This window comes from Patiria miniata, unplaced genomic scaffold (assembly GCF_015706575.1).
Source record: "Patiria miniata isolate m_02_andy unplaced genomic scaffold, ASM1570657v1 HiC_scaffold_5, whole genome shotgun sequence".
Taxonomy (NCBI): Eukaryota; Metazoa; Echinodermata; class Asteroidea; order Valvatida; family Asterinidae; genus Patiria; species Patiria miniata.
In genome coordinates this window covers 3,440,252-3,512,340 of record NW_024037072.1, presented here as the reverse complement: position 1 = coordinate 3,512,340, position 72,089 = coordinate 3,440,252, and the positions used below count along the sequence as shown (strand labels likewise).

Sequence of the window (72,089 nt, the reverse complement as noted above, 5' to 3'; positions counted from 1 at the left end):
ATGGTGATGGTGTTGATTATAGCAGCGTCACCGCTAATTATGGCAGCAGGGGTGATCATGGGGGTGGTGGTGATTATAGCAGCGTCACCGGTAATTATGGCAGCGTTGGTGATTATGGCGGTGGTGGTGATTATGGCAGCGGTGGTGATTACGCTGGTGGTGGTGGTGATTATAGCAGCGGTGGTGATTATGGTGATGGTGGTGATTATCGCAGCGTCACCAGAAGTTACGACAGCGTTGATGATTATGGTGGTCATTACGGCGGAGGTGGTGACTATGGCAGTATCAGTGACTGTGATACTGATACAACTATTGGAACCGGAGGTAACGATGGAAGAACCAACAGAGGGGGCATCAAAAGGCTTTTTTCAAAAGCCTGTTGTTTGCTTTAAAGGCAATGGACACCATTTTGCAAACATTCAAAATGAAAGTGTCAAAATATCATGAAATATACTCGACTATGAAATCATTGCACCTGGTATATATGTATTTTCAAGAGAAGAGGAATTACCATCATTTCTTAGCGATGAATGTTACATACTGTAACGGACAGTCTATGCACACTTCTGTTGTCATTGCTTTCTAGCACTAGTGCTCCGACGGAGTGGCTCCGGCGGCGTGCATCTGACCTGGTTTTGGGTCTGGCTAGCGCGCGCTATACGCCCAATGATAGGCCCCCAAAAAGTCTCCGGTTTCTGGTATGCGCGCGCGTTGCCGTAGCCATGCGCGTCGGCAAAATGAAAAAGGTTTTTTTTTCAATAAGTGATGTCTCATACCGCCAAAGTGGCCAAACTCACTGGTTTGATTGGAATCCTGCTGCTGCAAAATTTTAACGTGTTTTTAGATGGGGTTATGATCGAGAATAAGCTTTATGTGGCCTCTGTGGACTCCCATATATTTGCACTAAGTTTAGTCTGGCACCATTTGCAATCATCAGCCGACATTAGAAGCAAAAAAAAAAAAAAAACCAGGTAACAAAAAAAGCCGCGTCGCCGCACCACTTTTTGAGCAAGCTGCATACCAGAAACTGGAGACTTTTTGGGGGCCATAGGCTCTATTAAAAGGTGGTTAAGTGGGTGACATAATAATGATATCTATCAAATAATTGAAAACAAACATCAAACCTCTCCATTTATTTCATTCACACTTGCGAAGCTGCATTCTTAAATTATATTTAAAAAAGGAATGGGATTGGCATAATATATACTTTGTTGATTTATATTTTTCTTTTGGTAATATGGTAAAGAGATACCCACTGATAGGAAATTGTCATTTGTTATGATTGTTCTTTATCAAAATTAACTAGAATCTTGTAAAGTAACCTGGATATATGAAATTGAAATAATCATAATTATACATCTTGTAAAAAAAACAGTACCGATATATTTGATAACAAATTGAAAAACCTGCCAAATACTGAAATACCACAAACAAATTATGTATTCATAAATAATCAATAACAATAAATACGAACATGTGTCAAACAACAACAACAAATTGAGGTACTACATAAATAGTTCTTTTTTTTATTTGTATTTTAATAATTTGATTTGTTGTATCACTTATGAGTACTCTCTCACGGCTGTTCCTGTGGCAGGTTACGCCTCCTCGATTAGCCAGAACTTGTGTATAGTCCTTTTCCATTAAAAACAATTAGGCAGAGAAACAAAGGTCCATTTGGTCATTCGTCTGACGTCTTTTCTGATGTAACTTGCGCTTTAATGAACAAAAGGTACAGATGTCACGGATACTGGATCAATAAATGCTGGAATCGGATATTATGCTCTGACGTATCAAATAATGTCTGTCTAATATTGATATCATTAAATTAAATTGCATTACGGTCGAATATTAAATCTTTACGATTTGTACTCACTTCGTGTTCAAATCAATGTCCCACAATCTCAAGTTCAATCAAACCACTAACTCATCCGACTATGAGCTCCGTGCGCTACCAAAAGAGGGCGCCCTTTTTCCTAGCAACGACTATGCGTATTAACGTAGATTCTTCAACAGACTGCAGGGGCAAAATTGTTGCCCGTGAATTCTGTACAATTGCTCTCCCAGTGCCACTCTTCCAGTGCCACTGCTTAAAATAAAAGATCAGGGATAATTGCTTAATGAAAAAAAGTTTGTGGAAGACAAATCCTTCCAGAAAGCAAAGTGCACTGTTTAATTTCAAAAATACGTTCTTCCATTATTCGTAAGCAGGGTTAGAGATATCCACACAATTGAAGTTTCTGCGCAGGACAGAAACTGGCATTAAAAGTCACATAATATCAAAGTCCAATGTTAATTCAGGTCAATTGATAATGATAGGCAATTGCACATGATAACAATCCTCGTTCGCATTTCCTGTCCAATTTATGTTCATAGGTAGGACTTCGACCTGAAATGGTATCACTGTGTAAAAAATGGTATTCGAGTCTGCATTACTCATCGCGTTACTCATGACTTTTGCTTAAAAAACAGGAATGAACGCAATACAAATTGGAACGTTTTGCAACTTTTTATTTGACTAAAACATCTGATGAGGAAAGAGCACCAAGAACCTGGGATTTATCCAGCTGTATTCACATCTGGAAAACAATCGTCTGTAATATCCAGCACAGGTTTACTAACTGTGCCGTCAATCCGTTACGGTAAGATGTTAAAAGTTATGTATAAAGAGAAATGTATAAGGTCCAGTCATTCCCTAACCAATAGCTCATGAGGCGGGCGTTAATCTTCGGTTCCCATGGAATGAAATGTATTTCCTTCCCAGGCACAGAATGCCAGTCGATCACAGGTTAATTCCTGCCTATTAAACTATATATACCGGTGTGCATTTACTCGTTTATATCCCTCCGCAGATATACGTTTGGGGTAAAGGTTATTTCCCAAGGACACACAATTTGTTCACAAAATCTGTTCACAAGTCACAAACCGTTATCATTTTATTGGTCACTCAGGCTCCACAAATCGTATCTCAATACTGGTATGATGGACATTGTGTTAAAGTGAGCACAGTGCATTGGAGCCGTGACACCTTTCGAAAATTTATATTATTTCTTGATATATTTCGTATAGACATTACCTAAAACACATTTCTGTTCTGTCACCCAATTAATAATAATTCTCTCTATGTCGCATAGATCAGGCGAGATTTGATTCAGTCATCCCCAAACATGGCAGAGGGAGGGATGTGCAGCTCTGAACTACAGAAGTTCGGCGACGATCATCTTCTGTGTTCAATTTGTTACGAAATGTATACAAAGCCTAAGACTTTATCCTGCCTGCACAGCTTCTGTGAAAAATGTCTTCTCACCTACGCAAAATCAGCTAAGAAAAACGTCAGGTGTCCCCTGTGCAACCACTTGACTCTGATTCCAGCGGGTGGCGTTAATAACCTGCCGACGGATTTCAGGCTGGGAAGCATGACAGAAACGGTGTTGCAAAGCCAGAAGCAGGCAGTGCCGACATGTACCACTCACGCTGGAAAAAGATGCGAAGTCTACTGCGCAACCTGCTCCGAGATCATATGCGTGACGTGTCTTACGGAATCCCACAATCGCCACGATCTGAAGGAAATAGCTGTCACGGTGGCTGCTGCAAAGCGAGAGTTTATCAGAGATTTCTTACCGATGTACGAAACATCGCTTCCAAAAGTCGCAGAGAGTTTAGAAACAGTCTCGGAGATGAAAGTGGATTTGCTGAAAGCAGTTGAGAAAATCAGACAAGAGATTGCGGTCACAACTAAGCGTGAAATAGGTAGAGTGGTCGCAGCAAACCGTCGCATTAAGGACGAACTAGATCATATCCAGACGATGAAAGAAAATGACTACGCCGAGCTCACAAAAAACTTACTCGCCGTGAAGAAAGACCTGGAGGATGCGATCGGATACTCCACGGGCGAAATGCAAAAGAGCGATTACGATTTCTTCAGAAGATTTCCAGAAATGAGCCGCGGTTTCCGATTGCTTGCAGATCGTCGTCACTTGCCCCGTTTCGTGCGTGACTCGTCGCCGGTCATATTCCTGCCAGACGAAGACGCCAGTCTCGGGTTTTTGTTGACGAGGGTTGAAAGTGTGAAATATGTCTCGATTATCGATTGTTATAATGAAGGTGCTGGCGATGGCGATGATGAAGGTGATGATGAAAATGATAGTGGTGGGGACGAAGGTGGTGATTATGGCGGCGGTGATTATGGCGGTTGTGGTGATGATTATGAAACTGACCACAATGATGGTTGTGAAAGCAACACTAGAGGGCGCCAAAAGACATTTATCGGACGTCTTAGCGAGTATCTATCTACCGCACTATACCTATCTGTCGACTTGTTGCCATCCGATCCCGTGAAGAGATCTGAGTCAGATTTGGATTGAAAAAGCCATAAAATATATTATTCAAGCGATTGATGGTGCTATAACGTCGTGAAGGCAAATTAATTTACACAAGTACACAACACAATGTTTAATGTTTCGATTGCCGTCAATTTGCTTGAATACAATTGTTTCTTCTGTTTGTGCCCAGAAAATGGCTCGGTAAGCGACCTCATATTCGGTCAAAATATGGCCTTTGTCTCGAAGGAGAAATAATTCTTTACTTCGCGCAACGTATTTAATTTATTTTGGCCTGCGTCAAACGTCGTGCTTCTGCCGTGTCGAACTCACTTAACTTTACTTCTTCTTTTCTTTTTCGGCACGGCGATGGTACGGCGTAGAACCATTTGGCCACGTCACTGTTCTAAACGCCGTGCCATTGCCGTGCCGAATTCAATCAAATTCGAACTTTGGGCAAACACCACGAAGCGAGCTTCCGGGCCCCTCACGCTGCCCTCCTATGGGCATTCACACTGGGCTGCCCTTTTTCTTCACATACTTGTGACAGAATAATGTCCAACTAACTATAAGCGCCACAAGTAACATTCATGTGGGAATTTTGATGAGATATCACTCGAAGATGGGTACAGACGAATTTTACTGACCACCTTTCTCATCCGGCATTTTCGTTCCCAGGTCTCCTTGTTCGTTCACGCTTGTTTTCAAATCGGGTACATACGTAACAACGAAAATGATAACGACGCGAAGACCTATACCCACAGCCGATGGGTTCTAGACTTAGTCGGGCTGGCTTCAATGCAGTCCTTATCAGCGGTCATCTTAGATTTTTTTTTTATAATTGCTAATGATTCCTTCAAGTTTATTCCAAAAAAATTGTACAGAATGTATATCCTAAAATAATAGTCTCTTAATTAAGTTTCATTTTTACCCAGTATCTGCAGCAACATTATTTCATGACTTTAGATTTTTGGAAGTGAGACATCAATGTTTGGCACGATATTTCTTTTTCACGTCATGCAATTTTTCAGTTTCTATAAATTGAGATGTTAGCAACAATTTTACAAAAGCCTTTTTCTAGGGCGATTTTTTTTTAGAAATCAATGTACCAAAAATAATTGTAAATTTTAAAATGTTTGCAAGTTAATTGTCGTAGGCTATTCCAGGTTGCAGACCAGTAAATAAACCGTCATCGACCCCAATGATAAATGCCCCCACTTCAGAAACTCTCCAAAGGTGTTCGAGACACACATCAAATTAAAGCTAATTTCATCATCTTTCATTTTCTTTTCGATTTTGGGGGGTAAACTGTGAGTTTTAGGAGAAATTTTCATCCGAAGATGATCACCCCCTTAAAAAAGTTCATTTTGAAAAACGATGCCTACACTTCATTGCAAAATTGCACAGAACCGCAAGCTCAGAGTCCTGTGCACGGCTTCCACCCATATTTTTTACAAACCCTTAAGTTCATGGCCCACAATATGCTCAAATATGTGAGGGCATGCAAATCGTGATTTGGCCAATTTTGGACCAATTTACTGGTCTGCAACCTCAAGGGTGCCGGAAGTGCGCCACCATGTGTTGACTTGATGTGTTATACCAATTACCACTACTCCCTCGCTTCCAGCCGCAAGTTGTCGATAACAATCACGCCTCCGCGATTCTGCTGTAGTCATTTTCCCGTGAAACAAAATAAACAAGTAGAAAAACAAATGTCAATTTGGTCATTTATCTGACGTTTGTTTTGATGTAGTTTGCGCTTTCGTTCAAGAACAGGTAGAAATGTGATGGATCATGGATAACGGATGGAACAAGTGGAATTATAAAGATTAAAAGGTATCTTATCAGTGTTTAAGAGAGTTGGCATTTCTATGCTTTGTTGGAGTTTTATATGTTTAGGCCGATATAGATGTACAAATGAGAAATGAAGCAAGAATTCCTATCAGGGGTCTATCAGGGGCCGAGAATTCCTATCAACCGGCCGAGGGAGCTGATACCCCATGAAATGTCGCGGTTTTGCCCCCATCCTCCCGCTTTTTGTCAAGCGGTAGTGAAATTAAATAAGGGTTCATTATCAACTTATATATACATTTGCAGAATATGTATGTCGAGCACGTTTTGTTAGCCCCTAACGAAACATTCAAACACAGTCAATTTAGATCGCTGAAATAACAATCGCTGTTCGTAACATTCACTTTCATAATTATTGAAGCCAGTGACAATATCCCCATTTCCAAAAATGAGGGAATATACTCATAACGCAGAGTAGAAGATATTTGAGACACACATCAAATCAAAGCTTATTTCATCATCTTTCATTTTCTGTTCAAATTTGTTGGGTTTATTTATTGAACTCTGGGGAAATTGTCCACCCAAAGACAATCAGCCCTTATATATTAAGTTAGTTCTGAAGCCCATCGCCATCATTTTGAAAGATGCTTATACGTTCAATTGCTTCCCAATTGTGTACAAGCATTACATTCACTGTGTGGACTTCCGAACAAAAGATGTCCACATAAACCAGGTTGCAGCTACGTTGTGTGGACTTGCCCACGTCCACACAGTGTTTCCCCCTCTCTGGTAAACAGGTTTAGAGGCATTTTGGGGTTAGGTTTATCCGTTGCAAAATGAAGAGAAACACTGGAGGGAATCGTAGAAAAACATGGGTTGAAAGAGTTTCACAGTGTGAGTAAAATTAGGGTTTTTTCACAGGTTTTTCTGAACTACACGAAAATAAAAGAACTAGGTATATAACGTGCACAAGAATGTGCGTGCCCGTGTACGTATGACCATGGAGCTACCTCCATGGTACGACGAAGTCATAAACGAACCATATGGTAAGTGACCTATACCGTGATTTGGCGCTTTCTTCAAAAGATTTTGTGAAACTGATTAGCCAATTCACCCCCCCCCCCCCCACCCCGGCACCCTGACCTTGGAATATGTCGGTGGGAATGAGCAAAACCACGAACGGGAACAATTTTCCAAAGCATGAGTCGTGATTCACAATGTGCTCGATGCGGATTTTTGACTTAATGCTTGTCAGAAGTCGTGAATGTGTAAACAATAATGGTGTAGGTCTCTCTGTATTAAACAGTCTTCTGCTGACATGGCAGTTTTTGTCATTTTGATTTATTGATTTACCAATCACCCATCTCAGAAAAATGATTTTGCCGGAGGTTCTCTCAAAACGTAGTGCAAGAGGCATGAGTGGGAAGCATTCTACCAACAAAGATTCTGTCAGGACGAGATCAACGAGAAATAAAATAAGGAAGAAATTAACGTACATTTATATTTCCCTTTAAAAAGCATGTTCAACTAAAAACTCGTTTGCTCTCCATAGACTATTGGTTGCTTTTTTTTTCTTTGTTTCTAAATCAGCGTCAGCTTCAATGACCATCGACGTTTATGGCTTCGTGATTGCTTTTAGGTTGAAGAGGTTTATCACTAAATCAATACCCTCAAATCGGGCACCCTATGCGGCAACAGTTTCCATGGTTTCTCATCAACTGCTCGTGACTGGTATTGTTTTATTACATCATTATATTCATAAAAGCGACTGTATCATATCGCTATGCCAACTTCACTTCGGTACAGCCCACGCATAGCGCATGGACAATATCCACACGGTCCAGCGTAACTGATGTAGAAGCTATAGTAACGATGAAAGTCACGTTTTAATCAAAAACGGAGAATCATATTTTGACAGAAGTGCTTGTGATGCGTATACGTGATCACTCGGAAAGAGAAATGTTTTCCTCTCTTGTGCAACCTTGACAGATGGAACTATAGTGTGGTTTCACACTCGCAGTGCATGCACGGGTGGAATTATAAATTCAACGATATGAGTGAACCTGGAATTTGAGCTGTGGAGTTAAGTAGATCGATAAGTCAAACACTGGAGTGAATGTGGATTAAAACAAATATAGGTCGACGCGAATTTGCGTTAACGTGACCTCGTAGTACTGTCTACACTCGACCGTCGAAGATTTCACATGGCAGTTGGACATCGACAAGTGAAATTTCAGCCAAATTGAAACATAAACATTCATTCTTTATTTCTCGCAAGAAAGGACACGAGTAAGAATCGATAGGCTGTTTAACAGCGATACACTTGATGGAAGAGAGATGGAACGCATTGAATTCGCAGAGTTTGAAGATGCGTTGCTGCAACGGCAGGATGCAATTCGAATAGGAAGATCGTAAAGAACATATTTGGACTAAATGCTGTGTTGGTCTTTTATACCAAATATTCCTGACTCAATCTACGATCTGCTTACGATCCTATAAGACGGACCGTGTTATTTTCAGGACGAGAAGATAAATCCACCGGGCAAGTAATAATGTCTTCAAATGATACGTCAGTTGGAACGATGGAGAATTTCTTAGATGAGTACCCGGGACTCTTCTACATGGATGTCGTGTGGATCGGTTTGGTGTCTGTAGCCGGTGTCATTGGTAACTTGCTGTCACTAAGTGCCGTGGCCACAACTGCGTCCCTTCGCACATCAACCCAGCTTCACATCACCATCTTGGCGGGGGTAGATCTCTTCATCACGGGGGTGCTTGCTCCCTGCCGCATCGCTACGGAGTACTACTCCGGCCGGTGGCCCCGTACACAGCCCTGGTGTCACTTCCTTGCTTACGCCATACCCATCTCCGTGGTTTTCTCGTTGCAGCAACTGGTTCTGATTGCACAAAACCGGTTCTTGCGAGTGACGAAATCTGATTCAGTTTACAGAAAATTTACCAGCAAACAAGTCGTCATTGGGCAGCGCGTTATAGCCACGTCTGTTGCCTGCCTGCTAATTCTACTGCCCCTCTACACTGATTTCGGATCCGTGGGTTACAACCTGAAAGTCCACTTCTGCTTCTTCACTGGACACAACCAACAGGTTTTTACCGGGTTTTCGATGTTCTTGGCCTTGGTTGTAATACCGTTTTTCTACGGCGTGACCTTTCACCACGTTCGTGTCCATCAGAGAAGGGTAGCTGTCTGGTCCGGGATGAATAAGGAATTAAGAAGCAGGCAAGTGGATACCGACTGCGGAAGGCCTGATGGTTCCGTTACAGAACTACCCAGCCAAACTTGCCTTCCGCCGACACCGGGCGAGCAAAGTACTGGCACGGAAAAGGCAAACACAAATAACAAGTCTATCAACCACTCCCCACAAGACGACAACAAATTAAACTGCAAAAGACAGACTGTGAGTGTGATATCAGGCCAAACCATCGGATGCAGTGCCGTCAACATGTCGTTACCGACCGCCGGTACATCCGAAGCACAGGGGAACCGGCCGGCGTCGGTTCCTTCGAACGCAAGGCGCAGGCGTACCACCAAGAGCGGACCGACGAAACACGGTGTGAAAATCACCAGGAACCTTTTCCTGATATTCTTTGCTTATATTTGCTGCTGGATGCCATGGTGGATCCTGAGCCTAACAGAACTCTATTCGATGGACATACCAATCCCACTGTATCATGTGATTAATAACATGTTGTGGACCAACAGCTGTATCAACCCTTACTTGTACGCCTCCATGAGCCGGAATTACAGGAACGCCATCAAGAGATGTTTGAAGTTCAAATGTCTGTTCAGACGATGAACAGATTCATGGATATTGCTGTAACCAAAATTATATAACCTTGGAGCAGTGCATGTAAATGTTGTGTATTTTGGTTTCATGAAATACAAACGAAGACATTGACTTGAGAGATTAAGATGACAAGTCGGAATTTCAACTGTGGAACTTTGCAGTAAAGGTCCGTGGTAAGATGGTTCTTTGATATAGGATGGTTCCGAGAAGAACCTCTCCTGAAGACGGTCAGAGCATACTGACCGGAACGTCGAGTTTATACCTCTGGTTCTTTTCAGAGCCATTCTCTTATAGTTGAGAAATTATTCGCACATGGTGTGTCCGCAAACCTTTCTTTATTTAGTATCTCCACCATGCAAAGCCTCAAATCTTACTTAAGAACCAGTTTATCACATCACACACGATACTCGTTTCATACCTGCATCGGACACCAGTGGTTTTCCTGGGCTGTTCCTTAATCATGATTGCGTTGAATGGATGGATTGTGCTATTGTGTGCAGGATAACTTTGCATTCTTGGTATTGTGCTTTTGAAACTTGAAAGGAATTTCAAGGGAAAACTTTGACCGAAAAAAGAAGCAAGTTTAGAATGCCGATTTTTACCTGCTATAAGGAAAGAGATTATCAAAATCTATCAAAACTGAAAATAAATGTAGAAAATCGTCCTTGTCTTATGCATAACGCATCATGCACAGTGCAATTAAATTAGACGTATTTCGTTGTTTTTAGGCTTATAATCGCAAGATATATAAAATGCTGGGCTGCTGATATGTATTGGGAAGCAGCAATCGCCGGAAAGAGAAAAGATTTCAGATTTTGTTTTTACTGGGGGGTCGGGGTAGCGGAAGTGAGTCGATTTAACATCAGTCAAGCCTTGAAAAGTCAAGATCAAAGATTAAATCCGTAGTCTGTGAATGCTTCAGATGAGTGTTTGCACGTGTACGCGTGCATGATAACAGTACAAATATTATAGTGACATAAAAGAGAAACATGCGGGCTGAAGTACAACACCGTCTTACTAAACACGACGCAAGATAATTGAATCCAACACAACTCTCCACAGATACGGCTGTCTGCTATGATAGTTTACTAAACATTTACATAGTACGGATCCAGGAATTTTTGCGGGGGGGGGGGTCATGCCCGTCAGATTTTGTTATGTCCCATTGTTGCGGACATACAGGGTGAGTTGAAAAAAACAAACGAAACCCAAATGTTGGGACCATTGTTTAAGTGAAGCTCTGCATGTAGCACTTTCAAAATCTAGGATATGAAAGCCCAATTCATAAGTTTAGTACAAGAATCATTCAAATCACTTATATACTTTTTAGGTTACAGAATTTTAAACGCACCCACCGTTTTAAGGTTCTGTTCACGGATCACACAAAAAGTTCAGTGTTCTTTCAGCAAAACGAAAACAAATCACATGGGAATCACACTTTTTTGTGATCCGTATAGACAGAACTTTAAAACGGTGGTTGTGTTTAGAATTCCGTAACTTGAAAAGTACATGAGTGATTTGAATGATTCTTGTACTAAAGAAAAGCTTATGAATTAGGCTTTTATGTCCTAAATTTTGAAAGTGCTGCATGCAGAACTTCAATATAACAATAGTCCCGACATTTGGGGTTCGGTGTTTTTTTTACTCACCCTGTATAGGTAATGCAGCACATTGTATTTTTTTGGGGGGGGGGGTGTCAGAGCAGGGGGGGGGGGTTCCAACCCCCCCCCCCCCCCCCGATACGCGCCTGCCAACAAATAAAAAAAAAAATCACAAAGTACCAAGGTAACAGGGACAGGAATAGAGCCACACGTTGGACCCTCAATTTATGTCACGACCCTACCCATATTGGAGAAGACGACGTTTCGGCGACTGAGTGGAAGGTGCTTATTTGAAAAGTCAAACGACAGATGGCCTATAAGTATGGCGCTCTTCATTTTGAAAAGTGACGGTCGGAGAGGTTTTGAACTGAACAATTATTAGCTCCGTTTCGCCTATTGATAAGATCCACAATATATTATGTTGGTTTGGGGCTAAACATTATTCCGTTTTTTTTTATGATCCGAAACAATTTGTTTAAAATTATTTTTAAAATCAATAGATTGCAGGGTTTTGTTTTCAAGACGATTAGTCATAAATTATTACTTCAAACTTATAATTACGTTGAATGTGAACCTCGCCGAGATCTTCCCAGAGAGTTTTAGATTACCAACATCCCTTCGATGTTTGCTCATGTAACTCTGAGTGAAAGCATCGAGGACAAGAGAAAAGGGTGGAAATAGGACCGTCGAAAGAACAAACATTGGATCCGTGTGTCTGACCCAAAATTTATTTTTTTCCCCAAATTTTTTTAGTCAAATATTAAATGTACCCGTGTGCTTTCTAAATACAACTAGCGCAAAAACTATAGTAAGCAGTTTCTTTAATCATCCTTGCTTGGAAATCAATTTTTCTAGGTAAACAAAAATTTGAAATATACGTTTTGTCAGGGAAACTTTCCGGTTCAATTTGATACCTCACTTGTTGGGAACACTATGTAAGGAATAAGCGATGAAGCCGCCGGCGTAACTTTTATTCCCAGGACGGTTGGGGCCACTGAGTCATGAATAATTCAATAGTTTCGCTCTGGCCAGTATGTTTATTCATGAGAACAGAACAATGATATCAAGAGCATTGTTGTTATTTTAGTCAACCAGTTACATTTAAAGCATTTTAAAGTGCGGACGTCGTCGAGCTACCACCAGTAGCCTATAGTGGATGAGCTATGGATACAAAGATCCCTGGTTGGAATCCACGTCGTCGCTGCTCATTTTCATCGACTATTTTTTCTTAGAGTTTATAATTGAGATAATTTAATTTATGGGACGAGAACCTAAGTGTCTTGCAATTGATTCAAAGGAAAAACTGAATTATGCAAAATTTGATCCCAACCCTCCTCGGAAAAGAAAATACGCCCGCCGCCCGTCGCACCCTTGGTGACGCCCGCTTCGCGGGCGATCATCCGTGAACGATTAACTCGTGAACAACTCGTGAACACACACACACAGACCTTTTGCACTTCATAATATAGCGGTAATTAATTTTTTTCTGTAGGCCTATATATCATAAGCTGCCATTCATAATTCAATTAATTGCGTATTGTCATGCGGTATACAGCTATCGAGCTCTCGCTTGATTCATTGCCAAATGTTAACTGATTTGTCCAATGATTTGCTTCATCGGGAACGACCGAGTAAAGTACGAGTGCAAATTATTTATTTCATATTGGAATTAAATTATTCATTTCAATTTCATCTAAACAATTGATTTAAAATGCAATTAAGGCCGATGAACTGGCACCATATTAGTGATTGCAAACCGGTGTGAACTGTACCTATGTTGAACGTGTCGAATATGAAGCCAATATGCTTACTGTGTTAACATATATCGATAGAATATTATAGAACAAGAGTCACTAAATTCCTTCCACCGCCAGCCCCTTCCAGGTTTGAATATTTACTCACAAAATTTCAAGATTGGTTTTCACTTTTTACCGATCACAAACTAGAATACACCGTAGGGCTGAGTTTTAACTTTTTTAAAATTCGTTTATCTTGTTATCCATTCCCGCCACCTGAGGTCAAACATGCTACATAGCACGCGATCACATCTCATGGAAAGCATATAAGACAAACCCAATGAGCGGAGATTTCTCGTCAATATTAGGGGGTGGGGGGGGGGGGGGTGGGGCGAATTTTCCCCCAAACAACATCCCCATTACATGGTTGTTGAGCGCCGTCTACGATACTTTTATGATACGTACTCAGGTATATACTACCATGAATGTCCAGGATTTGTCGAGCAGAGTAGCTCAGTTTGTATAGGATTGTGATTTTGTCCCGCGAGGGACTCATTTCGTGAAAAACAGTTTAAAAAAAAAAACGACACACATTGCGCCAACGGCAGTGAAAAACGTTCTTCATTTCCCCCACTTTTGTGGGTATTTTCCCCAATAAAAATGCATAGTGTGAATCTTGGATACCTTGGCAACTCAAAAGTACAAGACAATCAATATCAATTTTAATTTTTTTTCTGATATATCCGACTTCAGGCGTCGATTAGGCAAAACAAGGTTTTGGGGGACATTATGGAGGACCAAAAGTGGACAACCCGTTTTCTCAAAAATCTGCTAGAACAGAAACAGAATTATGGTTGAAATGAAGTCCTCTTTCTGAATTTCCATTTTTCTATTATCAAAAATTTTGATTTTTGATTTTCTTGTACACAGGCGGTCCAAAAGTGGACAAACCAAATTTCCGAATTTCAACGCGCAGAAAATCGGAAAGAGCGTTTACGACCAATCTAAATTTCTGAATTTCTACTAGCAGAAAATCGGAAATTGCGTTTACGACCAAATCAAATTTCCAAATTTCTACTATAGCAGAAAATCGGAAATTGCGTTTACGCCTCCTAGGTCCGACGCCTACGGCGCTCCATGAGTGCCATCCACTTCTTTATTTACTCAGATAATTTATCACGTCATGTTGACATATCGCCGAGAGTAAGGCGACTTAATCACATAATTGTATCGCTAAGTCGACTTACCGAAGTCGACTTGGTGACTTGTCCAGATGCATTATCTCTCCAAGTCGACTTCCAGAAGTCGACATGACGACTTGTCCAGAGGCATTATCTCTCCAAGTCGTCTTCCGTAAGTCGACATGACGACTTGTCCACATGTATTATCTCGCCAAGTTGACTTCTCGAAGTCGAGATGACGACTTGTCCAGATGAAATATCTCGCTAAGTCGACTTCCTGAAGTCGAGATGACAACTTGTCCAGATAAATTATCTTGCCAAGTCGACTTACGATGTGGAGATGATGACATGCAAAAATCTCGTTCTGCATGGATATCCCGTTGTTGAAGCACTGTCATGGAATCTTTCTTGTTCGTCGGTGCATTTGAGGTTTTCCCCACCCGTTCTTATATATGAACAATAAACTGGCAGAGGAACAAGAGATAAACTGTAGGGTATTGATTTGATCTGGGTCGAAGATAATTTGTGTTTTTTTATTTTCATCTTGTTTTAAATTACTCCCCCAAGCTTCGTAGGAAATCACGCCTCTGCCTTGTTTTCCCCTATTTATCCCGTTGAAAAGTAATTCACTTCACGTTAAACATTAACAATCATAAATTCACATAAATGTCTTTATTGACAGGTTGCATAAAACTTGTTGCTTTCTTAAATGACACTAACAAATTCAAGATTTGCTTTTAATCATATTGAGATCATATTTAAGATAAAACGACTCTCATGGCTTAAATTGGAATATCTGAAAATTAGCAAAACTCTTGTCTGATATATTACGAGAAATGATTTTATAAAGATATCACTATAAAAACTCTTATTGTCAACACTAAATCAATGTTTTATAAAGGACATTAGCTTATGATTAGCCTGAGCACACTAAAATCACACTGTGATCATCACATTATGATAAAGTTCTGTTCCTAGCAATATAGAAGTTGTTCACTTTTGAATGAGACATCGGCCTCAATATTACTGTGACGTTATTCTGATGTCATGAAGTATGAAATTACAAGCGATTTTAGATCACAAATCGACCTAAATCGTTAAGGCTGAGGAAATCCCTCGGGAAGAATGAAATTTTGTCAAACATGTAATTCAAATTCCCAAGAACCTAAACAATTTCCCTATTAATAAGTTAATGATAATTTCCTCCTTGACGAAAGACACCAGGTGGAAAACGTTAAAAGAGAGTACTTTTTTGTTCATAGGTATTAACAGTCAGTGGCGTGAGGTTTAATTCCGGTGGGTGGGTGGAGGGGGGGGGGGCACATGGGTGCACACAATTTTTAATGGGGCACTGAAGGCAAATGACACATTTTTGTTCATTTCAAGATTTTAAACGGGGAGCGCCGGGCGGGGAGGGGGGGGGGGGGGTATGGCACGGACATTCGTTGTGGGGGGGGGGCACAACCCAGTTACGCCACTGATAGTACCGGTATGTTTTTTAACCTTTTTTTTCAAGAAATGAAAAAGAATTATAACTGTAAATATATGTCAGCATGTTTTTTTTAATATCCTTCCTTTATCACCATGCAAACGCCGGTCATATTTTACAGCATAACCGGCTAATTCGACAATTTGATACTTTTATCACATCTGCCTGTGAGTTGCGCAAAAGGAACGTTTTCCCTTTGGAATGTTGTTGTCAGTCTCTCTTTTTGGTAAAGCCGAATATATTGGCTAATAGGACATGATGCAAACCGCCATGCGAGTGGTCGGTTTCAGAGTACAGGTTACTGATGAGGCTACCCTGTATACAACCATGTATGCGGTGCTCAGCCGATACCGATTCGCAAGGTTTTCTACCGGCTTCTCCTTGCAGGGGAGTCAAAAAAGAAAATGACTGAATTTGAAAATATTTAAAAATATTCGGCTTGCTCAATTTCATTATGAAAAAAATGATAAAGTACATCTTATTGACTTTTAACTGTGAAAATTTCACGTCATTTGCATACTTTATTCCCGCGTTATGTCTAAAACAAGATAAGTTTGCGGTAGCACCATGTGAATAAATCTCTTTTGTGAGTATGTGTGGTTCTGAAAAGAACCGAGGGACTCAACGTTTCGAACAGTATGCTCTGCCCGTCGTCAGGAGAATGTTATTCACATGGTGCTACCGCAAACTTTTCTTGTCTTAGTATCTTTCCACCATGCAAACCTTCAAATCTCACGTTATGTCTATTTGAATAAAAAGATCACTAAAGCTCGGCTGACCACCTCTGATAATTCTACGAACTGGCTAATACACATTGAGTATTATGAAACATGGACGTTTTCCCACCTCGATGAATGAACGAGAACTTGCAAATGATTTTTATATCGCTAACAACATTTCAGAAGAAAAAAGAGTTGACTTGTTCCTCATATGCAAACCATTACAACTGACAGTAAAAACAATGGTCTTGATTTAAATTATTATAAGATGGAATTTTGCGTCGGGGTGATATAAATCCAATTAGGTTTTGCCCTTCACCGACGTTTTTTTTTTTTAAACACTGTATACTCAGTGTGTTACCTCCCAAGTGAAAGTTGGAAAAAATCACTCGGGTGGGACTCGAACCCACGACCTCCCGCCCTCTAGTGCAGATGTCTCACCACTCGACCACCGAGCCAACGCTGAGTTTATGCGGTACCCGCTGCTATGTTCATCAGATTCGAACCGGCCAGCCGATCCCGTTGGCTCGGTGGTCGAGTGGTGAGACATCTGCACTAGAGGGCGGGAGGTCGTGGGTTCGAGTCCCACCCGAGTGATTTTTTCCAACTTTCACTTGGGAGGTAACACACTGAGTATACAGTGTTTAAAAAAAAAAAAAAAAAAAAAAAAAAAAAAACGTCGGTGAAGGGCAAAACCTAATTGGATTTATATCACCCCGACGCAAAATTCCATCTTATAATAGTTTATGCGGTACCCGCTGCTATGTTCATCAGATTCGAACCGGCCAGCCGATCCCGTTGGCTCGGTGGTCGAGTGGTAAGACATCTGCACTAGAGGGCGGGAGGTCGTGGGTTCGAGTCCCACCCGAGTGATTTTTTCCAACTTTCACTTGGGAGGTAACACACTGAGTATACAGTGTTTAAAAAAAAAAAAAAAAAAAAAAAAAAACGTCGGTGAAGGGCAAAACCTAATTGGATTGATTTAAATTATTAATATCTCATTTTAATGAATGCTTGTGTGTATTATCACTACGCTCAATGGCACTCCAAGGACAGCTATAAAGATGGTTTCTTTAGGTAAAACATGCATAACTTCTGTTGGCATAGATCAATATCAGTAACTGCTTTTTTCAGATGAGTGAAAGAACATGCTCTTATTAGACATACTTCATTGTATCAAATGTGTGTATCAAATTTGATTGCATTTTGAATCAACTTGTAGACGATAATAATTGCCGTATATGCAGAACAACAATCGGGGGCGGAACCAGGATTTTTTTGTGGAGGGGGGGGGGGGTTCATCAGCAAGTCAATGCTGAAATGTAGACAGGTGTTTTTTTTGTCCAGACACTTGGCTCCTTAAAATCAATAGGGGGGGGGGGGGTGGCTCGTACCATACTTTCAAAGCGGTCGCTGTTCAAATCCGACGATTATTAACAATATGTTACGGGATGTACAAATACCCCCAAACCCAGCAGGTTCTGTCCGTATTTTGGGGAAAGGCGTATAATACCAGTATAATTTCTCGGGGTGTTGGAGTAGGGGCGCTGGGCAGTACTATTGTACAGGATTACCCCGTAACGTCACACGAATGGGCTATTGTGTACACTGATGTATGCAAAGGCCTCAATTGAATAACCATTCGGCACCAGTTGAATATAATTTTTTTATGATTTGGGAAAAGCTTGGCTAGGCTTGACTTGTCTTTTTTATTGCCACAAGAAAATTTAATTTTACCTCAAAATAAGTCATCAACTATTATTTACATCATTATGATGTTATCAAAATATAAAACAACAAACCAAAAAATTCGACGAAATTTATTTCTTTGTAGATTGTGTTTATCCAGCTTACAAACTCATGGGGCATCTGTGGTTTAGTCGAGTAAACACACACAAAGACATGTAAAATTAGAACTAAAGGAAAGTTGAGTATCAATACGTTTGTGGTACATTCTGAAACGTGTAAATTATTTTCGCAAACGGACTTGATATTTATTAACTATTAAATAGCCTTCCTAGAAACTAATACCCGACGACAAGGAGACTGAAAATTTGATCAAAATGCGGCGTGCAGAGGCAACTAATGGTTGTGTCTCTTTTGTTGATGTTCATAAAAAATGCAAAACGTCTGCTCGTCTATTTCCTTTCCACACATGAAGCGGCACAAAGACGGATGATTAATGATGTCATTAGAGATGTTTTCATTGTAAAGGTATTGTTGCTTTGATGCAAAGCGTTTGGGTATTATCATCTATGGAGAAGCTGTTAAGTTTGACGAACATGCAACGCATATGATTGTATAGTTTTGGGAATTTGAAAGGTTATTGTTAGTATAATTAAATTATATACGTGCTTTTTCAAAATTTCGATTTTTCTTTTCCGAACGAAATGTAAAAGAATATAATATCCTGCAACAAATGCCCCCCCCCCCCCCCCCCGGCGCTCCCCATTTTAACACAAATTTGTCTGTGTCTTCAGTGCCCCAGATTTAATGTTGGCAATAAGAGCTTTTATCAAATCATTTCTCGTAATATATCAGACAAGAGTTTTGCTAATTTTCCGATATTCCAATTTAAGCCGTGAGAGTCGTTTTATCTTAAAGGGAATATACATCATTTGCTTTTGCTGTAATTTTCAGAAATGGATGGAATTGGGGGGTTGGAAATGTATAGCAAATATAGTTACACTGACTTTTTTGAGGTTTTGGGTTCGAAAATGCTATAAAAACCAAGAAAAACAATCTTTTCCTGTAGTCTGGTTCCCTGACTCCTTTTAAGAAGAAACAGAGCAGTTTACATATATTGGGGAATTGTAAGGTCAGGGAACCAGTCTAGCTGGCTTGTACCCGTTCATAGGTGTGTAATCGATTGCAAACAAGTGCGATGGTCAACTGGGGCCAGTATTTGAAAAAAAGCCAGTTTTTTCCAACGCTGATCGGCCGATCAGCGTTGGAAATTGATACAAAAATACCACTTTTCTTGAAAATGACAGTATACCAGGTGCCATGATTTTACAGGATGCTTTACACTGTCATTTACTAACAGTCCAGCAAGGTATTTCAAAATTATTTGGTAGTTTTATTTTTTGATGTTTGCAAATGTTGTATAGTAGTAAGGGAGGCGGGGGTGCTGGACTTTGTCATAGGTCTGTGGGTAGTACAGGGCCATTAATGAGAAGTCTGGGTACCAGACTTTGTCATAGGTCTGTGGGTAGTACAGGGCCAATGGGAAATCCCCGATCTCAAGAAAAAAAAAAAATAAAAAAAATAAATCTAACGGAGAGAGAGTGAGAGAGAAAAATCTGTCGTCGCTAAAATGAGGGGAGTCTAATTATTTATAAATCTAAAAGTCTAACCTCAAAAAAAAATGAAGAAAAAAATATTATATTTTCTATAATAAATGGAGAGTAATATGTTTAGACCGACCGTCAAAGGATATTCTAAATGGAACAAAGCCACACTGCGTGATTACGTGCAGCGGTATAGTATACCACACAATGAAAATGTTTCTCTTACTCGTAAAGTTTACATCGAGGGGATAAAACATTATGAAAGTAAATTTAAAAACTTGAGGAAAAAGACACTACATGAGCTCAAACAGATTGTAGACGAACACAATCTAGAATACGTACCGACGGGTTATAAAGGACGAGTTTTGAAAAAAGATTTAATCTCAGCGATTAAAACATACAGACAACCCGAATACTTTACAGAGTCAGCTTTTAGAGAAACGAGAAGGTTTAGAAATTACTACAGAAACTGGGAATTAAACCCCAGACTTTATAACCACGATTTGATCAAGTTTTTTGATTCGCACAAGGAACAAATAGTCAATAAAATCAAGTCTGAATTGAGAGAGCTGAGAGGTTTAAAAATGGAGCTCACAATCAAAATAAAATACGAAAAAACCAAACCGGATGGTACGATCGAAACGATCGAAGCTATTCATTATAGCAAGCAAAAAGCCGTTTTAAATCAAAGTCAAATAAAACAGGCTTTAAAAGAAGAGATCGAAGAGCTATTCAAAAAGGATGAAAGGTATACGAATCAAGGATCGGGTTGGGTTTTAAAAAAGATAATGGCGTTATACATCAACATCAACAGATATAATCCAGCGAGAGGTAGTTCCTACATAGACCTACCCGAATATCTTAAAATTAAGAAGGCGATGATCAACATCAAAAACAAAGACGACGAGTGTTTGAGATGGTGTTTGAGAGCTGCTCTTGAGTTGTATACGGATAAAGTAAAAAATCAAATAAGAAATAATCCTAATTATAAAATTCATAAAGAAGAACCTGTTGTATACACCAAAGACGACGGACTCAGTTTTAAAGGCGTTGACTTTCCGACACCGGTCGATCAGATACCCAAGATAGAAAGACAAAATAATTTATCGATAAACGTATACGGTTATGAGGGTGAGATATATCCATTATACGTGTCTAAAAACTACGGGGCAAAAGAGATCGATCTGCTTTTGATTTCTAAAGGTGACAAGCATCACTATTGTTGGATAAAAGATTTTACGAGGTTGATATACGACGTTACGAAACATAAATGTAAGAAATATTTTTGTCGAAGATGTCTTTGTCATTTTACCAATCAAAACAAATTAGACAAACATATCACCGATTGTAAGGGTATAGATACACATCCATCAAAGATTGTATTTCCTCTGGGTAAACCAAAATACATAGACGGGCAACCAAGTGAAGAGAGAGACGTACCGATATTAGAATTTAAAAACTATAGGCACAAACAAAAAGCACCATTTGTCATTTATGCCGACTTTGAATCCATATTACAAACAACAACATCCACAGATAAAGAGACAAACACAAAAAAGATTAACGTTCACAAAGCTAGCGGTTATTCGCTAGTTGTCGTCCGATGCGACGGTAAAAATGTATATCAAGAGACTTATAGAGGCAAAGACGCTTCAACTAGATTTATAACGACGTTGTTACAATTACAAAGCGATATTAATTGTCTATTTGAAAAACCCCAACCCATGAAATTTAACGAGCGAGCTAAAGACCATCACGATAAAACAAACACGTGTTGGATTTGCGAAAAACCAATTTATACCAATTATTCGAGCAACTGTCAGTGCCAGAACCCCAGAGAACCCAAAACGATAAAACAAAAGAAAGAATATCAGTACAAAAATAGTAAGGGATTTACCGAGTCTAAATGTCTCGACTGTAACAAGAACATTAATAAATTTAGAAAGGTGAGAGATCACTGTCACGTCACTGGTAAATATAGGGGTGCCTCACACGCTTATTGTAACCTCAAACTACAAATTAAACCCGGTTGTACACCGATACCGGTCTTTTTTCACAATTTACAAAATTACGACGCGCATTTAATCATGCAGGGAATGACAGAATATGATAGTCAAACAGAAATACAAGTGATCGCTAAAAATTCAGAAAAGTATATTTCGTTCTCGATAGGAAATCTACGATTTTTAGACTCGTTTAGTTTTATGGCATCGTCGTTGGATAAATTAGTGAAAGCTTGCCCAAAAGAGTCGTTTCAGCTACTCAAAAAGCATTTTAAACATCCTGACTTGCTATTACATAAAGGAATTTATCCCTACGAATATATGAACTCGTTTGATAAGTTTCAAGAGACCAGTCTACCACCCATCGGCAAGTTTTACAGCAGACTAAAAGACGAACATATATCGCAACAAGACTACGACAGAGCTCAACGCGTGTGGAAGGAGTTTAATATACAAAATCTAGGAGAATATCACGACTTGTACGTGACGACCGATACGTTATTACTGGCAGGTGTATTTGAAAACTTCAGAAGAACGTGCATTACAAACTACGGGCTAGATCCAGCCAATTATTACACCGCACCCGGATTGTCCTGGGATGCTCTATTAAAACACTCGGAAGTTAAACTCGAACTGTTGCAAGACGTAGACAAACATTTATTTTTTGAAAAAGCAAAACGAGGAGGCATATCGAGCGTGGGTGGAATGAGATACCACAAAGCCAATAATCAATATCTCGATGACTACGATTCAAACAAACCCTCGAGTTATATCGCTTATCTGGATGCCAACAATCTGTACGGTTGGGCTATGAGTCAATATCTACCGTACAGCGATTTTAAATGGACACCCTCGAAACCGTTTACCGAAGAAAGAATATTAACGCTGAAGAAAACGTCAAACACCGGTTATTGCTTTGAAGTAGACCTCGATTACCCGAACGATCTACACACCAAGCATAACGATTTTCCCCTAGCACCAGAAAACATCATCATACCCCAAGAGTGGATGTCTGATTATCAAAACGAATTATTATATACCGAACCTAGTAGCGACGTACAAAAATTAACGTGTACCCTCAATCCAAAACAAAAATACGTGTTGCACTACGTCACATTACAATTGTATCTCAAACTTGGTTTGAAACTAAAAAAGGTACATCGCGTGTTAAAATTTAAACAAGCGCCTTGGATGAAATCTTACATCGACAAAAACACACAACTCCGAACCAAAGCGACCTCTGATTTTGAGAAAGACTTTTTTAAACTGATGAATAACAGCGTGTTTGGTAAGACGATGGAAAACGTTAGAAATCGAATAGACGGTTACCTACTGAGAGACAATAACGAGAGCGATCAAGAAAAATACAAAAAAATAATTCAAAAACCGAGCTATAAAACAACAACGCCGTTTCCAGAATGTGACCTGTCGTTTGTCGAAACGTACAAGACTAAAACCTTGTTAAACAAACCAATCTACTGCGGAGTGAGTATCTTAGATCTCTCAAAGACGCTGATGTACGATTTTTATTACAACCGATTGAAAGACAAGTACGGAGATCAAATCAGGTTGATGTATACGGATACGGACAGTCTGTTGATTGTCGTTTACACGGATGACATATACGAAGACATACAATCTCACGGGCAACACTACGACTTTTCAAATTACCCAACAGATCATCCTTTGTACAATCCAACCAATAAGAAAGTGATCGGTAAATTTAAAGACGAGTTTGGAGGTAAGGTCATTCAAGAAGCAGTTTGTGTAAGACCTAAGATGTATTCGATTTTAGCGGATGACAACAACATCACTCTTAAAAAAGCCAAGGGGGTCACAAAATCGGTCACTGACAAAAAATTAAAACACCGGCACTACTACGACTGCATCTTTAAAAATAAATCTAAAACAGAAACGATGACTCACATTAGGTCGGAAAACCACATCCTTTACACCATATCTCAAAATAAACTATCGTTGAGTCCGTTGGATACCAAGAGATACATTTTACCGGATGGAGTACACACGCTCGCTTATGGTCACCGTAATCTAGATCTTAATTAGGCGGTAATTGCGTGTCCTCGGGTACGACTTGAAGCTCTTGTCTCACAAAACTCCTTTTTGGGCCGTTTTGAAGGTAATAAAGAGTAGGGCCCGTCGTGACTTTTTTACCGTTAATCATTTTAAATTGACTCGTTCTTTTTTCTACGTTGAAGATGTCTACGCTCCAAATGGGATCCGTGGCTCTTCTCGAGGTTCCACCCTCTTGCTCGCCCGGGTAATATAAATATCTAACCATGGCATCTTGCGGTAATTGTTGCTCTTTTGTTTTAACGGGGTTAGCCGGCGATTGCCGGACCTGTTCTAGTTTAACCGCCTCTGACGGCGCTTTAGCTATTAATCTCGTCGTTTCATCGTTTATAGCTTTGATCACGCTGGGTAATCGCTCGACCCATTGCGTGTTTCTACTCTCGGGATTTAACATTTCTTGAGCGTACTGATGACCAAACAGTCTCTCGGCTAGCGTTCGGTTAAATCTTTCTACGATACCCTGCGATCGGTGGTTTCCTGGTTCACCTACGATAATCTCGACGTTTTTTGAAGCCATCCATTTTTTAAATGCGCCTTTAAATTCGGTACCGGCGTCTACTCTCAACGTTTTAGGGTAACTCAAAGGCGATCTCGCGTAAATCTTGACGATAGCATCCTGGGTAGAATCCGCCGTTTTAGAAACCAAAGGTTCTGCTTCGTGGTATCGACTCGCAACGTCGACAACCGTCAAAGCGTATTTATAAGTCTTGCGTTTTACTTTATCCCAGGGTAGGTATAGCACATCCATTTGGTGAAAGTCGTTTGGTGTTTCAAACTCTTGCGATGTACTCGTAGGCCTGGGTACATATGCGGGACCCGGCAGATAAATTTGCCAGATCGCTTGTTTTTTAAGCCAATCTCTGATTACCTTTTTATCGAATTTGGTTTTATCGTGTAAATGGTCGACGGCGCTTTCACCTTTCCAATAACCGCTCGGGCTATAATACAGTTTTTGAAGTTTATCCATCATTTACTATAATAATAATTTAAAAGGCTTTATACATTAAATATATGGCGTCAGCTTTGTTTATGATGGTTGGAGGTGCGGTCGTCAACGCCTTAGCTTTTTCGGGTTCAAACTATTTATTTTCAAGTCTAAGTGGTGGCAGCGAAGAGCGTAAGAGACACGATTTAGCGACAGAACAACTCGCAGCCGCCAAAGATAAGTGGCAACGAGAACGAACGAAATATCTAGATTTTCTCAACGAACGTATCAGAAAACAAAATGCCTCTAAAGAAACATTTTCCAACGTAGACCGAGCGTTGCGTTACTACAACGAGGTGAGTGGACAATCTACCGAACTACCCGTAGGACTGCAACGCGAACCCAAACTCGAAGATTTTTACGAGCCTAGCGACCAACAAATAGAAAAAGAACTGGTGTTTATCGCGGGGGGAACGCTATTAGTGGGCCTATTGGCTTACAGATATCTTTAAATTTAAAACTCGTATAAATAAAATGAATGCGTATGGAAAAAAGCTCAATCCCAGCAGGCTATTAAAAATACCCAGATCTATCAAGGGTGAGAGAAAAGAGGTGGTCATTACCCACAATCCCAGTAGTATATCGGCGGGGCAAACGCTGAGAGTTAAGTTTCCTCAATTGGGTGTAGACGACGTGATCGTACCCGGCACTTGTAAATTAGCTTTTAGTTTAGAACTCGACGGTGGAAGCGACGACAATAGAACCATTTTTGGTAATTTGGCCAGAAATTTAGTCAGCGAAATCAGCGTCAGGCTTCAAGGTCACGAAATCGTGAGTTATCGTAACGCCGACGTGTATCACAACTTTAAAGACAATTGGATCAACAGCTCGGCAACTCGAAACATGGCGTACTCGGGCATAGAAAAAGAAAACGTGTCTAAACTAAGAACGGGGGCAAATGATGCTAACGCGGGCGGCAACAACGGTAAAGATAAGGCTATCGCGGATGCCTATGGTAACAGATATTGTATTCCCCTAGACATTGACATACTGACTTCGCATCACCCTTTTTACCCCAGCGGTTTAAAACAACCTCTGACGTACGAGATAAAGTTTAACGATCACGATAAAGTAGTCAACAGTTCAGATACGGCGGCGATGTACAGTGTCTCAGACTTGTCTCTCGAATACGAAGTGGTGACCAACAGAGACCTAGCTATCACCATCAGAAATAAACACAAGGGGTTAATGCAATACCTGTTTGATAAAATCCACTCGCTAGAAGTTAGATCCGTTAACAAATCGGACACGCTTTGGAACGTCAGCGTCAATCAACCCATCAGGAGTCTCAAGGGTATTTTGTTTTTGTTTAAAGATCCCACGGAGAAAAGCCCGCAGCGATTTTATAATCCAAAACTAACCAAAACATCGGTGACTGTAGAAGGTAAACCCAATCAACTCTACAGTCAAGGCATGTTTCAATATCAACACTGGAACGAAATTAACAAGTTCTTTGGAGACAGCGATACCGAAAGCGGGCGCGGAGTAGCTAAAGACTTAAATTTGACGGGTTTTGACCTCGGAGACTATCTAAAAAACAAGTACGGTCTGTGGCTCGATTTTAGAAGTAATGACGACAATTCCGCTCACGGATCCGGTAGGAAACTCGGAGACGGAGGAGGCATCAACGTTCAATTTAACAGAGAAGCCGAAAGTCAAGGTGACCTCACGATGTACGTATTTTTGGTCATGGATGCCCAATTGAATTTGGAAGACGGGAATTTTAAATCTCTGTTAAGTTAAAATGACACAACCGCATTGCGCTTTAATCGTCGGTAAAACAAATTCGGGTAAAACCAAATGGATTTTGGATCTGTTAGAGTCAGACTATAAAAATACATTTGAAGCGATAGTCATCATTTGCCCTACCATTTTTAAAAACAAAACGTACATCGAAAGAAAGTGGATTCAAGCAGATCCCGAGGTATACCTCTGCGATCCGGAATTGTATAAGATGACGCTCAACGAAGCGATCGATTTTTACAGTAAAATATTCGAAGGTGTTGCCACGCTGTTTATCTTGGACGATTGCTCTTCGGATCAAGAGATTAAATATCGTAAAAAGACGTGCGCGCTAAGCAAGATGGCGTTTAGCGGAAGACACATAAATCACAGCTGTTGGTTACTAACCCAAAAGTACAACAGCGTTTTAAAAGATTATAGAGAAAACACGGCATGGTTAGCGTTATTTTACTGTAAAGATAAAACATCGTTTGATCAAGCGTTAGATGAAAACGACGTCGTACCCATTGAAGAACGAGATTATATAAAACGACGTTTGAGAGATGTGAAATATAGTAAATTAGTCGTGTACACCGAACCTCCAGTTAGTTACGAGCTACTTGAGTAGGTTAATAACCTAACTGCTCAACTAAAATAACCTAGGTGCTCAAGTGAAATAAGTTAGGTGTTTAACTAAAATAAGCAAGGTGCTCAAGTTAAATCACCTAACTTAGTAGCAAATATGACCTAGCTTCATAGCAACCTATTCAACAAACTACACAAGCGTTACAATTTGTTAATCAACAAACGTCAACAAAATACATTTTGCTGTTAGTAAATGATAGCAATATTCGAGTATTTGCAGTTTTTGGCTATTATCGTCATATCGATTAATTTATCGTTTTACACCTACGAGTACCTTTGCTTTTGTAACAAAGTTGCAACAGCCACAACAAAATTAAATTCGTTTCTAATTAAATGGAAGACCTAAAACTGACTTTAACAAACGAACAAGATCACAACGCAGAACATAAAGATCGTTTGTGCGGTGTCATAGCAGCCGGAAACTCTAGAAAGTACTTGGGAAAGGAATACACCGTTAAACATATCGAAGCTCTTGACAGTAAAGAACTCGACAAATTATATCATCTGTACGAAACTAAATTTGGAAATGAAATTGTTAAAACCGTTGGTAAATACACTTTAAGTCTATTTTCGAGAGTGTTAGCCGTTGTTACACCCGTACAAGTTTTAGGCTATAACGTCACTATAGATTCTGAAGAAGAACTCACCAACGACTTGAGTTCTGATCCTATTATAAGCGCGAGTATGGCTGGTATGTTGAGCGACGTTTGTTACAAGTACGGAACTTTAATATCACCCTTAGTTGCTACGATAATCACAACAAAACATTTGAAATTTAATAAACCTCATATAATAAATGGAAGATCAGAAAGCAACGACAGCACCGATCACAGCTCAACCAGCAGAGACAGAGACGCCCCAACCGATAAAGACAACGTCGTCACCGACGGTAACGAGAGTGACCAAGACTAAAAATCCTAAACGAATACAGCAGGGTAAAGCTTTAGCCGAGCACAATAGACAGATGAAATTAAAATTAGCAAAAATGAACGTAACATCAGATAATAATACGAGCTCACCGGACTACAACTCTTGGGCGATGTGGGGTGCTATAGCGTCTGTCATAGGAGTGGGACTGTTGGTACTAACAAAAAGGACAACTGCGCCTGCTGTAGAGCCAACGCCGATAGTCACGCGTCCCACTACACCTAGACCTCCCAAAACGCTAGACATGGAATAGATCATAGCTATAGGGTTATAGCTAAACCAACAATTTAAAAGTTGTTATATTAAAAACGATGAGTAATCTTGACACCAGCGGAATAGCAAATATGATTTATCACGGAGCCGTCATATCGGGTTTGGTAATGGGATACACCATGGTAGGAACCAAACTACTCAAAATGAAAGCGCCAGATTTGAGCAAACTAAGCGCAGAAGATGCGGCTAAATTGACGGGTACCATAAGTGGAGCCATGGCCACGCAAAATTGGTTGGTGGCCCAGGGCATACTACCTGGCAATATATTGAAAACGGTATAATTTAAATAGGTTTATTAAATAAATGGCTGAGGGAGGATTTGACTTTGACCATGTCACCGAATATGACGATCCACCTGACATTAACATAGATGATATAGAAGAGACCAATGTAGATGACGGCTTTGAGCTTCCTGCACCACCTGCCACACCCGCAGAGACAGAAGGCGTCATCTCTACGGGTACACTAGACAGCTTATGGACAGGTATAGTAAAAGATGATATCGATGCATTTTACAAAGCAAATGGAGTAGAACCTTTTATTATCCTCCCCAATGATTTTGAAATTGGTAAAGACAAAAATCTATACGCTAAAACAGATAAAGGTCGAATAAAATTATCTTTTATTCAAGGTGGTCTAAGAAAATATTACAAATTAAGTACCTTAGAAACTAAATTTGGGAGAGCACTTATTCGCGACACCCTCAAAATATATGACTATAAACCAACACTATCTGACCAATTAAAATCTAAAGTCAATGAGGTACAACCCGAAAATATCCCCTTGACAGAACTACCCAGAGCCGCCGATGAGATAACCGAGATTATAGACGATTTACAACGCGACACCAGCGTTCAAACAGAGGGATTAAATTACAGAGAACTCCAGGGTTTAGACAAACGTCTTCAGACGTTGAGGGGTAGCCTAGAACTTAATTTAGCGCGTCTCACAGAACTAGACCAAGAGATATTTGATGCCGAACATGAATTAGGTGACCCTAGGAACAGCGAAGAAGAAAACCAAGAGATAAGAGCTCAATTGCGCACCTTAGACGATGAAAGATCCCTCAGATTAGAAGCCGCAAAAGACGACGAACGAGGGCTCAAAAGTCAGATCTCTAGAATCAAAGAAACGGTTGGTAAAATATTAGGCAACGACACGACTCTGGCAGAAAAGATTAGAATTCTGTTTAGAGAACAAGGTGTGACCGTAGTGAGTATTTTAGCCGCTTTGAGTTTAGCCATCAGCACCATAGTGAGTAGCATCGTCGCTAGCGTGAGAGGTGCGGGTGCCCCACCCGCGCCAACACCAACACCAACACCAACACCAAAAGGTGGTATCAAAGAGTGGATTTCAAAACAACTCGCTAATTTTGCATCTGCTCTTCAAAAACTCGGAGTGAGCGCGTTGGGTGCTCTGCCGGGTATCATAGGCAGCGTACTGAGTTGGCTATTTAACGCGCTGAGTAAGTCCGTATCGTGGTTGGCCGAACACGTGTGGGCTTTGTTTTTGGGTGTGGGAGCCTTGGTGTTTGCGTACCTGCAAAAACGATGGTAGTTGTAATCAAAGTTAAAAACAAAACAACAAAAAAATAAGCCTTACCAGCACAAAGTTGGTAAGGCTTTTTTTTTGTTGTTGTGAGATTAGAGTGTGACTTATCGCGTTGCCTCGTAAGCTAAAATACCCATGCCAACGATAGCTAATATTCCTACCGTCAACGATAATTTTTCGTCTTGGTGAGTTTGTAGTTTTGTGGGTTGGGTTAAAACTGTAGGTGCTGGTGTTGGTGTTGGCGCGGGTGCTGGTGTTGGTGTTGGTGTTGGTGATACAACATCGTTTGTCATAGGCTCTAGGGGTGTTGGTGGCGCGACGTCATCGGTGTCATCAAAAGAGTCATCCGGCTGAGGTTGTGAGTTTAAATCTGGCACCAAACCAGTGTTCATAATCTGGGTAGCGATTTGAAGATTGTTGTTATAGCCGTCGTGCGTTCCAACCCTCAAGTTCATATCCGATGGAATTAAATATAACCCCGGTTTTACGACAAAATTTAAAGGTGTTCTGGCATACTGCAGCGAGTCTTGAAATTGATTGATACTCGTTTCCATATCGTCTACTGCATTGATGATATCTTCAACGATGACGTTAAATTGTCTCTGAGCGTCTAATCCGGTGCCTGGTGATAATACGCTCGTTTTTGTTTGAGCCTGCGCACCGAGTAAAGCGTACACGTAAGATCTGATCGATTCGTTGATCTTTATGATTCCCACGGGGGTAAACGAACTCTTGGCGGGTATAAAATCTAACCAAGCCATTTTGACGATGTCGTCTTGTTCGATGTAAATAACCGTCCAAGGAACGTAACTGCTTCCACTCTTTTTAGGACTATCTAGACCGTGGTAGCCGCCGTAAAGAACGTTGGGTTTGTTGGGTAATGCTCTATCATATTCGCCAACCGCCAAAAACTTGCCCTTATTAAAGCTGTACGAGGTACCCAAACCGTTAGATATTGTGTCTCTCGTCTGTTTAAAAGACTTGTTTTGATCTATGCCAAACAACAAACAGGTATCGGTAAATGCTCTGTGATTATAACTGTTGTCTAGAGCGTTAAATGTGTCATCTCCCGGTAAAGGAGCGGCAAAGTCGTACAGGATCTTTCTAACCGTAAAATATAAATGAAAGTTAAAGATGGCATAAACGTAACGGTTGCTCGCGTTTAAAAGATCAAATCCAACACCGCAGCCCGTAGTAGCGCAATAGATCGCAAAATTTAACTGATTTTGATAAAACGACATGGGGTGTGATTTCCAACGATCTACATCCTCATCCGTCTCAACGTGAGGCAATTTATAGTCCGAGGTTAAGTCGGGAAACGAGCTTAAAAACCCGTTGGTATTATTAACTATAACTTCCAGTTCACTGGGTTTAGTGCTGTTTAAAAACTTTGCTTGGGACGCAGCTTGATGCTTTGGCTCGGTTGCCTTGGCTACATTTTGATTTACTTGTTTCGTTACCTGATCAGCTATCGATTGTATCTGCTTTTTTAACGACTTAAAATCACTCATTATTTTAGTTTCAGTTTTAATATAAAAAGACTTTAAAATAAATGCATTCGTTTCACTTGTTTCAAAATGAGCAGACGTTTAAATTAGAAGACGTCGTAGATAATTTAAACGGTCAAAAATCTGTACGCGTAAAAAGGGTGATGTTTAACCCCGGATATTTTAATATTTCCAGCGCCACGGAGATTGATTGGTTTACGCAAATAGATGGGAGACCCGCTGAAAGACCTGATGATGGTATAAGACCCGAACTGGTTAACCCAGATGTAGAAGTAAGAACAGATAGAGATTTTATTGCGCAATTGGTACCCGAGTACCCCTACGACTTTTTAATTAACGACGAAAATACTTTCAATAGAGTTATAAACGATCTTATAGAAGCGTACGAAGAAGATAGACTAGACTCTGCTTTAGAATCGATCCGAGAAGAAATGGGTCAAATTGTAGATGGTATAAGAATTTTAAGCTTTAAAAGACAAGACAAAACACTAACCGAAGAACAAAGCAATACGCTTAAATTTTTAATAACACTTATAGCAGAAAGAAGAAGCTTCATCTTTGAAGGTAAAAAGATAGCGCTAGAATATATCCAAGGTATAATAAGCGAACCTAGGGTAAGAATTATTAGACAAACTGGTGTGACAATACGTGGGAGTCTTGTCGTGTCTGGTGATAATTTAGATTTTATTTCTCCGAGTCTTTTAGCGCCGTTACCAGCTGGAGTCACCGGTTCGGTCACCATACCACCAGGGTGGTACGACGTCGATTGGTTCGATTTCATTTTAAATTATATACCCGGGGTAAGTTTTCGAATATTAAGAGAATCTAAAAAGGTGACGTTGGTGGTAACCGACGTCAATCTCAAATTGCGCTTAAACAGAGAAGTCTCTCGATTACTCAATTTACCCAAAGGAAGACTGATACCCAAAGTGGTATATGTGGGGTCTTACGACGTTAATCCGTTTAAATTTTTGTTTATTCGCTGCCCGCAATTAAGTACGAGTGAAAACTTTTTTGATGGTCGTCCGTCCGACATTTTAAAAATCGTACCCGTGGGTACGCGCAAACCCGAGCCTGATAGAGTCGAGGATTTCAAGAAACTTAAAAACGGTATAATCGACAAACTGACATTTTCAATCATTGGTGAAAAAGGACAGATCATCAACAACAAGGGTGTGAGTATCATGATAGAGTTGGAGATCTTTTAATTTTAAAATCTTTTTATATTAAAAACATGAGTGTAGATGGTAAGGTGCTATACCCCGATATTTCTGGAGATGTACTCCGATTAAATAGTAACGAAGAAACAAAAGTATACAGACTAAAAAAGATTGAAGAGATTCGATCTTTAATCTTAAAAGAGAGAGACCACCGAGAGCACACTTATAAAAAAATAAAGAGAGTGATCGACACTATTAATTACGTAGAGATAGGATTAGGAGGATTGGGGGCTATAGCGGGGGCTGTCGGTATTCCCGCTCTCTTGGGTGTTATATCAGCCCCCGTTGGATTGGTGCTAGAAGGAACGTTTATAGGCGCTTTTGGTGTAGATATTCTGCTTAGAATCGCGTCTAAGCGATTATCCGCCAAGCTAAAAAAGCACGACCAGATTAAGATATTAGCGGACTCCAAACTTAATACGATTGAAGAATACGTGTCTCAAGCCATCAACGACGGAGATATATCACACGAAGAGTTCTTATTGATTACGAGAGAGCTCGCAAAATTTAACGAGCTTAAGCAAAAAATTAGAACAAAGACCAGCACAAAGCTTCAAAAAATTAAAAACGATACAGACTTTGAAAAAGAAGTTAAAAAACGGGTAGACGAACGGCTGGCAAAAGAAAAAAAATCTCTTATCGAAAAACTTACAAGTTCAAATTCACGGTAAATAAACATTATGAAAGCGAACCACCGAGTTATACCTCTATTTCACCTCTTAGGGCTACGCCCTCGGCCCCGCCTTTATTGTAGTGGTCATCGTATATTTTTAGTGCTTTATTAAATTGATTTTGAGTCACTTTAAATAAATCTCTAACTCGTTCTTTGTCTAATCCAACGACGTGATGATAACACGCCGCTATTAATGACCGTTTGACGCAACCGTTCCCCCTCAATGTTTTGTAATTAACGAGCTCGTTATATTTATTGATTGTTTCTTGGACATCTTCTAAGTCTTGCTCTGGACAAACAGACAAAACAAGTTTCTCCACAGTTTTTCTTTTGTTTCTCTTTAAAGTTGACCAATTGATACGATCTTCTTGCGCATTTTCTGCCGAAAAATCAAAGTAACGTGAAACTATTTCACCGCACGTTTCACAAACTAAAAAACCATTCTCGATGAGTATATGATGATCGCACTTATCCCCAAGTTGTGTCATCTCAAAGTATTCCATCTATTTAATAAAAACCGATATTATTTTTTATTCATTTTTCAAATACTCGTCGGTCTAAACATATTACTCTCCATTTTTATATTAAAAAACAGCTCCTCACCTTTTACAGGGTAAGGAGCTAATTTTTTTCTTTCTCTCACTCTCTCCGTTAGATTTATTTTTTTTATTTTTTTTTTTCTTGAGATCGGGGATTTCCCATTGGCCCTGTACTACCCACAGACCTATGACAAAGTCTGGTACCCAGACTTCTCATTAATGGCCCTGTACTACCCACAGACCTATGACAAAGTCCAGCACCCCCGCCTCCCTTACTACTTGTATTTTCCCTTTAAATATGATCTCAATATGATTTAAAGCAAATCTTGAATTTGTAAGTGTCATTTTTAGGCAACCTGTCAATAAAGACATTTTTGTGAATTTGTGATTGTTAATGTTTAACGTGAAGTGAATTACTTTTCAACGGGATAAATAGGAAAAAACAAGGTAGAGGTGTGATTTCCTACGAAGCTTGGGGGAGTATTTTAAAACAAGTTGAAAATTAAAAAAACACAAATCAACTTCGCCCCAGATCAAATCAATACCCTACAGTTTATATCTTGTTTCTCTGCCAGTTTATTGTTCATATAAGAACGGGTGGGGAAAACCTCAAATGCACCGACGAACAAGAAAGAATCCATGACAGTGCTTCAACAACGGGATATCCATACAGAACGAGATTTTTGCATGTCATCATCTCCTCATCGTAAGTCGACTTGGCGAGATAATTTATCTCGACAAGTTGTCATTTCGACTTCAGGAAGTCGACTTAGCGAGATATTTCATCTGGACAAGTCGTCATCTCGACTTCGAGAAGTCAACTTGGCGAGATAATGCATCTGGACAAGTCGTTATCTCGACTTCGGAAAGTCGACTTGACGAAATAATACATCTGGACAAGTCGTCATGTCGACTTATGGAAGTCGACTTGGAGAGATAATGCATCTAGACAAGTCACCAAGTCGACTTCGGTAAGTCGACTTGGTGAGATAAAACATCTGGACAAGTCGTCAAGTCGACTTCGGTAAGTCGACTCAGCGATACAATTATGTGATTAAGTCGCCTTACTCTCGGCGATATGTCAACATGACGTGATAAATTATCTGAGTAATAAAGAAGTGGATGGCACTCATGGAACGCCGTAGACGCCTCATAAGTCCGACGCCTCATAATCCGACGCCTCATAAGTCCGACGCCTCATAGCTCCGACGCCTTGAACGCTTCGTTTTTCCGTCGTCGGACTTATGAGGGGTCGGACTTATGATACGGCCCCATATTTTGGTTTAGTCGTAAACGCAATTTCCGATTTTCTGCTTGTAGAAATTCGGAAATTTAGTTTGGTCGTAAACGCTCTTTCTGATTTTCTGCGCGTTGAAATTCGGAAATTTGGTTTGTCCACTTTTGGACCGTCTGTGTACAAGAAAATAAAAAAAATCAACATTTTTGATAATAGAAAAATACAAATTCAGAAAGAGGACATCATTTCAACCATAATTCTGTTTTAGTTCTAGCAGATTTTGAGAAAATGGGTTGTCCACTTTTGGTCCTCCATAGTACGTTCCTCATTATTTTTGCCTCAGTAGGTCACATTATGGACTTTTGCTGTAATTTTCAGTAATGAACAATATGAGGGGTTAGTATAATAGATCAAATATTGTTACACTGACATGTTTGAAGTTTTGTGTTCAAAAATGCTGGAAAAACCAAGAAAAACTAAAATTTTCAAGTAGTCTGGTTCCCTGACTCCACTAAAGATGATATGGATCAATTCATAGATGCTGGAAAACTGTAAGGTAAGGGAACCAGTCTAGCTGGCCTGCACCCGTTCATGAACATGTAACCAATAGCAAGCAAAATTTGGACTGAAAAAATGGTAAATTTGGAGCAGTAGTTGAAAAATATTTAGGTTTTTCCAACGGTGGTCGGCCGACCACCGTTGGAAATTTACAATAAAATACCACTTTTCTTGAAAATGACTCCACACCAGGTGCCATAATTTTACAAGATGCGTAAGACCGTAATTTACCAACATCCTGGTAAGGTATTTCGTAAAAATTTGGTATTTTGTTTTTTTCGATGTTTGCAAATGTTGTATATTCCCTTTAATGGTTAATACCGCCCACTAATTCTATAGGGCGCCCTCAATACTTTTACTTCGCAGGAAAACAATTTCGTTCTCATTGTTTGGACTGTGTTCGATCCCGCTGTATCGACCACGCACGGTCGCGTACGCGAAAGTGACTAACGAAAAGTGACGGACGCACATATGCGGGGACGAGGATGCTTCCGGGTAATTAAGCACGGCCCTGGAACAATAATTTAGTCTGCAAAGAATAAGCTTGTGTTGGTCAGTTCTTCTTCTAACGATGCTGGTTAGATCATAGTACCAAATACATCGACAGTGGAAGCATTGACAAGTTTGAAGTTGTAATATGTCACAAGATATAGGCCTAAGTGGTCAAGATCATCAATCGTCGGTCGATGTGGCAGGCGGAATTGTTGAACAGCCTGGAAGTAATGCCGGAGTTCTAGATGAAGTGAAACTGGACGAAGTCAAATGTAAGATCAGAATGAGAATCGGGTTCCTTGTTAATATTTGTCAGTTCATAAAATGTTGATGAAAGTCGTAACTAATAATACTAGTAATTATTACATGTATTATATAATGATAGGTGGTCATGGTGGTAAAACCGCATATATCATGGAACTTTCTGTCATCAGAAAATCAACCCAGCTATAGTATGACTGCTAAAATAGCACAAAATCGTTAAATTCGGTACCTTCAGAGGTCTAGTTATCCAAAAATCATGGTATTTCGTCAAAGAATGGAGTTGGTCATTGCAAATTATACGTAATAAAAAAAAATACCGGTTTTTGTAGGCATGACAAATATTTAAAATTTTATAAGAACAATACTTCAAAAATGATTGAAGTGGTACCAAGAAAGTTTTTAGAAACTAGGCCTACATCATTTCCTGTATAGGATTATAGCCGGATTATATAGTTAACAAGGTCAACTGTCCAGAAAAGGGATTTACCTGTAATTTGCTAGAAAAAATTCTGAATTTTACTGAATTTTTAAAAACCATTTTCCAACTTTGTGATCAGTCATCACAAACACTTTAAAAGCCCCCCCCCCTCAAAAAACAACAACAACAACAAAGAGACATCACAGTTTTTGTAAGAACTTGTATACGCATGCATGTATAAAGACCCATTTATTAATACAAGTACATGTACAGTGGACAAAAGTACCAATATGTAGAAATCTATGTCAATGATTGGCTGAGTGAAATGACATCATCCCAGGAGGTGTGGCCAATCACAGTGACTGTTTCGCATTGTGGGGAGCTGGCCAGTCCAGCTAATATATGTGGGCTGCCATGCATGGCATGGATACCAGTGAAACAGCACCGGTAACCAAGTGGGATGATGCAAGATAAACTAAGTGCCTGTGGTCATGTCACAGCCAGAGGGAAATAAATTAAGGGTTTTAAAATGACACACGATTTACAATAATGAAATGAGATAAGGCAAGCCTAGTAAAGCTGACCGATTTCACGAAACTCGTCTTATCTTAGGACTCATCTTAGGATTTAAGATGATTCCCTGCTCCAAGATTGATCATAGCTAAGACTCATCCTAAAACCGATTTCACCAAACCCATCTTAAGCAAGATGCATCAAAACTACCAACTTGATGACTGTTTCATGTTTCTTTTTACCGCTTGATGAAACAGTCGTTGAAAAGAACCTTGCAAAACCAACTTCCCGCGCGCTTGCATAGAACATGAACTTTCGCATTTTGATAACACTATCGGTCGAAGGAGCCCGGAGTGCATGCATGAGTCGCGTGAGTCTGGTCTGGTGCCACCTCAGAAAATGGCTGTTGCCAAATTAGCACTGCCCTACCGGTAGTTCCTCTGTTCACCAGCCGACAACCAGGCTATTAACCACAAGTGACATTGAGTGAGGGGGAGTGAGTCAGACAAGGTACCGGTCAGTTACTGGCAGTCAGTCATTGACACAGTCAGAGGACAGAAGGTTGGCCCTTAGTTAGGATCCTTACGATTGCCAAAAGCTTTTAACATACTGGATTGCTGGTCCTACATTTATTTTGAAACATCAACGTTGATTGTGTAGGCTATCTCTTTCCAAAAGGTTTTGCTTCCAAAAGATTAAGTAAACACAATTCTGTTTTATCTGATGTGATTGGATGATAATACTATAACTTATTTTATTTGCTTGAAGACCCTGGAAGGAAACAACAAACGGTACCAACCACACTTTCTCTTTAATTAAGAAGCATGCTTTGAAGTTAAGGATGTTTAGGTGAATGCTGTGAATTATCAGGCCCTTGAAGCAATGACTTTCAAACTTAATAATCAATAGATTGTTTGCACTGCAGCTATAATGGATGTGTTCACTGTTTATGAATTAACAAATCAAAACATACAGGGTGAGTAAAAACAAAAACAAAAAACCCAAAGGGCAGGACCAATTTTTGAATGAAATTTTGCCTGTAGCACTTTCAAAATCTAGGATATGAAAGCCCAGTCATTAAGCTTTCTTTTAACACAAGAATCATTGAAATCACTCATGTACAAACACTGTTTTAAAGTTCTGTCCATGGATCACACAAAAATTTGGTTCTTTCAGCAAAATGAAAACAATTCTCATAGGGATGCATGTGAATTGTTTTCGTTTTGCTGAAAGAACACTTACCCTTTTTTGTGATCCGTGGACAGAACTTTAAAATGGTAAAATTCCATAACTTAAAAAGTAAATGAGTGATTTGAATGATTCTTGTAATAAAAGAACTTAGCTTAATGACTGGGCTTTCATATCCTAGATTTTGAAAGTGCTACAGGCAAAACTTTATTCAAAAATTGGTCCCGCCATTTGGGTGTTTTTTTTTTACTCGCCCTGTAATGTCAGCTGACTGCAATCAACCTATGCAGCTGATGTATCTTATTGACATTCTTGATAGCTTGATTGACATTCCCACGCCACCGGTACCTTTGCAGACATTGCCCCTAGTGTAGTGTTCTTGTAATGAGCGTTTTGGGTGACATACTGAGGTTTCATTGAAAATCCAATAGGCCAATCGAGCGGTGGCTGTGAGAGTGACACATCAAATTGCTTTTCTGTCATTGCCTCCTTCAGGCTACATGAATCATGTTCACATACACTGTGTAATTGATATGATGGGCTCGCATTGGCACACATGTACAGTAGGTGCATTGAAGAGTCTATCTATTCTTTGTTTGAGTCAAATAAATTCAGTCCAGTTTGCAATTTTCCTTTAAAAATTTAGAATTACTTCAACTGCTATGGAGCAAAAGCCCATATTGTTTATAAAAGTAATCTGTAAAATTTGCTATTTGAAATACTGTCTTGCATTTTGCGATGGGAATCAAGGCATATGCCTATTGCTCACTGCAGGCATTCAGATCAACGCACCAGAAAATGTATGTAGCGGTACTTTGTACACAAACTTCAAAATGTATGTATATTTGTGGAAAAGAAGTGTCCTCAAAAAGTATTGAAATGGAGCAATTTCTAGATGAAGGCCTTTTCGGATGAGGAGGTTTGCATATTGTGCAGTAGGCAGCAATGTTTGGTCTGCTGTACTATGTACCATAAGGCTGAAAGTTCAAATTTATGCACTGCGTTTTTGCAGCAGAGCACTCATGGACAAAAATAAACAGTGAGGACAATATTCTCTAGACTGCATACACTATGCATACATACACGCATTGCCATGCATCAGTGCATTTCATATTCCACAATGCTTGATGGATGCATTGCAAGTCCAATAGACTGCTGTACAACTGATCTACACTAAGCCTACAGTCAGCAATGGCATTTACATTGAGTGTATTAGTGTCACATATGTTGCAGATATGAGAGTTCACAGTTATTCATGTGTGAAGCGACTGACAGTTTTTACATTACTTTAGAACTAAAGCAGAACGCCGTGGAAGATATGTATGAACATACAATACGCAATTGTCAATTTTTCCGTTAGGCTTTTACAACTGACATGGATGGAATTTGAAAGTTTGCAAATAGATGTAAAAACAGAATAGACTGCCATTTTAATGAAAAATGTGATGGCAATCTTGTTTGGTTTGAAAACATAGTATCAAGTGAGCACCATCGATATTTTCAATAATCAATATATATATCGGAAATCCAACATCGAGATATTCGATAATATCAATTATCCCATGTAAAAGTTAAAGAAGATAAAGATGACACTTTGATTAAAAAAAAAAAATCTTAAGTTCCAATTTTCCATGGCTTTCTCTGGAGCATATTGCTCAAACTTTTTAAAACAAATCTCAGCACTGACAGTTTGTCCAGAATCGGTGCTTTCTTTTGAGGTTTTACATTGGGGGAAACCGCGAATTCCAGCGATCGCAGAGCACAAAGCGACGCCGCTTGGCATTTCGCCATGTTTTTATTTTGAGTCACAAGCACAATTTGCCGCCGAGTTTTAGTTCATTTTACAGCAAACGTTGAACACAAAGTAATAGCACAAATAGGAAAAATTAATTTTGACGATAATCTGATGCTTTTTCGATATTTTCGATATATGATTCCTCAATATCAAAAATTTTGATATTTCGATATGATTAAAAAATTGCTATTGGAGATATCGATATCAAAATAATATCGAATAATCAAGTAATATCGATATATAGACGGTGCATAATATTAAGTGCAAATGTTTTTACATGTAGTCCTCGTGATAAATTAAATATACACTGTTACTTGTTGGAAACTAATACATTTTGTACACAAATACCGGTAGGTAATTAAACAATGATCATGTCATCCAATATTGCAGGTCTCTTCGTTCTTGCATATTTTTTTTCTAGAGATCGGAATATACAGCGTTACAACTATGTAAACATGCTACCGTACTGGATCTGCAGTAGACATACATGTATGTACAGTGTGTGTCACAGTCACACAGAGCTGTGTGAAAACTCAAAATGCAGTGGCTCAGGTTCACCATACACGCACCACCCATATACGGTCCATTTAACACTGCAAAATTGACAACTAAAAGATTCCTTTTAATTCTCAAAGAAAACCCGATGTGAAAGGTGTCTAAAATATACGGTATCTTAGCCATGGATCCACTGGGGCCATTTATAAGGCCAACACAAATAATAGTTCTGCTTCCGGTTACCCTACCTACCCTATTTTGACAGCCCCTACCCTAAGTTTTTGGGGGGAAAATGAGGAAAAAACCCCGAAAATCATTCTACCTTTTACCCTTGACTACACACAGACACCTCCATACATGCCATATGATCGTACACAAAAAAATTGCCAAAAAAATTTCTTTCCTACATTTGCACCTACCTACCCTATTTTCAAATGCCATGTAATTGGAGGCACAAGTGGCTTTTTTTTTGGCTAACTGAAAGGATGGGGACTCAGACTTCATGCGAAAAACAGAAGCGAAGCAATTCATGATGTCAACAACTGAAGTTTCATTGTGATGTTCGCCGTAACCCTACCATATTTGCTTCACCCTGAATATTTTTGTGCGTGTGAGGGAGATGTACATTTTTAATATTTGTTCTTGCCGTGTACAGACATAACTTTAGAAGACAGATACATGTACAAGCATACTGACAACCATCAACAGTTTTGTTCTATTGTGTGAAAAAAAGCCCTTCCTTAACAGATGTGTGATACACTATAGGTTGGAGAAATTGATCCATAGCTGTTATTGCATAACATTTTAGAAGACAAATTATGAAATATATCAGAAATAATTTAATTAAGGATCTTTCTGCACAGGTCTAGTGGACACTGAATGGCGTACATTCAACCCTCTCTGGCTGGCAAATTCAACAAAGCCAACCCAGCAGTCAAATATATCAAGTGACTGTTTTAAACAGTTGCGTGCTCCCTTCTCACATAAAGCAGGATTGACTGGTTGTGATCGTTATGACACTTGAGCACTTGACACAGCTAGCTATGCTTTGGCTGCAGAAGATTGATAAGCCAGTTGTGCCTACCAGTAATCACCTGCTTTTGTCTGTTGATGGAATTTGACTAGTCACATTGCCTACTGGAAATATGATCTAAGTGTTGGTGACTAGCCTGTGTAAAAGGTGGGGAAGTGGAATGGTTTTTTGACTGTCTGTGACTGATCAAACAAAAGGAGGATTTTTAACGTGATGTGGAAATGGGCCACCCTTGTTTTCCTGCCAACTATAGCTGAAAATTCCCCTTTAACCCTAACTCCCTAGTGTCTTTTACTAAGAACTGGACCAAGTCCATCAAAATCCATCAATCACTGTGCTTCCAATACAAAATGAATGTATGACATAATGGAATCCACCACTGATGCACTGGTTGACATTGATGGACTTAATATACATGGATTTATGGAAGATAGGCAAAATCAATCGGATACCCCTAGCACTGCTTCAGGCCTTCAGGCCCAAGTCCATCATACTCCATCAATATTTAGCCATACCAGGCCTACTGTACCAAATCCCCCAAAATCCACCAAAAATGGGGGGATGGATTTTGATGGAGTTGGGGTTATTTAGGTTTTAAGGTTAGCTGGGAGTATACATGTAGCCTCAAGCTTGTGCACATGCCTAAATTTACATGTCAGGATTCGGTGCTTAGGGAGTAAGCATAGAATATCTTTGCTAGTGTTGTAACCACAGTCTGGTGATCATATGCATAGAATTTCATGGTTAGCGCTTAGCAGAGCCTTGAAATTGGCTCATGGTCAGAGCAATCTGCAATGCTGTGACTACACTTAGCAGTACACTGTATCATGGATTTCTTGTAATGTATAAGCAGTTTAGCACTTTTAATTTACATTATGGCATTTTACCTGTATGCTTAATGCACATGTATTTAACTGTAAAACTGTTTTTTACAGCTGAAAATTCCTTCAAACGAAGCTTCTCTCTTAAAAATGATTATGCAAATTACAAATTTGGCAAAGAAATTGCAAATCCTTGGATGTCTCAATAGATAGGTGTGCCCAAGAAACGCAGGCTCTATTCCTTCTGGCCACTGTGCAATCCCGTCAGATGAATGAGGCAGGGTAATAGCCCGTGCGCTCTGCATTGTGAGCTCTGTCATGCGTGGAGCACTAGCAGGCATCAACTGGCGATGACTGGCGATGAGGCAATACAGGGAATCAGGACACAGTGCAGTAAATTGCGCGCTGAGAAGAAAAGAGTGATTTATGTGTAATAAGAAGTCATGTGAAAGGAGGCGTGTGTGCTTACTCTGGATCTCTGTACATACTCTTATGGTAGGTCGCTTTTCTTCCTTACATGTTCTTCTGCTGTTGGGGTAGGTTTTTCTTGTGTTCCAAGCTATTCTGCTGTGCATTTTAAAAAAAAATTTAATGAGAAGCCTTTTGGTTGTGTGTTGCTAGTGGGATGGAACTGATGACTGTACCATATGGTTGCAAATTGTGTACAAGTTTATGGGCTGAGGAGTTTGCAGTGTCAAAGTCAGAGATGTTGATGAGGAAATTTGCCGTTCAGATTGAAGTGAATGAGAATTTTAATATTTGTCTCTATTTTTGTCCGGTGTTGAAGTTGTACCTTATTTGTGTAGACGAATTCCCCACCCTTTTCTGCTGCCTAATTTTGTACATGTCGAATAATATCATTGTAATGACAGAAAGTATAGGCCTGTAAATGTAGCATAAAGATCTTCCTTGAATTTAACTGACAGAAACAAATAGTTTTTCTATCCTGAGTTCTGTATTGAATTTATATTTTACATTCATATTCAGTTCAGTTTTTAACTGAGTCATATGTTAGTTTTTGTGTCATTCAGTCTTTGACTTCATGGTTTTATTGGAATGAATGAACCATTGGTAAAAAAAATGAAATTAATATGGAACTATACTTATAAACCAGTATACTTCAAAAAGCGGAGCCCAAACTGCAAAAAAAATAATTTCATATTTAAAAATATGTATCACCAAAAATAATAATGACTGGAAAGCCAATTTCATAAGCTACTTTTAGATGAAAACAATACTGAAATTGCTCAATCCGTTCAAAGAATATCACCATTTAAACGCAATGAGCCTACAACCTGTCTTGTCCAAAAAAAGCAGTTCATTGTGTGTTTTGACTGTTCGGAACAACAAAGACAATGACACAGAATACTTGTTTTAACAACTGTCACCAACTGTAGTACACAATATCTTTATTAACAACCCTGGGTAGGCAAACAATATGATTTATAAAAATCTACTTTTTTAAAAAGACGGGCATTCAAAAGGACTTTGTTGAATTTGTTAATGTTTAAACTGAGATTTTATCACTGGTGATGTTTGAAGACAATTGTGATGACGATTCTTACAGTGGCATTTTTTGGACGAGACAGGTTTTAGGGTCATTGTGTTTAAATGGTGATATTGTTTGAACGGATTGAGCAATTTCAGTAATTCTTTCATCTAAAAGTAGCTTATGAAATTGGCTTTCCAGTCATTATTATTTTTGGTGTAACATATTTTTTTAAATATTGAAATATAATTTTTGGGGTTTGGGGTCCGCTTTTTTTGACTCACCCTGTATTTTTAAATTCCAGTACTTGTGTCTTTTCATTTATGACTGTATACAAAAAGAATGTCATCTAAGTTTATAAAAGGATGTTAGACATAATGCATACATTTCTAATGAAGCGCTCTTTACCATTAATGTTTAACAGGTGTTATTTTAATTATTCATCAGGTTATTGAATAATTGCAAGTGCACTTTGTAGTATAATGAATATCGTCAGTTTGGTTTATGTAAAGTCATTTAGAGAAAAGTTGACCTAGAAAAATTCTTATTGTACACACAAATGCCTTAAGAAATTGAGCATGAAAAATGATATCATTTTATCATGCCATTTTTTTAAAATTTAAAATAAGCTGCTAAGTTTTTTTACATGATTTATATGAATTGTTTGCTGAAGCCATTATCTGGATCATGAGAGCATATAAAAATCATCTGCCTGCTGTGATGAATCGTTGTGCAGTTTGAAATACATCTATTAAATTCCTTCAGATTGTAGGGGATAATGCACATTGTTAATTTTAGGTCATAAATAATGATTGGAATAGAATGTTTGTGGTGTAATTGCACTCCCTCACTGCACAGATACAGAACTTTACTTTGTGAACATTAATTGTTAATTTTTTTTTTACTAGTTTTATCATGTTTTTCACCTTAGTTTTCCCCTAGGTACTGTACGTTGTACAACTTTCTTTGTTATGTTTGGAAAAGCTGGTAAAATGAAAGTCAATCTTCAGAAAATGAAGTAATGGCTAATTTTGTTTATCCCTTGAACTGTTTTAATCTAATGCCTTGTCTTTAGAACAGTACGTGTACATATATTTTGGGACATCTGCAATGAAAAATTAGATTTGGTCTATGGGCTTGGACATCTTTATTGCCATTGGGAAAATTCCTTTCATAACCTCACTTCATTTTGAGCACAGATATAATTAGTAGTGTCCCGTGTCACAAAACTATGCATTACTTCAATTTCGTTGTCATTGATGTAAAAAGCAGCCGTATACAATGTAAATTGCTGTGTGATCTAATACTTTGTGCCAAGATAAAATTTGACCCAAGTTTTATGCAATAAAACCCCCCAAAATTTAACTAAGTCAATATACATGTAGGTCATGGCAAAGCTTATTCGTGGCTACTTAATATGTAAAGCACCTCGATGAGATCAGTTCCCGTTGCTTAGGATAATAACAACATGCAGCATTTAACTACTCTCTCAAATATTCTAGTGTACATGCATTATACTTATGTGAACCTTTCTCTTTTTTTTCCATCATTTCCATTTCCATACAGATCATTCTCAGCTTTGATTAACGCCGCCTCATCACTAACCGCCATCGTCGCATCCTCAAAAACTGTCGCCTTAAACAAGACTGCATCCCAACTCCATGCATTTTCTTTAATCTTCTCGCACGCAAAGCCTTAGAGCCAATTTGAGCTCCGGAAATGGTTGCACTCGTTTAAAATACCCCGAAGTTCCAGAATAGTGCTTGTGCATTGGGGGTTAGAGGTGTATACCCTAAAGGAGATATTCTCCGATGGAGGAGGGCGAGGAGCTGGAACCAATCAGTTCAGGTACTTCCAAGAATCATGGAGGTGGGTCCTATACATGCGCTGCCCTAGCTGCCTCAAAGCTACAGGGAGGGTGGCAAGTCAGCTTCATGGGGGCAACAGATGCAGTAACGCTTCCCCCCCCCCCCTAGCCTTTGGCTTGGTGCCCATTAGAATATATCCCAGTAGTGGAAGTGGCCTTGACATGGGGAAAGTTGCCCTGCCTCTAGTCCAGTTCTAGGCCCAGTGTACCTAGTAGTGGTACTTGTGGCCCGTCATTAATGCCTCAGCTTATGCTTTATTGAAAATATTCTCTAGTGGAACACAACAGAGATATCAAAGTACAAAAACCTTTTGAATCTCCAATTGGCGAAGCTTAAAGTGACCATCTGTATCCTCAGCTTAAGCTTTATTGAAGGTATTCTCTAGTGGAACATGACAGATATCAAACTTCAAAAACCTTTTGTATCTCCAATTGCAGAGGCTTAAAGTGACCATCTGTATTTCTGTGATAAAGTATCGTGGAAGACAGAATACTACCTAGACATTTAAGATGTCCGTAGTTTCTGAGATCGTCATCATAAACACGGAAAGATGTCTTGACCCCTAAATGTTTTTTTTGTGATATCCTAGCTTGGAAAGACTTTTTGTCTGCAATTCTATCTCAGAAGACATCATTTAAAAATGAAAATTTATCAAGGAAACGTGGACTCACAGATAGTCACTTTAAGCTCCCGTATGTAGCGCCATCTGCATCTAGCTCTCCTAAGGTTTTCAAATGTTTCTGGCTCTACACAATGTACCTCTAGTTGATACTGTATGGAGCCCAATATTACTTGGGTCTGGTTGGTTTCAAAGCACGTTACTCTGTTTGCACCAAACTTGCTTATTAAACAATAAGCCTAAAGCCTGGTTCATACTTCTAATTGCTCATACTGTATGGAACCCAACATTACTTGGGTCTGGTTGGATTCAAAGTGTGTTACCCTGTACGCACCCAACGTGCTTATTAAACAATAAGCCTAAAGCCTGGTTCATACTCCTAGTTGCTCATACTGTATGGAACCCAACATTTTTTGGTCTGGTTGGTTTCAAAGCATGTTACTCTGTTTGCGCGAAAATTGCTTATTAAACAATAAGCCTAAAAAGCCTGGTTCATACATGTACTTCACACAAAAGCGAAGCATAATTTGTAACGTCGACAATACGTTTGAAGCACGACCACCATTGTTGACAATATGAATTTTGCTTTGCACTTGCTTTCGCGTGAAGTATGAACCGGGCTTCACACTGACCAAGAGCATGTCGTTTTCCAAAAGAGATATTGCTTTCAGTGTGGCAAATGTGCACAACTATGGGCAATGCACAGGAATGACCTTTGCCTGACATATCCCATGATTTTAGTACAGTGGCGGTTGACAATATGCGTGTCGAGGTTACTATTTTTCATTTTGACAGCTGCTCGTAATTACATGTACATTTACACGGTGCAAATTTTATGACACATTTTGTGAGGAATACGACACTCAATTATGAATGTTTGCCGTGCCACACAATTAACACAAGCTGAACTCTGTACATGTGCATGTTTGTCTGGGCCCATATGTTTTGTTTTCATTTGTTTCATTTTTGATTTATCATTTTTCCATTTGTGCCTAATTGTTTCAATTTGTTTTTTCTATTTTCCAGCGACTGCTTTGCTGGATCAGGACCAGCCCAAGAAAGTTAGCGGGAAAGCATGGGGACGAATTGGGGTAAGACACAAACTTAAATCTCTCTTAAATTTAAATTTCTCTTAAATGCAGTATATTGACCCAGTGCATATATTTATTTATTTATTTTTTGGACTAATATGTTATGAACATTTTTAAATGTCTGATTGAAACTACATGTCATTTGACCTTCTGTATGTATTACATGTAAAAGCTGATATACATTTACTAGTACAAATGTCACGATCAAACTTCCAACACTAGTCTGGTACCAAAAGAACCCATTATTGTAAAGGCACGTATGTAGGAACATTTGTAATAATTACCAGGACACGTACATATAATTTAATGAAAAAATCCTCGCTCAAAAGTCAAAGTGAAGATAGAACTAATACCAAATACCCTCTGAAATTGTTCTGCCTGAAATGGTATCATTCGGAAGAAAACAATTGTTGACAGTGTTTTTTTTTTACGTGCGTCAGCAACGTAATCCAGTTACGAGACCCAAAAATTGTACATATATGTTTTGTCTGTTTTTCCAAAATGTATAGTATCCATTAAGCTGAAACTTCACCAAGTTACAATGTAGTTGTTAATTGTTATGCACCCTTCTTAAGATTTTGAGCAATTTGAGTGTTTCAATCGAGAAAAAAAAATGCACAGTAAAGAAGTGATTCATAATGATGTACCTTTAAGTTTTCATTTTATTGACCATATGTACATGTAGATGTAAAATTGACATTTTCAAGTCTGTATATTTCCGAGAGATACTGGTATTTCACTCGGAAACAACCAGATAACAATTTTAATGTGACTTACCATTGAAATGGCAGACTGTTCTAAGTTATATTACAGCGCATACATGTAATTTGTAATTCAAATGAACTGTGCAAAACATACAGCGGGGTTTTCTTTCATTGCACTGTGGGGGTTGGATCTGGCAGACTACTTGACATTTTCAAGGAATGCCCTTGACTCCTTATCAGGTCCGAATATCAACAATTACAACCAACTTGCCACTGGCATCTTGGGTGTTTTTTTGAGGAAACGACAGATGAAATATCAGATCTGAAAAAATAAAAATGACACCTGTGGAACCCCCCCCCCCCCCCGGCAATTCCCGGTTTAAAAAAAGTTATCAAAAAATCTTATTAGGGCATCATGTAAAGAAAGATGCAAAGTCCGCAGCTACAGTTTGTTACATTATCCTTTTTGTGTGTCACTTATACGCCATTTTACTATTCTTAGAACAGTCTGGTTTTACCATAGGGCATCATTGTGCTGATATATACAGTAGTTGAAATACTATTTTGGTGGTTTAAACTTGAAAATAATTAATGGAAGACTATAATCTCCCAATTTTCAGACATACATGTAGTTAAAGTCATAGTTAAACTCGATTTGCAACTGAGAATATAACTGTTCTTTTTTAATAAATAATATATTATAAGTAACATAGTTGGATGATTATGTTTACGTTTAAATTATGTTTTGTCAATGAGAAACAGACATGAAAGCCCACAGTGCTTTCATTTATTTTGCTGCATTTTAGTCAATGTGCCTTTTAAAAACAAAAACACAAAATGACTTCAAAGTTTGATTCAAAGTGTTTCTTTTTTTAAGCAATTTGTCAGTGGCAAGGGGGAGTACCCAAAGAGTATTTTCTTCATCATTGGCACCGAGTTCTGCGAACGCTTCTCCTATTATGGAATGAAAGGTAATTGTTTTGTTCTAAAAAGTAGTAAAGTCTGTCCCGAGCCTACATGGCCCATCAGGCCGGCGTTTAACTCCGGTTTCAGTGGCATGAAACGACTGAGAATACTTCTATTCCCCCTGGACAGGATGCCAGTCCATCGCAGGTTACTCCCCAGCTAATGCCGGTACCCATTTATACTCCTGGGTGGAGAGAGGCAAGTGGGGATAAAGTGCCTTGCCCAAGGACACAACGTATGGCCAGCAGCTGGATTCGAACCCCTGACCCTCTAATCATGAGTTACGAACCCAAACTGCTAGGCCACACTTCCCCACTTGTTTTGTTCTGCTTTGAAAAATTCATTTTGATTTTTGGAAGGTGTTGCTTAGCCCATTAGTCCATGTACTGCTTCCAAACCCCCCATCACACTATTGTTGTTATGGATGATTTAGTGAACCAATACAATGTAGCACATGCGCTACTGGTTAATATCTAGAGCTGGTGATTTTTCATTGGAAGCATTTAAGTTTCCATAGTTCCTGTTCAACTGTTAGGAATCTGTGTTATATTCTTTGTGTGGAATAGTGTGTTTTATTCTTTGTATGGAACAGTGTGTTAATTACACTCATTGTGTGGAACATGTAGATGGTGTCAACTAAAAGGTCATCTGGAACAAAACATTGTACTTTTGTTGCCACGAGAAAATGTGTCATAAAGAGTACAGTAAGTTTTGTAGACATATTTCCTGTAATTTTTATTTGAAAGTCCCATTTATCAGTAAAGTTTAAAGTAGTCCCTTACCCCAACGTATCCAAATCTTCCAAAATCCTCTTTCAAAAATGGAGGATATTTTGCAGTATTGAGGCTGTATTTCGCAGGATTGAGGTTACATCCTAGCAAAATTCCTAGGGAGTTGTAAGTCCATGTAACCAGCATAAGGACCCCTTTTGATTGGATTCTTTAGACATATGACGCTATCAATCTTTAAAATATGATTTTATTCTAATGTAATAAGTCTGTATGCACTACACAAACCTGGGGGACCAAATTTATCATGATTAAAATGTAGTACAAAACTACATGTACTAGAGTACATGTAGAAGCTCAACAAGTTTTACTAGGTGATAGTTTCTTTCTCAACGGCCTGTACCAAAATTTTGAAATGGCCAAGTTGCATGGTGTACATGTAAGATAATTACCAGACAATTCTTCTTCCTTGTTTATATTATGCAGATGAAAATTTTACTCAGCAGATTGTAGAATGGGATGTCCAATGGAGCTTTAGTTTTGTTTACAATGATCAGTAGATCCTGCTTGACCAGCAGTCAAGCAATGTAGAAATGACGATTCACATCCATAGTTTTGCTTAAAAATGCCGGTAGGCTGTGTCCGAATTGCTTGGCTGTGGAAGCAGTTGAATCTACTTAAACTAAATAAATATTGGTAATGCTTATAGCGCTTTCCATCTTATCAACAATCTCAAAGCGCTTTACAATTATTCCCCCATTCATCAGGCCACGAGACCATGCGGCAGCCGATATCAGTGCACATTCGGTCCTATACCCTCACAGGTACCCATTCACACTCCTGGGTGGAGAGAGGCAATCGTAGTTAAGTGTCTTGCCCAAGGGCACAAACACAATGTTCCTGGCTGGGTTCGGACCCACGCACCATCGTACATGAGTCAAACACTGTAACCACTGGACCATGGCATTCTACTTCCCATAGATGCTTGAATTACTGTTGGGCTGCAGCAAACAAAGGACTAGAAGCAGCCCAAATATTTAACCCATAATATTCCCATTCCCCAACTCCATCCGAATCCATCCCCCCCCCCCCCCCCCCCCCCATTTTGGTGGATTTTGGGGAATTGTTCCTGCAGGCCCGGTTTGGCTAGTTATTGATGGAGTATGATGGATTTGGGTCTGGAGGCCTTGGAAGCAGTGTGATTGATGGATTTTGGCAGACTTGGTCCAGTAATAGTAAAAGACAGTAGGGAGTTAGGGTTAATGTACCTGTAGTTCTGAAGTCACCAAAATGATTCTTTCACTGTACACAAATACCCCTGAAATGTACATTACGATCATCCAGTGAATAATTTCCCCTACTTGAAGTCCTACTACGGGTATGTACAAAAGTGACTGATCTTTATTCTGTAAAATATTCCTTGTTTTCTGCTTTGTGTTGTAGCTATCCTGGTGCTGTACATGACCAACATCTTACTACTTGATGATGACCCAGCCACGGCCCTCTTCCATGCCTTTGCCATGCTGTGCTACTTCACTCCCATCTTTGGTGCTATGATCGCTGACGGATGGCTCGGCAAATACAGGTTAAAAATAGGGAGAAGTTGGGAAAAATCTGAGTCCTTGACATAGAGCTATATTAAATTACTAGAGCGCTAACTCCTCATTCTTGCGCGCGGAGACGCTTTGAAGCCGCTCTGGGCGCAGACATTTTGAATTTATGTGCGTGTTTGTAGAACGCAATCAAAATAAATGGATTGAATTTTAAAAGTGTACTCTAAATGCAACGCGCAAGGAGAAGATACGCAAACAACTTCAGCGTGTCATGACGGTTCAGCGTGTCAAAAACGTCTCGGCGAAAAGCATCTGCAGTGGAGGGACGCGCACACGTTGCACTGTTTGCGTAGAGCCAAATGAAACGCTCATTTGCTGATCGTGCGTTTCGGTTTTGGGCGTATCGGCTTCGATGACGCACCGGTATGGAATACAAATGCAGATATGCAAATAGCCGTACAAAAGCTGTACAAAATGTTGAGTTTTCCATAGGTTTGTGCTCAAACATGGATGCGCCCATCAGGCATTACTTTGTACATCCAGTTAGCGCTCTAGTAATTTGATATAGCTCTATGGTCCTTGACAAAGGCAAGTTGGATTTTCTTGAACATTTTGTATCATAAAACGGCCAACAGGTCCTTTCAGTATTTGCTTTTTGGTAATAAAACCCATGATTAAAGCGGCCATAATTGCACTGTGCAGTAATGCAGTACATGATGAATAAAGTCAATGCAGTAATAAGAGCATACGGTACACAGTGACGTTGCCCTGACCTGCTGACTGGCAGTCAACCGTTACATTTTTTGTAATGGAACATACTGGATAGTGCACTCTTCTGACATGAATTTTAATACGGTGCACCTCATTTAAATATCCCTTGAAATTTGGGGTTTGTCTGAATTTGACAAGGTTACAGTAAATTATTTGAGTGGAAATTTTACTTCGATATAGCAGCCATTTAGCTGGATAATTGTATATTTGTCTGCTGATCTCTTTTGCTAAAATATCCTTATTTTTCTCTTATCTGAGCCAGGTATATTGGCTTAGCTGGGGGGGGGGGGGGGTGTGCAGGGGGGGAGGGGGGTTGCAAGCACATTCTTTCCCCCTTGATAGCTAAGTTCCATTTTTTCCATTCAAATCAGTGTTTGGTTTGTGCCGAAGAGAGAAATTGTTAAGAAAAAATGTAATGCATCACTGATCACCGCAAAAACATTTCCAACCCTAGCCACCCCTTACTTAAAAAACATGGACTTTTCTTTTTTAGTTCTGGGACAACGTTGGCAACAATGCTATGAAAAAAAAAAATACTGGCCTATTTTCATTATAGCCTACATGTCTCTGAAACACCTTTACCCAGTGTCCACAAAATGCAAAGAGCCCTGCTTCCAGCATTGCCCTGTTTTGAAAGCATAGTTGCAGCATACAGCATGATCCGAATCCACTCAATTAAAAAAAAAAAGTCAGTCCATTATTCAGTTAAAAAATCATACCTCAGTTAGCCGTTAAACATATGGTATCTTCTGCAAAGATTGCAATTGTATTGTTAGAACGTCATAAAATCCAACACAAAAGTTCTCAATGATCTTGGACAACAGTGTTGAATTGTACATGTATTTATTTTCTGGTACCAAAGGGTCAAGTACCAAAGGGTCAAGTACTATCAATTGGTAATACACCTACACATGTACAAATACATGTTTATCACCTCTAGAACTAACAGTTAAAGAAAGAGCTAACTAAAAATCTGAGGTTCAAGGTCGGGTTTCTGATAACAATGAGAAGCCATTGTCTGGTACAGCAATGCCAGTACATACTTGTTTGGTACACAGAATAGTGTCTTTAGAGAGCGTCACAAAAGAAAAAAAGGTTTAGATTATTCACCTGTTTGAAATAAAATCACGAAGAATCTAAACCAAATTTACAATGGTTGTCACAGGTGAAACAATAATACACATACCTGTATTGAATAAAATTCATTCGTTTTATTGCATTAGTACATTAGGGGAGCATTACTCATTCTAAATGCAGTGCTCCGCAGTGCATGCATGTTATTGTTTGACCTCAAATCTAGCTTGTGATTAGAGATCAATTAGTGGGGTTAATCATAATATCGTGATCGTAAGCCTGAAAAACATTGATTCAAAACTAGAACGACACAGTTTTGTGACCAAAAAAAAAAAAAGAACGACTTGCGCCAATACCATTGATATTGATCCCTAAATTGAAATAGCAAAATAAGATTACTAGCTGAAATGATATGAAGTATGTGCTTGGGACTGGTTTGTAGTTGATTTCTGCTAAGCTTGAAAATAAGCTGAGCAATACTTCCTGTTTAGGTGCTCCATGAAATTAGGCTCTGGCAAAATTCAGCATTCGCATCGCACAAGATCTAGTACTATGGGGAATGTTATTCTGCCACGTCCCAAAACCGAATCTGGAGGGAAAACTTTCCAATATGGGGGTGCCCAAGCCTGGAATAACCTGCCAGCAAGGGTAAAAGATCCATTTCCCACAATTGTCCATTTTGACTCTGAAGTACCTGGGCTATTGATGATTTTGTGAAATTGATATTTTAATTTTGATAATCAAATAGGCAATAATGATGTCTGAGGGATTGAATAATTTGCCTATTGTTGGGCACTAGGTGCTGGATGAAATGACTTTTAATGTTTGTGGTAATTTCGTCTAATTGTTATGTACAATTTTGAAAGCTAAATTTAAAGCAATTTTTATGCTCTCCATTTAAAAAAAAACGTTTGTTTCATACTGTGCAATGAGAATATACATACATTTTATCAATTCCAATGTATGTTCAAATCATGTTTGATTGTATTATTACTCCTACTGGGACCCATGTGGGATCAGTCCTGATAAAAAGACTGATTGGGCCACCCAGTATAAAGAAGAAATAAATAAATAAATAAATACATTTGTAATTCGTCGTGTCAGTGCAAAAATGTTGTAACTGCCAAATTTGTCCAAATTCAGCTTTAATCATTAATAATATTATTATAAAGATTCCCCCATATAGATTTTATATTACAAGAGATCTTTATTGAAAAGGTCGTAAATCTAGATTACGAGCAAATTTGTGCAAGCAAAAAACGTATCTCAGCGAATTTATATGCAAAATGCCTGGGAATTATATGCATATGCCTGGGAATTATTAACACAGTTGAATTGGACAAGCTAAGCACAACCATACTGTTTAATTCTGAGATATTTTTAGGGATATCGTAAAAAAAAATCCAATTAAAGCTCTACGTGCCAGGCAAAATAAAAAAAAAAATTGTTTAGCGTCCCCACCTGCTTCCTTTTTGGAGGCGGCCGCCTCCTTTTTTTTTTTAACAGTGACATCATTTTGGCCTCTTTATCTCTTGCATCTAGCCCATATAAAGCTGTGATGTCATTTCCTGAGCCCAATAACGGCCATTTAAAAATAATTCTGGCGGCCATCTTGAAAAATAGCCCGGTTGGGCGGCCATTTTGGAGGGGGAAAAAAAGGGCCTCCCCCTTCCTTTTTTCCAAAAAGGCAGGACACTAAATGTGTTTTTTTTTTATTTCGCCTAATGCAATGGGGCCTTATTGTGTGTTCATGCAAAAACGTTGTATCTCGACAAGTTACGATGTTTTGACAAAAATTTTACATAGCACGTCGTCTCAAGCAAAAATATTGCATGTTGATCTCATTCATTTCAAAGTTCTTCATCCAAATCCAAAGTATTTAACATACTGGACATGTTTCTGACTAAATTATCTTTTTGAGGTTATACTTTATCTTTTCATTTAAGGAAACGCAAAATTTAACAAGCCATATCTCAAACCTAAAAACGCATTTTTCTCAAAACGACTCAAACTGAATTACAATGTTTTTGCGATGAAGCAAGAAATTTTACTTTCACTACTTATATGTACATCAATATGTTAGTAAATGTTTCTTTTTTCTTTGCAGGACGATCTTGTACGTCTCACTGATATACATGGTAGGGAATGTGATAATGTGCCTGACAGCTCTGCCTCCACAGACTACTGGATCTCCTGAACTGTAAGTCTATAGCTTGGTTAGGGGAACCAGACCAAGGCGCCAATTTCATAGAGCTGCTTAAGCACAACATTTGCTTAAGCACAAAAACGTCTTGCTTAATAAAATCAGGTTACCGGCCAAAACTCCATGCGATTGTTATGCTAAGTAAACAACAGCTAAATACCAGTCACAAGCAATGTACATCACATGGAGTTTGGCCGGTAACCTAATTTTACTAAGCAATGTTTTTTCGTGCTTAAGCAAATTTTCTGCTTAAGCAGCTCTATGAAATTGGGCACAGCAGTACCTGTACAAAGGCCATATCCGAATCAACTGGCTGTGGCTGGGAGTAACATACACTTCTATGGAAAGTGGCTGTAGCCACAAGCCAGTGGCTTCCATAGGCGCATGTGTTATTTTCAGCCGCAGCCACAACTTTCGGCCACAGCCTTTTCATTTTGATGGGCCTGTGCTGTGTTATCTTTATTCCTACTCTTTTAAGTTGTAAAAACAAATGTAGGGATTGTCCTCTAGATGGGCAATTCGTGAATAAGATGAAGTAGAGAGTCATTGTGTCTTTTTAATCTGGCATTAAATCATTTCGCACCAATAACTTTTCTGCCAGCAATGTATTCAATCAGTTTGCTGAGATAACATTAGTCCCAACCCCTTGAGCACTTTTACTAGAAAGTATCCTGGATTCGCCAAAATCCACCAATTTTGTCATGCAAAATATGTTGGTGTCCTAAGTCTGTCAGAATCCACCAGTGAGTTCATCAGAATCCACCAGTGTAGTACATATACCTCGTATACACCAAACATACAGCCAAGGAGTTAAACTGTTGAGATCCTGAATCCATCAAAGTCCCCCAATTGCTCAATATGGAGATATCCTGAATCCATCAAAATCCTGCAGTACCGCTAGGCGTACTATCCTGAAACCATCAAAATCCTCCAACTTTTTCAATAAAATATAATGGTTTATTTGGCAGGCTAGAAATGTGACATTAGTGCACTGTCTATACTGTGACAGGTTTTATTTTTTACAAAACAAAATTGTGCTTGATTGCTTGTGCGTGTCTTCCAAGTACATGCACAGTTGCATGTTCATTACATGGTACCGGCATTAAATTTAAAAAAAAAAAAAAAAAAAAAAATGAACTGACTATTTAATGGCTTAGAAGGTTTAAAAGTTCACAGAATACTTAAACAATTTAAAGTACTTTTTAATTGTGGTTCAGTAATTCATCAAGGTTTGGGACAAAAAAACGTGCCTTTTGCACAACCCCCCCTCCCAAAAAAAGAAAGAATTACACCCTATTAGTCTGTGAAATCATCAGCAACATTTCTAGTTTTGTAAACTTTCAAAGTTCCACATATATGCATTCCGCAGTAAGTGTAGTTATGATGGATGCATCAAAATACACGATGCAGTCTGTCAGTTATCCATCAACATTGCAATTAGACTTTATAATTATTTCTTTGACTGAAAAACACTTGAACTTCTGATAACCAAGAGCAATATGAATATTGGACGGTCTGTACCAGCAAATGTTTCATTGCATAATTACTCAGAGTTTGGATGAGGGTATTATTTTAATGTATTCACTGTCCCTGCAGCATTTGATGACAGGAACAAAAAGCATATTTGATGAAGACGAAACTTCAAGTACCTGACTGCTTCGAGCTGAATTTTTTGACAATTGTTTGTTTAAGGCAAAAAAAAAAATATTTGATGCGATCAAGCTACATGTACATGAGTCGTTTGTCGGGAACTTTCATTTGGAGATTCTGGCTAAAATAGGACCACTTCATCACATCACTTCATCACATCACTTCATCACATCTCTTGGTGTTCTGACTTCCACAATTTTTGAAGTAAAGATGGTATCAGCATGCGGTTTTCACAGCAGTAATGCTAAGTTTGTGGTCTTTTCAAATCTGTAAAAAAAAAAATGACCAGGGTCGAGAAACGACTGTGGTATGATTTTAGTTAGGCTCTAAAAAATTATTCAGTTGTAAGTTTGTTTTAGAAACTTTTTCAATTGTTTTTCTGTCTGTCATTTATACCTTTAAAGGTATTTTTTTAATTTAATTACCCTGTTTATTAACTCACACATAAACATTTGCAAAGGGAAGACTAATTGTTTTCAAAATAGGTTTATTTAAATTTTTTGACCAAAATAAAAGCACATTTATACACAAGATGAATGCTAGGCTCCATTATGTGATTGTTGGGGTGGCCAAAAACAAAAATCATTTTTTAGATATAAATATTTAATATTGAATGCTTGCTTAAATGTACACAGGACTGTAACTGGAGAATCTTTTGACAAATTTGACAAATCTAGTAGAAAAGAATTTGAGCAAGTTTAGGCCCCCCAAAAAAGTCTCCGGTTTCTGGTATGCGCGCTCGTCGCCATAGCCATGCGCGTCAGCAAAATGAACAAGTTTTTTTTCAATGTAAGATGATGTCTCAAAAGCGCCAAACTCACTGGTTTGACTGGAATCCTGCTGCTGCACAATTTTAATGCATTTTTAGATGGGGTTACGATCGAGTATAAGCTTTGTGTGGCCTTTCTGGACTCCCATATATTTTGCAATAAATTTAGTCTGGCACCATTTGCAGTCATCAGCCGACATTTGAAGAAACAAGGTAAAAAAAAAAAAAAAAAAAAAAAAAGCCACATCTAATTCTCTAAAAAGAAATAAAATTCAGGTCTGAATCCTGTGACACTAATAGATACATTCTACTGTCACTCTGATATGTATCTTTGGACTAATCTTGCTCAATTGATTTTTGTCTTATAGCATTGGTCCCCTATTCGGCCTCCTGTTAATAGCCGTGGGGACTGGCGGGATTAAGCCCTGCGTGTCGGCCTTCGGAGGGGATCAGTTCTCCGCTGATCAGGTAAGTAGCAGTTACCATGGAGATGTGAGAGATCCTGCCAATTTTCATGGCTCTGCTTTAATGCCGTAAGCACAAACAAAAATCCCACTGTAGAAGACAATTCTGCACGTAGTGTTTTACCTTGTAATTTCCCTCAATCAAAACTATGCCCTCTTTCCACAAAATTGATGCTGCTGATATTCAACTGCCATTTTGCCAGCTGTTATGAGTTCAAAATATAAGAATTGGTTTTCGTTTTCTTATATTAACTGCTGGAGAAATTGCTAAGCCTAACCACACATGCCGTAATTGGCCCCTATCGGCTGCACAGTGCCCAAACAAAGCGCGGGTAATTTTAATTCGCGTGCTCCCATGCTTGCAAGCACTGTGTGATCGGTATTCCCTGCCTTTTGTTTCAAGCAGTGTGACATCATCACGCAGCAATTTCCGCTCGCGTACTCTTTAAATTTTCAAACTGCATCATTTTCCATAAACCGTTGTGAATGTTGGACAATTTACAGTCTTTGGTAGCAAACAGGGTATCAAAATGTACATGTAGCTAACAACATTCCCCAAAGGTCTATATAAATGACATCATCATAAGACAATCAGATTCAATATTATGACCCATCCAATAAGTTCGGACTTTTTTTTTTTGCAGTGTCTAGCAACGGGTTCTTAACTATAATGTCATTAGGTTTCTGCAAGTGGTACATTTTCAAGGATTCATCATGTAAAGGGATTTTGCGGTTAACAAAGTCTTCAGAAATGTTGCTATTATAGGTTTTCCCGGCCAATTTCCTAAAATGTTCATTCACTTCTGAAAATCGGTCATTCTTTCCATCTGAATTTGAATGCACGTCTTTAATCCCATTTCAATTCAACAAAAGTTCAATCGTTTTCATTGTCCTCACATTCAGTTTCGAGAAACAAGACGACCAATTACGTTACCTGTCATTTACGCATGCATACCTTTTCTAAATTGACTTCAGGTACAGCTAATTTGATTGACGGTTAATGAAAATGAAACCCATAATTGTATCGGGTGCCAATGGCATTAAAGTAAAAGTGAAATAGAATGGTGAATGTTTGAAATTGCCTTCTAAAAGCAAAAAAGAAGTTTTGTAAATGAATCTGAATGGACATTAATTAAACGTGCTACTCAATCACTTAATTGATTGAACTAAAATGGAATCGAATGCTGTGGTAGCGAAAATGAATGACTGATTTTCAGAAGTGAATGAACATTTTAGGAAATTGGCCGGGAAAACCTATACTATCCATTTTTGCCTGAATGTGGACATTTCTGACATTTCATTCATAAAGGAGGAGTATATAGCCAAATTCTTCTCAGTCTTCTACTTTGCCATCAATGCCGGTAGTGTTTTATCGACTTTCATCACGCCTATACTACGTCACGATGTACAGTGCTTCGGCAACGACTGCTATGCTTTAGCCTTTGGAGTTCCAGCAGTGCTTATGTTTGTGTCTGTTTGTAAGTTAAAAACAAAGATGTAGAACTTTCTGCATCTGTTTATTTTAAATTATAGTCCAATCTGTTTAAATTCATAGTCCAGTATTATTCTAACTTATGTAATGGTCTCGTTCTTCATTTTAACTCAGTTTTTCTGTCACCTAAAATTGTTCCATTTGAATTAATATTTGTTTTAATTTTGTCACATGTTTGTTTCCAGACTCTCATTTATTCCTTTTTGGTGTCTTTCTGTTTTTGTAACAGTTATTTTCTTTAGCGGACGGTACTTCTACAAAGTGTATCCACCAACGGGCAATGTGGTATGGAAGGTCGTCAAGGCAACGTTTGTAAGTCCAAAAATCAAATTTTCAAACTTTTTTTGCAATTTATTTCTGCGTGCATGTACTGCCTTTATGTTTACTGTTAATCCCAGGTCCATTGTCCGCATGCAGTATCAAACACAAAGGCTTACATAAAAGGTAAATACCATTGTAGTTTACAGAAAAATAGTATTATACCTTTCAGTATAATGTTCATTTTCAGTTGGTTTTGTTTCAGTAGGCCTATTCTAAACTGTAGGCCTAACTACGCAACAGATTGAAAATGTACATATCGTCACTGCTTTCACGAACTGACACGCACGCGCTGTGTGCGCACACTTTTGTTAAGTTGCGCATGTGATTGTTTTGGTTTTCATGAACTGACACGCGGGCACTGTGGCGGAAATACATTTTGGGAAAACAATCCTTGGAAACGTGTGACACGACTTTGTCTTTGTACTTGTGGGGTGATAGAATCATGTAACGTAAAAACCTGCTAACTAGTGAAACGCAATCTTGACTTTAACAGATGCTTAGTTGGTTAGAAATTCAATAATTAAGACAGGTTTCAGTTTGTGAAAACAAAAATAACAACTCAAGACTTGCGTGTCAGTTTGTGAAAAAAAAAATTTACGCGTGACTAACGGTGTGCGCGTAACCAAGAAAACTCAGGATCCACAGGCAGCCTTCAAGCAGGATTTGCTCCACAGACAGCCTTTCTGTATTGTGCATCACGCAAAGTGACTTGTCTTATTTTTTCTCTTTCTCTTTAGCATGCCCTGAAGACGAGATTTAAGAACAGAGGAGGCGGAGTGAAGAAAGATCATTGGATGGATTGGGCGGAGGATGAATATGACGTAAGTCACAGATCAAACTCTTTCACTACAACATGAACAAATCTAATTCTTTTTGACTCTTAGTGTTTTCCCCTTCACCATCACAACCATCACAACTTTACAAGCATCGTATATGCTGACTTTAAATGGAAACCTTGCATAGGTGAGACTCGAACCCATCCCATCCTTGTTACAAGCGACAGAGGTGAACAACCTTACCACCTAGCTTGCCAGCAAATGCCCCTTACTGACCGTAAGGAATATTAATTCTTAAACTAAATTTAGTCTAATTTTAATCTGTGATTATATTTCAGGTGAACTTATTAATTGTACTTTCGTAAAAGTGTTTTTAATTCAGCCTGCATGCAGTTGTATGCATTTTTTTTTAATAAACCAGAAAGCAGGACCATTTTTTCTGAGATGCTAGAAGTGTAGCGGACTTCAAGATTATAGTTCAAATTACTGTGAAACATCATTCTTTGGTGCAAATGTTAGAATATCCTTCAGAGATCGAAGTACTAAAAAAAAGAATCCTGGTATGATAGCCCACATATTTACTACAAATTTTTGCTTGGGAAACAGATTTCTGTTCGTTTAGTAAGAATTCGCATTTCAGCCCTGTCTCAAATGACTTTACAGTAATTTTCTTGTTTTCTCGTCTCTCATGATCATTGTATCCCCTCTATGCCGCGTTCATCCCCCCTCAGTGCATTACCCCCCGATGTCTTTCTTTTCTTCCCCCTTGCGTCAGTCCAAACTCATCCAAGACATCAAGGATTTGTACCACGTCTTGAAGATATTCCTACCTCTGCCCATGTTCTGGGCGCTGTTTGATCAGCAAGGATCCAGATGGACTCTGCAGGCCGAACACATGGATGGCACATTGGTATGTTCGAGTTTGTAGTCTTCACTTTCGCTTTATCATTCTGTAAATTTCAGACAAAACTCTGGAGTCCTGTAATTCTAAACAGTTAGGGGGGGGGGGGAGGTAAAAACCCTGTCTATGACTCCAAAGCAAAAGAAAAGAATTCAAAGGATTTGAAGAACATAATACCAAGATTTTAAGCCTGTTTTAAATGTAGACATAATAAAACTGATTTAATTAAACTTACCTTTAACTAGGGCCAGTTCAATCTATAACTATTGGTTGACTAGTGGTAGATTCATGATGTATATTACACCTGCATGCTTATTTCAAAATGCAAATGTCTCTTATTGAACTCCTGTGTTAAAATAGAGTATATGATTTGTTGTTTGTGCATTTTCTTTTCGTTTGAAGCAGCAAAAGTCCTCAAAATCTAAAGAGGGGGTTTCGAAACTTACCTGATGAAGTTTTAGCTCAGTGAATGCTGCATATTCCAAGAAAACAATATTCTGTGATATCGATTTCAATTCCAAAGTTGCCGAGTCATGTTTTGAATTGCGTCCGAAATCTGCGTCCGGAACACATTCTCATTCAGCCGATTGCAGCTACGCGATGTAATGCACTGAACTGACGAATTATAGCAACTGCGCTCGCGTGTGCGTCGTGTCAGAGCTGCGTGCACCCATTCACGGCTTCTCCGAATTTAAACCAAACTGCTGACGGAATTTTCCAAGAAAGGGTCTTTATGCCAAAAAAAAATAAGTCCCGGTTTCTGGTATGGAGCTTGCCCAAAAAGTGGTGCGGCAACGCGGCTTTTTTTTTTTTTTACCAGATTTTTTTGTTTCAAATGTCGGCTGATAACTGCAAATGGTGCCCGACTAAACTTAGTGCAAATATATGGGAGTCCAGAGAGGCCACATAAAGCTTATTCTCGACCATAATCCAATCTAAAAACACGTTAAAATTGTGCAGCAGCAGGATTCCAGTCAAACCAGTGAGTTAGGCGGTTTTGAGACATCATCTTTCATTGAAAAAAAAACTTTTTCATTTTGCCGACGCGCATGGCTACGGCGACTCGCGCGCATACCAGAAACCGGAGACTTTTTTTTTTGGCCTGAGATGCATCTTTGGAATTGACCTTTTTTTATTGTTTTCTTCAAAATGACAGCATACAGGAACAATAATTTCACAGGGAGTTTAATGCCATTACTATCTTTTCAACAATGATTTCGTCAGTTACTTTTAGCGTAGCTGCAAATGATATGCTCTACCTTTAACATCCTCACAAAACTAGCATATCGGTCTTGGCGCCCTGATATACAAACATGTAGTGATACTTGCAGCTTTTGATAACCAGTATTGCAACCAACCACCGTAGGCTGGTCCTGAATTGTTTATTAGACTGATCCAACGTTTGTTGACTAGTGTGGGCTAGATGGAGACAAGTTGAGCTGTAATATTTAACTGGTTAATCAAATTTCACTCATAGAAACAATGGACAAGTGCCGTTAAGTGTCAGTCACTGTGCCAAGTATAACTTAGTAACGTATGGTGAATTAGGTTGCTCATCATTGCAGTTTTGATTGACAAAGATATTTCAGTGTTTGTGGTTTATTGCATTTTAGTCGCCCCAAAATTATTGCATTTAGTACATAAATATAGTCTTTAAAAATTCTAATCTTAAATACTTGATATCACCTTTGATGCTCAACACTTTCAATTTTTGATATAATTTTTTTTTGACAGGGTTCCATCCGAATCAAACCGGATCAGATGCAAGCCTTCAACCCAGTCCTGATAATCACTTTCATCCCGTTGAGTGAGATCTTACTCTACCCACTCCTACGTAAGCTCAAGATTCCCTTCCGTCCCTTACAGCGAATGACAGTTGGCATGCTACTGGGTGGGGCGGCATTCGTCGTTGCTGGCTTCAATCAATTAAGGATTGATGTGAGTAGAGATGGGTTTTTTTTTAGTGGCAGCCTGTGCTGGATCTGGATCGATAATGAAAGCTTGAAGCTCAGTCAACACTTGTTTAAATTTTTTCTTTGACAAGACCATGTGATGTTGGTGCTGGATGATATTTTTTATGACTTTGGGGATGAAGGGTTGCCAATTGGGAGAGGAATATTTTAGTGGTCTGAGGTCAAAGGTTGAGGTCACGATGGTGAGATTATATATACAAAATAATTCTTAGACAAGTTGATTTCTGACTTTGGATTGATGGCGTACAAAGGTCCATAGTTTTTCACATCAATAAAGTCATTTTGTTGGAAAAAAGATATGAAGCCTGTGAATGCTTTCCAATGGGTTGAGAACTTTTGCTACATTTGGATGTGTTAGTGTTACAATTTTGGGGTTTTAGTGGATCGGTTGGTTGTTAGTGTCTTGTTTTGTTTTGTTTTTCTCTGTAATCCTTGTTGTGCAAACCTTCAGCTTTCATGGAATTGTCTGCATACAAGTCTATTTTTCAATTTGCTGCTATTGTAAAAATTTTCAAATTGTGTGTACAATTGTTTGTACTGTGGCAGTGATCTGAATTCAGGCGATTCACAATGCAGTGCGCCACAAAGAGTTTGCCATGGAGAGTCCATTTTCCAGGTTTACGGTCGACAAAACTTGGCCCATTTGAATGAGTGTCAGTAGACAACTTGAGCTAATTTGTTAAGGATTGGGGCAAAGCATTCTGCCGCTTTACAAAAAAAAATCATACTGATAAAACTAAAAGAAAAGGGCAAACGGATACTCGAATCATACCCTTACATAACTACTGACCGGAAAAACGAACAATTTGAAATCTCCCGCTCTGCGAATTTGTCGACCATCTGCCACAATGCACTGTATTAAAATGAACTCTCCGTGGCAAACTCTTGGTGGGGCACTTCATTGTGAATTGCCTGAATTGAAGATATTTCTTTCATTCCTGATCTGTTGACTGTTATTGATGATGATTTTGTTTATCCCAGGCATCGGAGGTGGCTTTACCCGGGGAGTCGGAGGGTATCCTAAAAGTCATCAACGCTATTCCGTGTGGCATCGGTGTACAGAGTGAATTCTTCCATGGAGATGTACCCTTTGGCATGGTAAATTAACTTCTTTTAGAAAAAGAGTTCCATGGTCAAATGATTAACCTGTCCATTGGTCACGACATCGCATGGTTACAGTGTCTGACTCGTGTGCGAGGATGTGCATTCGCACTCCGACATGGTTCATGATGCTTGTGTTCTTGGGCAAGACGCTTTACAACAATTGCGTCTCTCCAACCAGGAATACAATTTGATTTCCTAGAGGGTAGTGTGCATTGGTATGTGCATTCGCACTCTGACGTGGTTCATGGTGCTTGTGTTCTTGGGCAAGACAGTTTACAACAATTGCCTCTCCCCAACCAGGAATTTAATTTCCTAGAGGGTAGGGACTAGTTCCTGAGCGCACTGATCCCAAACCGCTGCATAAATCAGTTCTGCAATTCAGGCGATTACAGTGCGCCACCAAGAGTTTGCCACGGAGTGTCTATTTTTGAAGTTTTACGGTCGACAAAACATGAACAATTTGAATGAGTGTCAGTAGACAACTTGAGCTATTTGTTATAGATTTGGGCATAGCGTTCTGCCGCCTTACAAAAAACACGATATTGATAAAAAAAAAAAAAAAAAGGGCAAACAGATCTCGAATCATACACTTACAAAACTATACTGACCGGAAAAACTAACAATTTCAAGTGTCCCCTGCGCTGCGAATTTGTTGACCATCTCCCACAATGCACTGGGAAAAATGAACTCTCCGTGGCAAACTCTTGGTGACGCACTGCATTGTGAATCGCCCGAATTGGATAAGAACCAGTAACAAGTACAACCACTCACAAGTTTCCCTGTTTTTCCCTGTCTGTGTGATCAGGCCTCCAAGCCCATCACCTTTCCTAAGGGAGATTACGACGCCATCTTTAGTACAACCTGTCCCGGTATCACTGACGGTCCGCCATTCACTGTGTCTGTACGTGGAGAGGAAGGGGACGACATTATTGTATTCAGTCAAGACGGTACCCTGAACGCAATCCAGGCAAGATTGTTATTTCTTCTCTAATAAAAATATCTTGGCTAATTTTTCATGGCTCTGCTTACCACAGAGTTCTGGGCGTATATTCGCCATTGACTGCACTGAACACATGAAAGTAGAGAATCCTAATACAGTGGAACGCTGCTATACCGAACATTTGGCTATACCGAACATCATCCTTGGCTCCCGGTTTTAATGTACAAAACGTACCGAACATTGTTGTTGAAAAACGTCAACAGATTAACCCCCCAAAAAAACGGTTGTACATGTATTAAACACTGTTTGGGCCACTTTTAACTCCCGAACATCAAACGACCCATGTTTACATCGTGTTTGAATGTTGAAGAGCGATAGATGGCTATTATTTGCCCAAGGAATAAAAGGGAAAACCAAAGCTAAAGTTTCGTGACGACTACTCGTGCGGCCGCGGGATGTGAGAAATGCCAGTTCACTATTGGTCAAAAGAGGGTACCGGCGGTTCAAAATCACTATACTGAACGCTCGTTATTACAAACACTTTCTGTGGATCCGACAATGTTGGTTATAGCAGCGTTCCACTGTAGTTGCAGGATGTATGCATGCACACAAGCCATCATTTCTAGCTTACTTGTGATCCCTGAGTGAAGAGTTTTATGCTAAAGTTAGCAGTGATTTTTCAATTACCATATCCACCGCCATGATTTGGGCTTGGGTGATTGTTACATTTATTGACAGGTATTTGTATTCATAACTTTAACTCTGTCAGGTCTTTTCAGTATGGCACTCGTTGACACTGTACTTTTCAGTGTCTTTACGTCTTTCAAGTGTTAGTTTTTTTATTGTATTTTCTTTTGTCATCCACAGGCAGAAGCTCACCTTGAAAAACCCCGCAAAGGCCAAGCATTGGTCAGGTAAGACCTCGACAAATTGGAAAAAAAATTAGAAGTAAACCAAAAAAATATGTCAAGGGGCTGTTGTTATGAAATGAGACACATGGTGGTCACGAAAATATTTTTCTAAAAGTACAACTGATTTCCCAAATTTCCCCTACATGAGGTTCTTCCCTAAATTAGTTCCAAGGCTGGTAACCTAGTTTGTATTAATTACCTCCATGAAATTTGAACCCTAACCACACAAATTAATTTGGCTTAACCCATTGAAAATGTTCATGCCGACAGTTGGTTACCCTCAGAAAATGTCATGTGATGTATATTGCATGTGACTGATTGGTACCCAGCTTATTTTCCCTAGCAAGAAAATTGGATGTCAAAGGTATTAACCTGTTACTCGCTGTACCGTCCAAAACCCCCAGCATTGTGTGGTTGTATACATTCATCAGGCAATAACTACAGTGTAATACAGTGTAATACAATGTAATACAATGTAATACAATGTAATACAATGTAATATAATGTAATACAGTGTAATACAGTGTAATACAATGTAATACAATGTGATACAGTGTAATACAGTGTAATACAGTGTAATACAATGTAATACAATGTAATACAATGTAATACAGTGTAATACAGTGTAATACAATGTAATACAATGTAATACAATGTCATACAATGTCATACAATGTCATACAATGTAATACAATGTCATACAATGTCATACAATGTAATACAGGTGCTAATGGGTTATTATCCTAAACATCTTTCTTGGTGCCCACAGTGTCGGTTTGTTTGTCAGCCCATCGGAACTCCCAGACAACACCAGCGTCATTCTCAAAAGTCGCGAATTTCAGTATGTGTTTAATTCAGGACCGTACAACATCACCGACTTCAAGGCTATCGAGCCAGAAAGGTTTGTTGACTGGAATTGTTTTTTCCCCTTTGAACCTTACTTGTGGGAAGTCAATATTCAAAGCACTATGTAAAACCCTTGAAACCCTGCAGGTCAGTTTTATGAAGTGTTAAACTGTGACACACAGAGAGTCATCACTGCACAAAAAAACAGCACTGTGGAGAGCAGTGAGGAATCTATCTGCTTGCCCCGAGCTTGACCACCACACAAGAATTGATCTATTGCGGTAGAATCACGTCAACGCAGCTTGTGAAATATTTCCAATTACATGATATACAAATGGACGCGGAACGCGCAAAATCTGAGACAAACAAAACTTTTTACATTAGTTTATTGTCTCTTTTCCTCCATTTCGTTTGTTTTTGCGTCTCTTCTTTTGTCCTTGTCTATTTTGCTTTTCTTCTTGTATTGTGCACTTATCTACGTGCTAGTCTGCCCTAAAGAAATTGTGTTGAATTGCTTGTGATGCACTCAATTTGTTCTGTGTTTTCTCCAAAATTAGAATTTGAGAAATGATAATCATGTAAACAATTGTAACTGATGTTTCCACACTTTTGTAAAACAAAACACTCGAAAAAAAAAAATTAGAAAATATTTGTTGGAGAAATCAGCTCACATTTCTCTGTCAAAACCACTTATCCTGAATGCCCCTAAGCAAACTGTCTGGATAAAAAGCAAATAATTGAAAACTGAATGTTATTTTGCAGCTATGATGTGTACATCGATGGCGATGTAAATGATCCCAACGCCAAGCCCTTAAAGACAGTGGAAATCAAGACTGGCGCAGTCTACCGAATGATTCTACAACCCTACAACCAGAGTGCAAGTGTAAGGTTGCAACCTATTCTGGATAATTTCCACTTACGTTCCGTTTATGACTTCAAAAATTGTCATTTTTCTTAGGGTTGATGAAATGCACATATTGCTCCATGTGTAATGTTTTTGTAATGGCCATTTCTGATTTCATGCCCATTTTCATGATGTCAAGAAAGGTGAATACAGAGAAATTGCCTGATAAAATTATTGGATTATTCATTTCTTTAATTGCTAAAACTGTACAAATAAGTTTTTTTAAATTACGTTGAATGGCAGAGTTTTGATCTAAAACTTTCACCGGTGATTTAAGACGTTTAGAAGAACAAAGTTTTAAAACGCAGAGAACAAAAGTCACAATTTCCATTTCCGGAAGTGTTGGGTCCACACAGAACATGTCACAGATCTCAAGAAATCCAATCTGAAAATTTCCCCTCAACTTGGTAGAATGTAGTTGACCACTGTTAACATCGATTGTTTTGCTTTTCTTGGTTTCAGATCTATGTGAATTTGCACGTTGATGTGGAGCCCAATTCAGTCTCCATGTTCCTTCAGATCCCACAGTACATCATCATTACCATGGGCGAGATCTTGTTCTCAATCACTGGTCTAGAGTTCTCCTACTCCCAGGTATCAAAAAAGTCACTTTCTACCCCTCAAGTATCCTGTGTAAAGTACCATTTCCTTTTCTTTATTTTTATTTTATGGCAAAATCCTCTGCTGTTCTAAGCAGTGCTGTAGTTAAATCCATCACAAGTCATCCCATCCCATACCTGGTACGTGTGGTCTAGCGGTGGAGCACAGGATTCATGATCGTGAGGTTGTGGGTTCAAGCCCCGCCGTGGCCATGCGTGTTGTGCCTTTCAGTAAGGCGCTTTACCTCAATTACTCCTCTCAACCCAGGTGTTAAATGGGTACCGGCATTATTCAATGCTGGGAAGGTAACAGACTCGCTGTGGAGGAGGTGTGGCGATCCCCCCACAGCAGCATGTGAGTCCGGCCCAATCGCTAACGAATGAGAGATGGGCACTCCGCTCCTGTTACACAGGTTTATCCACTTCACTTTACCTTTATCCCATTCCAAACCAAGTCACTAACTATTGACATGAATATCACTTATCAGTCTCTTGAGAATGAAATATCAGTCTCCATGCTGCTATTGAAATGTACTGTGACAAAAGCATTCTTGTGTTATTGTTCAACCCCTGTTACTCGGGACTGGACTTGTCATGGACTCGACTACAACACCGGTCATCAGTGAAGATTCTTTGCTCGGGATAAGCAGATTTGGGCCTTGGTTGTATGGGCTTTCCTCAAGTGCCGATGATTTCAGTATTTTTGTTCTTGCCCAATCTCTCCCATGCAGGCTCCGGCCAGCTTGAAATCCTGCGTTCAAGCCGCTTGGCTGCTCACTGTAGCCTTCGGCAATCTCATTGTAATCATCGTAGCTGAGGTCAAGTTTGTGGAAAGCCAGGTAATAAGACTAATAAGTCCCCAGAAGACTTGGTACTCGAACCTGAAGTTTGTCCAATACTTGTGATCATGCCATACAATTTATTAAGAATTTTATTTCCTATGCTTGGCTGCTCACTGTAGTCTTTAGCAATCTCATTGTAATCATCATAGCTGAAGTCAAGTTTGTGGAAAGCCAGGTAAGTTTGTGGAAAGCCAAGTCCTCGAACCTGAAGTTTGTCCAATACTTGTGATCATACAATTTATTAAGAGTTTTATTTCCTATGCATTTGTTGCTCTTTATTGTAAGATAGGCTTTTTTCTCCGACTCTAAAGGCAGGTTTATACTTTGATGTCAAGAAATGTCAACAATGTTCGCTGCATTTTGGGTTATGTTAAACTTTTGCGAATTATAGCAGGAATATTTACCGTGAATTCAAAAATTCGCGTTTTACAAAAACGAAGGTTGATCTCTGTTTTGCTCTTATGATATGAGCTGTGAATCGAAGAATTGATTTTTGTGTGGATGAGGCTACTCAATGGATTCTGTTACATTCAACAGGATACCAAAAGAAGCACCCAGTCAGTGTTTAAGTTTGAAGCAAAATTCATATCAAGGATTGATTGTGTGTGGTGCCTCGGTATGTTTTTCATATACAGGAAATCATTGTGTCAAGGGTGAAGTAGGTCGAGTTAAAGAAATTCATCATTTTTATATTTTGTGTCCGTTCTTCAGGCCATGGAGTTTTTCTTGTTTGCTGGTCTCATGGGTGTGGTAGTGATCATCTTTGCCATCATGGCATACTTCTATGTCTACATCACGCCGTCCGGTCACGACGAAGCAACTCGCGAAGACTTGAGCGGACTAGTCAACAAGGAAGAGGATGGCGGTTACCAGGCTGGTGACACCGGGGAACCGGGGAAATAGACGGGGCACCAGGCAATTGACCCTTCATTTCTGTCAAACAGTGATTGACCAATTAGAGCATGACTTTTGGTCAGGTGACCACGGTAGCTCGGCCAGAGGCACTGTGAGAAATGACACTAATTACAGATGGGTGGATGTTGTATAAAACACAGGTTTTTTTGCAAGAGATACTTGCCATCAAAATCAGAATTGAAATTAAAATTTGGTCATTTAAAAATATTGATTACAAACTTTGATTTGTGTATAAATCGACAACCCTTCTGAATTTTTTTTTTCTCACCTTGTCATTCTGTTAAATGTGAAATGCGTGACATGCAAAGTTTTGTTGTGTCAAATCGCACAATTTTCCAGGCTAAGCCTGCTTTCTGACCAAACAGTACTATGGCTTGAAAATCACAACTCCGTAATGTCTGTAGCTGATTCTAAGTACGTGTAGATCTTTAGCACTTGTAACTGATAAACAGTGTTGTGAACATTGGTGACGCTGCATAACATAGACATGCAACCAAGGTTCAGTGTAGGATCTCTGATTTCATGTACGAGAGTAGTACTCACAACATAAGAATTGTTAAACTTATATATATTTTTTGAGGTATTAAACAAAAAATGTTCAATTAGCACAACAAGTATTTGTTTTCTACAGTACATATATGAAACAAACTTTCATGCTTGATATATATTGTTGTTAGTATCTTGGCTTGTGAGTGTAACTACTTAAGGATAATAAGAAGTAAGTACAGGTATT

General features: G+C 39.1%; 3 protein-coding genes across 6 annotated transcripts; all 3 read left to right on the top strand.

Annotated features, from left to right (window-relative positions):
* The first annotated feature begins 3,145 nt into the window (after positions 1–3,145).
* On the top strand, positions 3,146–4,365 carry LOC119741827 (tripartite motif-containing protein 3-like). The gene has a single exon (XM_038217735.1). The coding sequence runs from the start codon at positions 3,168–3,170 to the stop codon at positions 4,362–4,364; it is 1,197 nt and encodes a 398-aa protein (XP_038073663.1). The 5' UTR covers positions 3,146–3,167; the 3' UTR covers position 4,365.
* Positions 4,366–8,692: 4,327 nt separating this feature from the next.
* On the top strand, positions 8,693–9,925 carry LOC119740571 (G-protein coupled receptor 84-like). The gene has a single exon (XM_038215917.1). The coding sequence runs from the start codon at positions 8,693–8,695 to the stop codon at positions 9,923–9,925; it is 1,233 nt and encodes a 410-aa protein (XP_038071845.1).
* A 26,409-nt stretch (positions 9,926–36,334) lies between these two features.
* On the top strand, positions 36,335–71,751 carry LOC119740919 (solute carrier family 15 member 2-like). Of its 4 annotated transcripts, none has more exons than XM_038216403.1 (20): positions 36,487–36,628; positions 45,939–46,220; positions 47,886–47,950; positions 49,532–49,625; positions 51,792–51,933; positions 55,854–55,946; positions 58,737–58,836; positions 60,142–60,310; positions 60,554–60,636; positions 61,383–61,466; positions 62,197–62,331; positions 64,057–64,260; positions 65,277–65,393; positions 66,205–66,366; positions 67,207–67,253; positions 68,020–68,151; positions 68,859–68,979; positions 69,463–69,594; positions 70,331–70,438; positions 71,153–71,751. In XM_038216403.1, exons 2-20 carry the CDS (start codon positions 46,184–46,186, stop codon positions 71,342–71,344), a joined length of 2,217 nt encoding a protein of 738 aa, XP_038072331.1. In that variant the 5' UTR covers positions 36,487–36,628; positions 45,939–46,183; the 3' UTR covers positions 71,345–71,751. The 4 variants fall into 4 exon arrangements, with proteins under 4 accessions (XP_038072328.1, XP_038072331.1, XP_038072329.1 ...); XM_038216401.1 differs by having other exon boundaries at positions 45,939–46,241; XM_038216402.1 differs by lacking the exon at positions 36,487–36,628 and adding an exon at positions 43,253–43,378 and having other exon boundaries at positions 45,939–46,241.
* The last annotated feature ends 338 nt before the right edge of the window (positions 71,752–72,089 follow it).

Bases quoted from the DNA above. Each gene is read 5' to 3' on its own strand.
- LOC119740919 (XM_038216400.1), top strand. From the start codon at position 36,502: ATGTCACAAGATATAGGCCTAAGTGGTCAAGATCATCAATCGTCGGTC. The intron at 58,837-60,141 runs GTAAGTAGCAGT...TCATTCATAAAG, and splicing joins ATCAGTTCTCCGCTGATCAG to GAGGAGTATATAGCCAAATT. The intron at 68,152-68,858 runs GTTTGTTGACTG...GTTATTTTGCAG, and splicing joins AAGGCTATCGAGCCAGAAAG to CTATGATGTGTACATCGATG.
- LOC119740571 (XM_038215917.1), top strand. From the start codon at position 8,693: ATGGAGAATTTCTTAGATGAGTACCCGGGACTCTTCTACATGGATGTC.
- LOC119741827 (XM_038217735.1), top strand. From the start codon at position 3,168: ATGGCAGAGGGAGGGATGTGCAGCTCTGAACTACAGAAGTTCGGCGAC.